Source organism: Bombyx mandarina, chromosome 11 (assembly GCF_030267445.1).
Source record: "Bombyx mandarina strain Sakado chromosome 11, ASM3026744v2".
NCBI lineage: Eukaryota > Metazoa > Arthropoda > Insecta > Lepidoptera > Bombycidae > Bombyx > Bombyx mandarina.
In genome coordinates this window covers 14748549-14809496 of record NC_143218.1, presented here as the reverse complement: position 1 = coordinate 14809496, position 60948 = coordinate 14748549, and the positions used below count along the sequence as shown (strand labels likewise).

Sequence of the window (60948 nt, the reverse complement as noted above, 5' to 3'; positions counted from 1 at the left end):
GTTGCCGCACCTTTCAAGCCGTGACGGCTTTAAGGCGGAAATAAGCAGGTGTGGACTCATAATACTTAACCATCAACCTTACCTCTCGTAATTACGTAGCTTTATTTTATACTTTAATGATATATACCTTCAACGTTCTTCGGAAACACGTATCGAGTACGTTATTAATTAGAAAAATTGATATTTGCCTTCAGAGTATCACCCAACTGCAACTACGAGAACACGGATATTAGCACCCAGCGATCCACTACGCACACCAATGTCTATGTTCGTACTTATTTATATATACATAGTGGACCCTGTAATAGTTTAAATTATAACTATGATCTCGACGACACAATTTAATATCGTCCCTACTAAGCCGCCCGGGCGATGCCGCTGATGTTCCACAATACCCCGCTGGGGCAGAATCAGCCTGCCTGGTCGGAACGTGATACACCGCCTACCGGGTTGCTCTTCCACAGTATGTTCGGCGACGACAGCGACGACGACAATGCGAACATCATCGCAGGCCGCAGCCGCCGACGCGTCGTCCCGTCTTCCTGGTGCCAGCGCGCTAGAGTGACGGTAGCCTGCGGCGCAGCCTCAACCCCCTCAGGTCGTCCCGTGACCATCACCGGGAGGACTACGAGAATGCCTCCGCCAACCTCGTGTGGTGACATCTAAGTCGCAATAAGTATACATACCAAGTGCTTATTACCTTAGTCTAAACTGTATATGCATATACTAGTATTTAAAACTTCAACACTTATGTATAATACATAAGTCGTTACATGTTTATTGTAATTTCATGAAGCCTTCTACACCTTTTTCTTCTATCCCCTTATATTTATTTTCTAATGCATATATTCGTATTAAAATACAATACATGTTCATCCTCTTCAACATATTCAGCGAATAAACACAAAGAACTTTCACGGCTTTTAAGTGTCTTTGCATGTATAGTACAGTCGTGAGTGTAATACAAGAAAGAATAAAGTTATTTCGTGACTAGTAAAATGACATAGCCCTTACAATTAATTATAAAACTTAGATTTATGTATTTAAACAAAATCAGGTTTAGGTATCCCAATTAAGAAAAGACTGGTATACATTTTATCATTTTCACTTATTCTTATTCGTTTTTGACGTGATAACGTCTTATAATTCGATCGAGCCGGCTGTACGCACGAAAAACATGACTCGTGCGGCGTTACCTCGCTCTGAGACGTTCCATTTAAGGCTTGAAGTGCAAGCGAGAGCGCGGAACGAGCGACAAAGAGGCACAATCGGCCTCCGCGTTCGGCAGCGTTCGACATCTGTCTCTCTCCTACTTGAGTGAGCGATGCATCCGCGTGGACAGCTGCTATACAATAATACATTTACATGTTTTCGTCAAGTAAAAAGTAAAAAGTTCAGTGAAAAGTGAAAGTACAGCTAAAGTACAGCGCTCGGAAATATCTATCAAACAAATAAAATTTAAATTTTCTTTTGAAATGAAAATGAAATCAGTATTTTCTTATGACGTTGTCACGTTCAATTATCGTCAGTCAGTAAAACGACTTTACAGACAACCGATTTTTTTCTTCGGTTTTCGCGTGTCGTTCGTTTTTTTTTTTTTTGGGTGGACGAGCTCACAGCCCACCCGGTTTTAAGTGGTTACTGGAGCTCATAGACATCTACAACGTAAATGCGTAACCCACCCTGAGATGTAAGTTCTAAGGTCTCAGTATAATTACAACGGCTGACCCACCCTTCAAACCGAAACGCATTACTGCTCCACGGCAGAAATAGGTAGGGCGGTGGTACCTACCCGTGCGGACTCACAAAAGGTCCTACCACCAGTAATTACGCAAATTATAATTTTGCGGGTTTGATTTTTACTACACGACTAGCTGACCCGACATACTTCGTAGTGCCTCAATCGATAAATAAAAGACCTAAACTTTTGTATAAAATAAACTTAAAACAAACAAAAGGAATCCGCCCGACGGGGGACACGTCAAAGGAAAAACAAAATTGCTATTTTTATTTAATCCCGAGCATTTTCTGGCCTTCTCTGGATTTCCACAAATAATTCAAGACCAAAATTAGCCAAATCGGTCCAACCGTGCTCGAATTTTAGCGAGACTAACGAACAGCAAATCATTTTTATTTCTATATATAGAGAGATAGATAGATGTTATTCCTTCACCGTGGAAGTCAATCGCGGACAAAAACACGTAATTAAAACCGCATTTACGGTTTTAATCTCGCGTTTTTACCGACGCCATCACGGGCGGACCTTCCTTTTCAACGTAAACTGGAGAAATAAACAAACAACGCAATGAATAAAGACATCAATGCACATTCCTTTTCTTATTCAAACGATTATTATGCATGTAAAAAACTTCTACGACTACTTGGCTGAGGCTACTTATGATGCTACCGAGGTTCTTCTGCAAATACATCTCTTAAATGTTCACGTGAATAGTTAATAACCATTAAATTTATTCCAGGTCTTCGATCTACATCTAAATTCAAACATTCTTGCAGCATTTTAAGCACCCACATTAACCAAACTGAGGCTCGCATACACAGCACCCTCTCAAAGACGCTCACGAATTAACAACAACAAATTCACTCGTATGCGTTGATTGAGCAGTTTCTCTAATGTTTACTGTTTAAAAAAAATATAAAAAATATGGAGATATATGTTTTTCTTTTTGTAGTCAAGTCGAATCTCCTTAAACATCTAACAATTTATTGAACAATGTGGATATGAAAGAGCATATGGGGGACATAACATAAATATTACTTTTCATTCAAAGTGGGACCACAATTACTTTTAATGGTATATAAATGGAGTAATTTACTACATAAAATTTACTAGATTAAAGAACAATCGAGAAGGTTCTGCCTCATTTGATGAGAACAATTAATCCAATCACGCTTATCACGTAACAAAAGCAACAAAAGATTTCACAACTTCATAAGCTCGAACAATAGTTGAAAATCAGATATACGCTGCGGGGACAGTTGATGAAATGGAATTACCCGAACCAGAGTACAAAGAGCTACCATTAGGACTGGAATATGGTAGGATTTTTAAAACGTTGCAATTCGACTATTTTCTATAGAGTTCTTCATTATTTAGACAGACCAACTCAATTACGTGTGTTTGAATTATAAAATTTCAAGGCCATGGAGTTTGCAAGGCAATAAATAAGTTTATCATTAAAAAAGTAAAGTAAAACAAGGTGTATAATATATAAAAAGACGAACATATTACGGAGAAGTTCATTTGAGGTTAAATACTGTTAAGCCCTACGGAAGTGGAGATCTAGAATTTATTGAACTGGCAAAATTTTCAATAGTAACGCGATCTATGTATGTATGTAGTACCTATACTATTCGATTTAACAAATAGTGTTTCGTTTGATTTCAACGTGTAATAACGATAGTAACATTAATAGTAAGCAGAAAGCGAAAGTTTACCGATATAGAAGCCCGCATGACGACTTCAAAAAAAACTGGGTCGCTTCCCCATTGAATATTTGAACACAGCAGAAACGATCACGTATTACAAATTTAGACATTTACAAAAATTCCTATCGTTTTACTTAATAAGGTGTTAACGACGTGAATGTCGGTCACAGTTGTACAGGTCGTGACCGCGAGCACGTTAGCTTAACGTGTCACAGATCCACATAGAAAATAATGTGTCCAAACGAAAAATGATATATTGTTTGATACTAATTTACACGTGCATCATTTCAGCGGCTCGCGCGCAGGATTGCAAAGTTTACGGAAAAATGGTATGTGTGTTTTTTTTGTCGTATCTTATCATTTGCTATCTCATTCTTTCTTAAGTTTTTTTTATTGATTAGATGGGTGGACGAGCTCACAGCCCACCTGGTGTTAAGTGGTTACTGCAGCCCATAGACATCTACAACGTAAATGCGCCACCCACCTTGAGATATTAGTTCTAAGGTCTCAAGTATAATTACAACGGCTGCCCCACCCTTCAAACCGAAACGCATTACTGCTTCACGGTAGAAATAGGCAAGGCGATGGTACCTACCCGTGCAGACTCACAAGAGGTCCTACCACCAGTAAGATGAGTAGGTAAAATATGTGTGTACTAATTCTAGTGCGTCGACCAAGAACAGTGCTGTGGAGGTTGCTGTTTCGATGGAGAATGCATCGATAGTAAGTTGGTCATGATGTTAAAATAATAGAGATTAAGCAAAAAAGAAGAAACGGTAAAAAAATAGGAAATAATCGTTAAATTACGACGATTGTGAACGACTGTACATTTTTTTGTTTGACTTCTATGAATAAAAGCCCTAAATTTATTTTAGGGGATTTACCCGGTTCAGTTCTATTCGAATAATTTCAGTGAGAAATTTGTTTGTGTGTGCTTTTTTTTTTCTCTGACGTAGACGACTCAGGGCCCGTTTAAGGTTAAGCGCAATGGACATCACCGTCATGATATCCACACACCCTGAGCGTGAAATGAGGTTGAAATCTCATTTTTATTGTTTAATGACTTCAATAAGCATCTCTTTTTTTTTCCTACCTAAGCTGATGGCCTAGAGAGACCATATCAGCGTAACCTTAACTAGTAGGTGAGCTCACGGGGCTCAAACCTGACAATGTTGCTAACACGAACCCTAGCAAGAGCCGTGCTTTCCAGAATTTACCACAGGATCGGAAACGCGACCCACTGAGAAGATTCGGCGAGAAACTGAATAGGCTTGCATCACTGATCCGCGCTAGAAATACGTAAAACAGTGATACATACTTGTGCGGACTTACAGTAGTACTACCAGTAGATATTCTGCGGTAATGCTTATTTCACGTGTTACTGTTGTATGTGTTTTCATAAAATTCTTAACCTAAAACATATAATATAGTTTAAAAGAAGCAGTTTTCGATTCCCGGCGCCTTTTTTTAAATCGATCTCATCGAAATCGAGTTGAACTGCTTGTTAAATATTTTAAATTGCATTAATTGACATAAGATAAAAATATAACCATGTTCTTATAATCATTGTATATTTTGCAATGACGTAATAAGGCTTCGAACTCGATCGATCGACATTCAAATGTTTAAGTGATTTGTCCGGGTCATGAAAAGGGAGGAAACAATTTTTTTTTTAATTAGGTTCACACAACTGGATAAAATCTGCACACATAAACATTGAACTTATTTACATTAAATAATACATTATAGAATTCACCCTTTTGGGTGTGAACACATCTTGCTTAAGAGCGTTTGTGCTTAAGATAAAAATATCGTTAACTATTTATTTTTAATTAAGACAAATATATCCTAAGTGTTAGCTTGTTTTCAGCTTACAGATCTTGCTGGTCATCTTTAGACGTATGTGACGACCACCCGTGTGTCGATGAAGAAGAATGTACAGCGTACACGCCTCCTCAATGTCCCGGCTGTGAGCCCTTACCAATTTGTCGACTCCCATAGAAAAATTGTTTACTAAACGTATTGAACAGCGTAGTGAATCATTTAATAAAGAATTATAGTCTACTTCCGTTGTTTTCCAAACGATTTTGAACACCGAAATTGGATAGCCTAACTTTTTAATCAATCTTGATTTCTGACTTCTCGTGACTTTCACTGATTTCAGGATCGAATAACAAACAGAATTAACCAAAAAATATTCCTTTTGGAAAGGGAACGATAAATTTTTACGCTGACATTTTTCCATGTGAAATCTCAAATAATATATAATATATTATGGTATATTTTACTGAAGGAAATAAAATGAGAACGGCGTTCAAAAAAAATTTACTGTCTGTAAATTTGCTATATGTCGTATTAAAAAAAAAAAAAAAAACTTTGTTTTAGCCTAGCATCAACCATTGCCTACTTTTAAGGCAAATAAAATACCGGAGAATTGTTGGTATAACTTGGTTGGATAACTTTAATAAAACATTTGAAATTTATTATTCCTTTATTTATTGTTACAAGTTATTGTTACAATCAGTGAAGCAGCCACAAAACTTTGAGACAGCAAATTCGTACAAGTACCAAAAATATACCAATCACATAGATTGGTATATTTTTGGTCAACAGAAAGTCACCGTACTTCCGCTTATACGTTGGAGTCGATCAGCGGGGCTTGAAGGAATCGATTCGGATAATACGCCCTGAGGCTATATCAACCGCGTCTAAATCTCGAAAGAAACAGAACCAAAAACGAAGCCGACGTGCACAATTTCAGCATGGTGGCCATCCCACCCCATCATTCTACCCTCACGAAACGCTGAATGGCAGCCACATTAACCAAGCAGGTCCCAAACTCGCAGGTTCGTAACTTGAACTCACATATCCGACGGAAAACCACGTTGAGTTAGCAACAGGGAGGACCGCGAGTAGGATTGTGAATGGGCTTGCTGTCAGTATGCATGCATGACTTCAATCTCGAGTACGTAGATAAAGAATTATTCATGCAGAAACAGGCACACATTGCTACACAACTAGAATTGGCATATCACTTGTTATTAAACATTTTACTTCTTCTATTTTATAACCCCACCTTGCCTATTTCTTGTGGACGTCTTGTGATTCCGCACGGGTAGGTACCACCATCTTGCCTATTTCTGCAGTGAAGCAGTAATGCGTTTCGGTTTTGAAGGGTGGGGCAGCCGTCGTAACTATACTGAGACCTTAGAACTTATATCTCAAGGTGGGTGGCGGCATTTACGTTGTAGATGTCTATGGGCTCCGGTAACCGCTTAACACTAGATGGGCTGTGAGCTCGTCCACCAACATGAGCAATAATAATAAAAACAATTACATTTTGACTTCGTAGAACACATTCGATAACGCACGATAAGTATGTTCACTTAAAATAATTAAGAACCGTTCTTAATTGAATGTTAAATGTTTGTAGAAAGAACACCAGTTTCTAATCATATTAATCAATATCAACCAATCATATAGGATGCGCACTCACGGAAGTCTTTGTAAACATTAAGCGCACGTGTAACTAAAACTACGACATGTGTACGTACCTCTCTATAACTGAACCGTAAAACGTCCAATCTACAAAAATCTCTACGCTCTAAGCTTTTCTATCAATCGCTGATTTATTAATACTGGCTTCACATGAGAATGCTGACGCAGTGGATCGCGTATTATATATACTGCTTTCACAACATAACATTTTGAAATCAAGAAACAATCGTTTTATTATTCTTTATCGTTTATTATTATTGTTTCGTTCGTATTAATTCGTATTACATTTGTATCAGCACAAAGGGTACAGGAATGCATTAACCTTTGACATTATAATCTTAATACATTTACCCTTGCGAATCTCCAACTCAAGTGAGTACTGTACAACGTAGTGTGTAGTAAGTACACTATAGTGATAAATGCTTATTTTTAACAATATTTTTACCAACAACGTTAACAATATAGTCTACAACAAACATTGTTTACAATAATGAACGTAATTTTTCTCATAAATACAATAGCATTTAAACAATATCAAGTTGAAATTAAAATTCAATTAAATAATTGCTTTATCTTAAATATTCCACACATCCCTTAAACATTTTGCGAGTTAACAGTTGAAAAGCACTTGCAGGGGGAAAATTCGCTATTGCCAATCCTATCCTATTTTAAGAACAATTTTTAAAACGTTCCGGGCATGCTCTACTCTCTAAAATACTGTAAAGCATATTAAAGCGGATCAAGGTCGGGCATATTATTCAGCTCTGGTGAAGGCAGACACGATGTTGATTGAGCTTCATGACCGGATGCTGACTCTGTCCCCAAGGACCACTCTTGATTATGGAACATAATGCTGTTTAGAGTTTCTCTCGAGAATTGTATCTTAATACACAATAATTGGGCCGATATTTTTATACCTTTATCGCAAATATATTGCTCAGTATCTCCTTGACAGCGAACATCCCACTTGACTGTTATTGAAGCCGAACAATGCCCCTATTGATTAATTGAAAAGCTTCTGGAATTTTTTTATTTCAGTAGTTCGGTTTTGTAAGACGTTACTCAATCACAGAAAAAAAAACGATTGGTAAATCCGAATAAAGAATGGGTCTGTAATGTAGATGTTTCCTGATGAACCGGGACCGGAGTATTGCTAACAGTCGCCCTAGCAAGAGCAGTACTTCGCAGAAGCTACCACCGGATCGGAAACGCGAGCCACTGAGAAGATCGGGCGAGAAACTCAGTGGGCTGTATCTATGGGTTAAATTGATAGTAGGGCGCTTTGTAAGCCCGTATCACAAGAAACAGAAATTTCGACCATGAAGTCGAAATTCTATGTCTATGGCCTAACCACTTTACATCAACCATTTATACAATAATAATCAAAAGTACCACGTTGCCAAACAACCAGATTTAAGGATTTCACCCGCAATAACTGTAACTGAGAATAGTCCAGATCTCTAAAACGTAATTAGACTGAAACTAAAACCCACAGCGGTCTGGACGAGGAGAATGGACTCACAAATTCACGTGAAAACCATTTAATGCGTTCCATTATATCGTTCACAAAGCAGAGGTCGCACTAGAGCAATTCAGTTAATTTGTACCTAGTGTTAACGGGTAATTCGTTTAAACATTAAAAACATTATAAATTTTCCTCACATCTCTAGTTGGAAAAACCTCGAGTGAATTTCACGATGAATTTTCACATACAGTAATTTAAAATTTTATTTCACTGAAATTTAGATTTTACTAAAACTCTTTGGGTGTTCAGCGTGAGAGCTGAGCGATCGGACACGTCATTGTCTAGTGGTCCCTCAGTAGTCGAAATTCGACAATAATTAATTGAAATTAAAACTTTGCACATTATTATGGTTCTATTGTCAAAAGCTTGTATAATATACTTATATAATCACAGATTTTGCCAAGACTATACTATATACAAATAATATCAAAGACAAACAATATTAATATATTCTCAATTTGACCACAGACTTTAAACAATAACACAAGTTTGACAATGAACAAAGACAAAGAGTACATAAACGTGTTGTGTCAAATACATTGATTTAATGTATTTTTTATCCATAATAAAAAATAACATTTTACACTCCTTCTCTATATTCTCTATAAACGTGGGAAATTTCATACTGCTCCGTCCACGCAATTTTCATACAAAGGGGTACCAAGTTTTTGCTTCACGTATGAATATATAGATATTAGGTAAGTACCGTATATAAAGATAGAGTCAGAGCGCTACTTGATGACAGTAACACGAATGCCTTTTAACCGCCGCTTTGACCGCCGATGAGTCAGAACTCAGACTCAACTCATATGCAGCCAACAACCGTCTACGCGATAAATTTATCCGATCCGCTCTTAGTTCTACTGAACCCTTCTACAGTAACCGGCAACATATAATGCACATCGACCTTTAGAAAATGATAATCGGTTAATTTCGTTTTAGTAGCGCTATCTCTGTCGCACGAAACTTTAACTGTCCGGTATCTGTTACGACCTTTTTTCCCCCCTGCCTATGCTGATAGCCTTGAGAGGCTATTTCAGCTTCACTGTTTTGCTAGCACTGACCCTAGCAAGAGCAGTGCTTCGCAGAATCTACCACCGGATCGGAAACGCGACCCACTGAGAAGATCCGGCGAGAAACTCAGTGGGCTGTGTCTATGGATTCATTCGCTCGTCGAGCCCTTCGTCGCAAGCGACGGGTTCGACGAGTACGGTGACCGGTGCTAGTGGTGCCTAAAAGCACCGTTAATGGATCAGGAGGATCCGTAATGACGTGCTTTGGGCGACTTCGACAGTTTACTATTCGGTTTACAGGATCGGATATGTAGTTTCCAGCGGCCACGACAAGAGGGTTCTCATGTCGCTATTACGACCGCAAACTACGATACCTCATTTGAACAACGACTAATCAACTTCACATTGGTAGTGATCAATATCTCTTTCCAATGTTTGATATACAATATTTAACGCAGGGAACTGTAGTTTTGATTCTAGAGAAGAATTAAACTATACATGTTTACCCATTTAAACCAGAAAATGAATCATTACAACGGCGCGTAATGTATTCTGACGGTATTAAAAAATCATCAACTGTCAAACGAAATTAAATGCGGCTACAGATTAAATTTTCATCATACAAAATGATTGTGTGAACTGAAATGATAATATTAAGAACTAGATAACACGAAGACTCCGTTCCAATAAACGAACTGTGATCATTTCCTAAACTGGTAACTATGCCATATTTTATTTTCTTCCGTCGTCTATTAATATTGTTACGCGGGTAAGCGTAACGCCATTTATAGTCAAATATCAGAAACGAATTAAAAAAAACCAGTAAAATCGAGAACTCTGGAACAGTGCGACGCCATCTATTATTAAATCGGAGAAACATATCTAAACAACTGACCTTATCGAGAATGCTCTCGATAATTCTAGGGACATCTCTACTATAAAAGCGTTGCAGAGATGACACGAAGGCAATTAGTAATCAGATCTACTCGAAGCGTAACAGCGAACGGATCACCTGAAGCGAAGTGAAGCGAAGAAGTGAAGTGCGAATCGTAAAATCTTCTGTAAGGATTTTAAATATTAAATAAAGCTTTAGTTTGTACTTCGCTAGAAGTTTTATTTATTACGAACCCCAGCGCGTAACAATATTAAAATAGAACATTTTATATCTAAACATAAAAGTTATTTCAACACCTTTAAGCATACACGCACGACTCTCAGAGATTAGTAATTAAAATTGTAATTAAAAAGATCTAATACCAACCCTACTTAGTATAGAAAAAGGGTAACAAAATTAATATTTTATAAGCCGGCCAGTGTACCCGTCACAAAATCGTTTTCGTAGACACCTCGTTACGTAATACAGGATTACGGCAGCATTAAAGTAAACTGTAATATTTGAAACACCTTAATTAATTGAAACCTGATCTAAATTCTGATTCCTTGTTTACCAATTTTATTAAACAGTAAATCTGCTTTGCTTTACTGAAGTCTGTAGTCTAAATAATGCTAGATTATAATCCTACTGCTTAATAAAGTGTTATCATTGTATTATATTATAAAGCAGCTAATTAAAAAGCCAGGGTTTTCACACGTAAGGCCTTTTACGATGAAAATACAATACAATTCTATAAATCTTAAACATTAGTTGTTTATTACAAAAAGCCACATCTTAGTTGATGAGTTAGTGATTTTTACATGACTCTGACATTAGTTTATTTTACATAAATTACTTTTAACTAATATAAACTAACATTGTTATTATCCAGCCTAATAATAAATGGCGCCAACAACATCATTGCATAACAATTACAATACTTAATTAAATTATTACTGTTAATTATATTTTAATATAAATTATTATTAATATTTGTGCTTCATTAATATTTAATTATTTATACAGTCATTTGTGTTTTTAAACAATTATATAAACATTAAACATATTCTTAACATTTTCACATCAAAACAGTGTCTGCTAATTATTAAATATGGTAGAATAACAGTTTCATTGTGCTAATAATAAATAAACAATAACATAGAATAAACTAAGCTATATATTATTATGTTAATTATTGCCAATAGCGGCGTTTGCGCCCATAGGCTTTATCTATGCATTCGCATACGGTTACCCGCATATCGCTCCGGTCGCTCGAATGGCGGCCAACCTAACGATTGCTAATAAGTGCTATTAGCTATGTGTGGCTCAGTTTGCGACGGCCCGTATTGATTTAATATTGCTTCATGCCAAATGATTTTAAAATTTTCAATAGTTCTTCAAACGTGTGTATACTCAACCAAGTCATACTTATTTTCATATTTTTATTTAGTTCTTAAAAAATATATATTTAAAAATTATTATTGCCTTCACTCATTTCTAGTTTGCAAATAAGGATGAACCCAATACTTATTTCGTTGTTTTTTCGGAACGAAGTTCCCTGTGGGACGATGCGGAGGGTACCCTAACCGGGAAAAAACGTCCGTAACGTAAGTTTTTTTTTACGTAATATGTGTAAATGAAGAAATAGCAGCAATTTCTTCCACGGATATTGTTGTATAGAATAGGTAAGACCGTAAACCGTTGCTAATGCGGCTGCCCGCATTGCGGGTGACCGCATGCTGTGTATCAGTCCTAAGAAGTACAACATTAGGAGACGCTATTCACGTCCTTGAATACAACTTTTTTTTTAAATTATTTGCGACCCTTCTTGATTAATCTTTATTCTTACAACAATATGTATTGGAATGAAGAAATGACATAAAATAATTTTAAAGTTTAAGTGTTTTATTCATGTCAATCAAAATCCATCTCTTCAAACTCGTAAAATTTTCGCAATCTATCTATAAAGTTATTTTATACTGCGTAATTACGATTAAATATTTCATGATACGATGTCGAACTTTTAAAACATACAATTAAATACTTCAAAAGATTCTAGCAGTGATGACAATCGATGTCAAATTTAATTAAGGTAGCACCGTGTTCCAAAGGTTTTCAGCCCTTTAACGGTAACTAAACAGTTGGTCCCGACCCTTGAATAAAGCTGCCTGAAACTTAGTCACAAAACTCGAGAAATTCTATAACATTACAATATAGGTGCGCTCGCTATCTTTGTTCGAAACATTTAATTGTCTTATGGTTACAATTTCCAAGTTGAATTTAAGAAAGTGTTCGTACAGTTATTAGGAAAAACATTTCGTGGAGTACCTCAACATGTACCGGTTGGAATGACTGTATGTCTTTTAATGAAATCAAAGTTTTTACTACTCGGTTACTTTAAACCTAAACTAATAAACATAAATTGATTAAATAAGAAAAAAGAGGTAAAAGTACCAAACCGAACAATTACATGCGTAAAACAAATAGTATAGCAAATTAAATTCCGAAATGTTTTTTCTAAGAAACAAACTACTGACGTCGTGGAAACTGCGTATGAGTAAAATCATGAAATTTAAACTTGCATACGTCCGGTCATAACCCACGCAAGTTTAGCGTTTGCTCACGTAGCCCGCACTCACATACAAAATCTAGAAGTTATTCAATCCCGTGCTTACAGAATAGCTGCCCTTTTTTATTGCCTAGATGGGTGGACGAGCTGATGTTAAGTGGTTACCGGAGCCCATAGACATTTACAACGTTAATGCCGCTACCCACCTTGAGATATGAGTTCTAAGGCCTCGGTATAGTTACAACGGCTGCCCCACCCTTCAAACCGAAACGCATTACTGCTTCACGGCAGAAATAGGCAGGGTGGTGGCACCTACCCGTGCGGACTCACAAGAGATCCTACCACCAGTAATAACGCAAATTATAATTTTGCGGGTTTGATTTTTATTACACGATGTTATTCCTTCACCTCCACGGTCAATCATGAATATTTGTTAAGTACGTATTTCATTATAAAAATTGCTACCCGCCAGCGGGATTCGAACACCGATACCGAACGTCTTATCCTTCTTTAAACTTCTGTAAAGTTCTGAGGACTAGTAAATCCGTGTTTTCATTTAAAGAGATACTGTTGTTCCCATTCTATACATACCTACGATAACTGTATATGGTAACAAAGGAGCTGTCTGTCTTTTCGTGAACATGTGGGCGTCACTTCACTAACATAAATCAGCATTTCAAAGATAACTCGTGTGTCCATAAGTCACATAGTAAATACAATAATAAATTCGGTATATTATAGTGGATCACTAGTAACCGACGCACATATACTCGTATATATTTTATATTTTCAATAATATGCATATTGGAAATAGGTATTGACCGATATTCATGTCATATCTATATATATAGGTGTTCCATGTAGATTCCGCAAACAGCTGGTACGATTTTGATGAAATTTTCAGGAAATCTTTAGATTGCCCTAGCAGGAAAATCTGTACTTTAGTATCGATCTGATCTAAGTCAGATCATAGATCGCCTAGCAAAGCAGGCCAGATTTGACTATTGACTCGTGCTACTATCTTCATGCATGCTGAGAACTGGTATTAGTAATACTAAGTATTAGTAACAACAGTTCTTCTGTGAATCGCTCATCTACGAGTACAGATGGAACGGTGCTATGAAGGCAAATACAGTCAAAACTTTTCAGGCAGCCTATCCACATATTTTTGTATGCTAGTCGTGATGCGATAAAATCCTTAGTGTTATACATCTAGTCGTTACTCATAAATCGGAAATAAAATTAACGATTAAAAGAAAATATATGCTTTCCTCTTTTATTTTTGTTTTATTTTCGATAAGTTTCGGTTTAATACGGTTTACTAAACAAAACCGTGCTAGGCAGTTAATACATTAAATATCAATAGTTAATTTATATTCATTAGGTAAGATTAACGTTCGAATAATTACGCTTTAGAAAGCACAGGGGAGCTCCCAAATGCCGACAATTTCCGTTCGACTCTATACTGGAGTTGCATTCGGATTTTCGTGACGGCTTGGTACCTCTGGCCCTACTGGATAGATTTTCTTCTTTTCTCTATTTTTTGTACCGTTTTGAAATGTACAAGGTTTCAAGGTGGGTGGCGCATTTACGTTGTAGATGTCTATGGGCTCCAGTTATCACTTAACACCAGGTAAGCTGTGAGCTCGTCCACGCATCTAAGCAATAAAAAAATTTACTCTGAGGTATTGCTTGTGATATTACCGTCACTTTTTTGTACTATCGTACCTCCTGCTACTAGAACAGAGTCCATCTCCAATTTTTGCGACGTGCCAACACGTTTTCGAGTAAAGCTCGCGGGCTTCGTAAACACTACGACATATTATTTTTAGTATTCTTCATTTGAGGAAAGCTCTCAGCTTTAAGCAGCGCCTTGTCTATGCCCGTGAAATTGCTGATATCCATGAGCAACAGTGACGACTCACGATCAAGTGGGCAGTATGCTCCTCTCTCTACAATTACATTTTTCCTTAATTCAGCGTCAGCAAGGCTTGTGGCGCAGCCAAGTCGCTCTCTACAGCTAAATATTAAAATACACATATATACCAATTTAATAATACATAATACTATTACATACGCATAAATTGTATTACATACATAATACAATTTAATTAATACATAAGAAATTAATAAACGCGAAATTAAACCGTTAAACTAGTTTTGTCTGCGATTCGCGAAAACTAGAGGACATACAATAGCCGATAAATAACTCATTAGCTAATTTATACTTATTTATCTAAAAAAAACTAATTAGGCTCTGTACATATTCTTGATGACAAAAGTAAATTAATTCCATATATTTGCAGAATGGAGCTTCCAGAGGCCTTGGCTTTTCTTGAAATCGAAACTTTACCATCTATACTATCAATTTACAAGTTTTTTTTAGGACTTCTATCCTTATTTAATGACAACTCAAAGTATTACAAACCTTCCTTTGAAATTAAAGGTGAGTACGTGCTCATTACTTTAATTGCCTCCTTTCTTTACTGACTTAACACCATGGTTGCGACAAGTAAAATCATCAACTTTCATTTGGTACTGCGTTGGGTCGAAATGCGGCCCCAACGATATTTCCACCAGTACGTGGCAGGTCTTTCTCGACGCACCTGTACTAGGGTAAATTAAAATGCTATAACTTTGTGAACACATACTCTATCCATTATATTATGTATTACTTGGTAGGCAGCAGTTTGGCTGTGTGCCTGGCATTACTTACGTCCATGAGTAGCGGTAACAACTCACCATTAAATGGACCGCATGATCGCCTACATGCAGGAGCAAAAAAAAATACAGTTCATATGTAGTATATAGTCGCCGTTGTCGAACTCTTGCAAACACCTGAAATAATCGGTCGCCACCAGCGAGACGGACATAGTTTTCTTCCAACCGACTGAAAATACCGCAGCGCGCTAATATGGGCCTGTCCCGCAGTGAAGGTGTTAATTTACCGAAAATGAAGCCACAAGTCCACTTTGTCATATGATGTCAAAGTATCAATTGTACTTTAATAGCATATGACTGGTTCGAAGCATAAAGAGGCATAACGGTACCTTACTTACCCATGTGACTATGAATAGTTACGCTAAATTACGGTTATTTAATCGTAACACTAAAAACAACTAAATATAAAAGTGTATGTTCTGCAGAGGGGCAGGTGTTTGACTATTTAGTTGTCGGAGCGGGTTCGGCCGGCGCGGTAGTTGCTAATCGGCTCACTGAAATTGGCAACATTACTGTACTCTTAATAGAAGCTGGAGGAATACCACCAGAGGCTTCAAATGTAAGACAGAAGCAAATCACTTATGTATATCAGCTTATGATAATTCAAAGAACAGATTAATATTCATAATATTTCAGGTTCCAGCTTTATTTCCCCTTATTGATCGAAATAAGTACGACTGGAATTTTTATACAACAAATGACGAATTCACCAGTCAAGCACATGTTACTAAAAATATACATGTTGCTCAAGGCAAAATGCTCGGAGGATCTAGTAGTTTAAATTATATGTCTTACGTTCGAGGGAGTAAGGAAGATTATAATGGATGGGCTTCAATGGGAAATAAGGGATGGGAATGGAAAAACGTCCTCAAATATTTCATGAAAAGTGAACGCTTGGATGATGTTGATATTATCACGGGTCCTTCTGGTAATTTACACTCAACAAAGGGACCGATCACTGTTACACGTACTAATTGGGGTCCGAGAACTCAACATTTATTTGAAGCATTCTCAGAAAACTACCCAATACTTTTAGACGTTAACGGACCTGTACAAGTTGGTTATTCGATGGCTCAATTTGCAACCAATAACAATATCCGCCAGAGTACCGCCGTTTCTTATCTCAGAGATCTAAAATATCGCAATAATTTTTATTTGCTACTAAACAGTTTAGTTACAAAAATTTTCTTCAGCAGGAACAATAGAGCAGTCGCGCTTGAAATTTTGATGCAAAATCAAAGAAAAATAAATATTGGCGCTCGAAAAGAAATAATAGTGTGCGCGGGAGCAATCAACAGCCCGAAGTTGTTGCTATTGTCCGGTATTGGACCTTATTACCACCTGCAAAAATTAAAGATCAATGTCGTCGTTAATTCTCCTAAAGTGGGTCAAAATTTACAAGATCACATTTTAGTTCCGGTACAAATTAGCGGAAAAGAAGGTTATTCTTCTATCATACAAAACATAGATTACATTACTAACCTGGATAAGTTTCCTAATCCAGTACTCACAGGTCGCATAGCTCTGGATAAATCTCAAACTTATCCCGACTATCAGTCTTACGTTCTGCCATTTCCAGTTGGCTCCCTTATTTCAGGGTTACTATGTCAAGTTGGCTTTGAGCTGAATAAAGATATTTGTGCAGAAGCAATTAAAGCCTGCCTCAGTGGAGAGTCAGTATTCGCTGTAATCGCTCTTCTTCATCCCGAGTCAAGAGGCAGTGTCAATCTCGTCGATAACAACCCAACTACACCTCCGTTAATTCACTCTGGATATTATTCAGACACAAGAGATTTAGAACGCCATGCCTTTTATATGGAAGATTATGTTAGATTAATCAATACGACCTATTTCAGAAACATCAAGTCGAAGGTCGTGAACTACAATGTGAAACAATGTAATCAATTCAAATTTCTCAGTCATGAGTATTGGAAATGTCATGTTTTGAATTTGGGTTCTACAATGTGGGCTCATTCGGGGACTTGCGCCATGGGGCCTAATGGGGTGGTCGATGCACGGTTAAGGGTTAGAGGTGTTAAGGGCTTAAGAATAGTGGATGCAAGCATTATGCCTAAGGTTGTTGGCGCTAATCTTTATGCGGCAATTCTGATGATAGCCGAAAAAGCAGCTGATATGATCAAAGAAGACACTTATAAATTTTAAGTAGTTCTAACCATTAATCCGATCAATTAACTTTAACTACTTTGGTTTTTTTTGGTAGCAACCACACAAGAATCGAAAGCACCTGATTGAATGTGACCATTGTCGCCCTTGTCCTTCTGCAAACGCCAGGCACTGGACTATGCTACTGCCTATTGCGAAATTCAATAATATCGTTTTAAGAAATGATGTAACTATAAAAAAATGCCATTCCGTACGATCAGCAGATAAAGGAAAAAAACTTTGTTTTTTCTACAATTCACATTCAAACACGCCAGTTAAGCGAGTGGCACTCACCTCGATCTGTTCTCACGGTTTGGTATAATTTAGGTACTCCACAGGATATGATTGTCTAGCACATCATCACACTTTTCTTGCTTAAAATAAAAGTCAAACGCCACCGAAGATTTTTTATTTTGTTGTAAGAGGTCCGCCGATAGGATTTGAGGGTGCCACAGAGTTCAAATCGTCTGCATCTGGCGCGAATTTTTTAAATGTGCAAATAAGAAGATTGTCGGGACGATACACATTCATTTTTCATTCATTCTATCTTAACGATATTCATTCTTATGTCTATTTCCTTTTTTATTTAAATAAATTATATGTTCGTTCACAAGTTATGCCACTCGGTGCTGTTGTAACATAGTTATTAATTCAGTTACAGGAGCGATTACATAAAACCCTGCAAATGTAAAATTATTTAAAAAAGAAATTAAAAATTAGCAGTTTGCTAACAAATTGTTGAATTGTTAATGGGGCACGGGCGAGAGTTACGCTTCTAAATGTGATACATACATCGTACAAAACATGTTAATGGAACGAATGTACGACAGGAATAATACAGTTTCCTAATAAAATTTCCTAGAATACACGCAATTAAACTTTTACCCAGGCTACCATAAATAGGTGTACGATAAGCTATATTTTCTATTTTTGGGAGAACTATACATTATTTCTAACGAAATCCTGTGAAGATATATTCAGTTTTTGTCTCTGCTATAAATTACTCAATTTTGACTTGCATAATTTTGTATTCTTAGCTCAGCGTCGACATGTCATTACATTACCATACATATGTAATTTGTAATTACGCCCGACGCCGCAGGTTATTAAATGTTGATTGAATTATCTACTTTCACAAAAACTACTATTTGTTTTATTTTTGTTAAGAGATGATAAAATAAGTACCTATTTTTTTGGAACGAAGTTCCTTATGCCACGATGCGGAGGGGTACCCTAACCTGTAAAAAGCGTCCGTAACGTAAGATTTTTATTAGTAATGCACACAGTGTACGACTTAACTTTGTATTAACGTACAAAAAATAACATATTTTTTATCATTCATTTACCACGATCTCAGAGCGTTCGTTTGCGCAATACACTAACTCTTATGCAAGCAACCGTGAACGAAGTGTACCACAATAAGTTCGCATGTTACCGAATGACCGTGGGTTGTTGCGAAACCTCCAGTTTTACTTTCTTTATACCTCGAATAGAGCTTAAAATAAATATGTTTATAATAAGGAACTTCGTTCCTATCCAGCGTCCCACGACACCACACAACTTTTTTTTCTTACCTATTCGCTGGTAGCCTAAGAGGCTATTCCAGCTTCGCGAAGACGGCTAGTTAAGTACAATGCAAAGTCCTAGTATAAATTTACAATTGTAAAGATTACAATTATAAATTAATACTAATTATTAATTAATTTAATGAACTACAAAACAATTTTCGAAATGAAATAATTTTCTTGATCTAAAACATACGTAAGTACTAACAAAGAGTCAATCATCTAAATTCCCCACGTAAAAAAAACTCGCGATGCTGTCCTTGATTTGACAAAACGTCATTATTTTTGTTGAAATTCTGTTCATTTTATCATGATCTTACTTAAGTTAATGAGAGATGTTGAAAAATTTCCACAATAAGATTACCAATTTCGCCCAAGTCAGAGCCCGAGGTAATTAATTATTTTCGACATTAACAAGATTTTCGAACTTTGAAAGAAAAGACAACCGTTATTTTAATACAATTAAAATATGAACTTCGTGTCTGAAGAGGCGGGACCGCAATCATGCAGAGGACATCACTTAACGCTAGATCAAAATAAACTGGTTCACCGATCTACAGCGATAAAATTCAGTATTAATGGACTCGCAAGAGGTACGTCTTTAATCTCCTTTCTTATTTAATGAAGTGATAAAATCATTCGCGCGCACTTGAATCCATAAATTGTGAGGACAGATTCATATTCCCGCTTGGAAATGGCTTGACCATTCAACCCAGATGTCGCCAGTTTAATATCGCTCGGCACCTACATTACGTGATTACATTATTTTTTTAATGGTATTCTACAATTACCGCTTTCGCGACATACCGCTTCACGCTTTGTTTGAAGCTTTAGGCCACATTTAGTTTGGTTTAAATATATTATTTGTATATTTGAAATAATTTATATTATAATACTCATTCGTATCTTACTTCCTGCACAATCCTATCCAATGAAGACATAACTTGAACAGACGGCTTATTCTATCTGGAAGGGAATTATTGGTGACGATGCAATCGACACTTTAATATCGGAAACGAATGAGAACGTATTTCGTAACATTGTAGTATAGTATTAGATATGATATATTATATACTTACAAAATGCAGTCTATCTGATTACGTAATAATAAATTAATAACTATAAGTCTTAAACCACCTTATTTATTCCAAATTAATGAAGTAATACTGGTATTACTCCATTAATTTACTGGTAAGTATTTTTACTGGTGGTACGACCTCTTGTGAGTCCGCGCGGGTGGGTACCACCACCCCGCCTATTTCTGCCGTGAAGCAATAATGCGTTTCGGTTTGAAGGGTGGGGCAGCCGTTATAACTATACTTGAGACCTTAGAACTTGTATCTCAAGGTGGGTGGCGCATTTACGTTGTGGATGTCTATGGGCTCCAGTAACCACTTAACACCAGGTGGGCTGTGAGCTCGTCCACCCATCTAAGCAATAAATAAAAAAGTAATTTCTTATCATTCACCGTCTGAGCGCCAAAATATTCAAATACGTACATTGTTTTATTGTTGACGAGCTCACGGTCAATATGACGTTATGTCACCGAATCTGCAATCTAGTTATAATAGATAATGGCTCTGCCTATGTTACTATCAAAATGAAATGAGGCTATAGAAAAGACTTTATTTTTCATTTAATTCCTTCAGCAGATTGTTTACCAAGATTAAAGGCTTTTAATTGAAATTCGCATCAAGATAAATTTAAGTGTTCGCCTAATTAACATGTTTCTCAGCACTTCTGTCCTTAAGACTCGATCTTGAAGGGAAGTTGCCGCCGATAATTTAAAGGGAGCTTTTTAGGAACTTTCACCCTTCAAAATGCCGGAAATGTCTTCGCGTTTCTGCTAAGTTCGGTGAAATAAGCCTTTTCAAAGTTTCATAATCGCAAAATTTAAAAAGATGTTAGATAATCTAATCGGCATCATAATTGTATAGTGATGTTGTTTTTTTTGTTAAAACTTATAACAGTATTTATGAGAGAATTTGCACGTTCTCACATAATACATTCGTTTGATATTTTTACAAAGTGATAATACAAGATTGGGTAAGTTTAAGCATTATGCATTGTGATCCGATATACAACCAGTTTTTTTTCCCCTAAATAAACTCGATCATTTAATATTTATGCTTATAAATAAGTATTTATTATGTTAGTGTCTTCGAGTTACCAGCCATATATTATTTAATAGGTAAATTTAAAATAGTTAAATCTAAATCAATAAAAAAAGAAAATGAAAAGAACATATATTATTTACAATTTCATTTTCGAAGAATATTGATACGCTGTTTAATGGAAGGAAAATCTTTCCTCATTTTATCCAGAAACTGAATGCATAATATATAGAAACAATGTATCTCTTACTGTGTAATACAATCTCGTCTCTTAACAAAAACTATTTACACGACATCACGTTACCGAGCAAACGGGAAAATTGTTCGTAAGCATCATTCACAATAGCTCCCGAGTAGACAACCAAAGTTTTTACTGTTTCATTGACACATTACTTTTTTTTTTCTATCCCGCAACTTAGCAATCTGTTTCTTGAAAAACAATAATCTAATTTGTTGTCAGATTTTCATCAGGAAAAGTTGAGTCAGCTGAGTTGTGTCCCCAGTGGTACCATTCTCATCTTATATTATAAGTCCTGGCGGAGGCAAATCATGATTTCCTGGATATAAATGTCGTCAATCAACCTTGCGATACTCGATACGAATTCGATAGGAAAATCAAAAAAAAATCAAAAATTCCAGATAATCAAATTCTACTTTAAAATTTATCGTTATGGTATTGTCGAACGAATTACGGGCTGACGAGTGACGATCCGTCCTCAAAGGACGATGGACGAACAATTGTCCATTAAGTCCCAGCGGGCTGTGATGCTTGAAACACTACTGATTATTCGGCGAAATGCAAAATTAATCCAAAATGTCATTTCCCTTATATATAGGTATGTTTTGGGAACACACATCGATAGCGCAATTTATATAATTTATAACTAACGCCTTTTATTAAGGACGTTCAATTGAATTCACGAATTGTAAAGTCACAGATACATAAATTGTGACAAACATCAGTAACAAATCTTAATAACGACCGAAATACTGTTTGCTCATATCGATACTGGACACCAAATTGATATGGAAAAGAAAACAGTCTCATCAATAAACATTATGGGTCAAATTCCATCCATTTGTAATGCATATCATTGTATGGAGCCCGACGTTTTATTGAAACATATTGTTAAGCATACAATACGATTTCTCTTGATTTTCGTCTTGTATGACTTCCCTTTCTAGTCACGTCTTGCTTTGATGGATTTCCTCGTTTAGGGGTTAGAACGTAGAATGCCTCGACATACTTACGTGCGTATTAAAATAACGTGACTTATAAAATTATTTAAGAACAAGCGGCACGCTCCGGCTCTGCTCGGGACTTTAACAAAAATTTCAACGATATTGAACGTTATTTTATTTTTTTAAATAAAAGAACATTTATTGCGGCATAACTATAATAGTTAGACATATGCTGTCGCAACATTTCTTGTAAACAATAATGTGTTCTACAGAGTCATAGTACATTATTTTATTCTATCATCAATAGTTTTCGCAGGACACGCGATGTAAAGAATATTTTAGGTAATTTTTTTACACCTTTGGTTACATTATTGGAGTTTTAGTAAGGATCCCTATTTTTTTTCAAAATAGTTTATAGCCTATGTTACTCGGGAATAGTGTAGCTTCCAAGCATTGAAAGAATTTTTCAAATCGGTTCAGTAGTTTCGGAGCCTATTCAATACAAACAGACAAACAAATCTTTCCTCTTTATAATATTGAGTATAGACAAAACAAAATTCCATACTAAATCATACAGAAAGTACTATCTTATTTTTTCATTCCGGTGCTGTGACCAATGTAAAATATATTTTTCAACCTTTACTTTAATCATTAATTTAGCACATAGAATTTGTTTGTGTATTTAATACCAAGTATTTAATACTGTGAAATCAGGCAAGATCTAGTACGCTATATAAACAAAGAGTAACATGTTAGGTGTCAGTATGATTAAATAGAATGGTTTACTATTTTAGTGTTAAAATAAGGACGCAACAATAAACTGTTGAAAAATCGATTTTTGCAAAATCAACATCGAAATACGTTAATAATCGCTAAAACTTTCAGATGCGAATGTGTTTTAATCCGTTTTAATATTAAAGATTAAATTTTATCGCTCTCGCTTATATCATAGACCGTTTCACAAAGCATCACCCTCAAAGGTTGCAAAAGATTGAGTAGCAGCACATAGTGCTTCCTACTATAAGCTTAAGCGGATGCATTTGATAAGACTAAAAAATGAGATTTTGTTGAAATCAATAAAATAATGTTGTTGAAAAAAATGCTTCACCAATTTTTAATTTTTTTTTAGTAAATTTTTGCAATTGATTTTTTATGGTCCGCACGACAAAATAATATAATTTGTACAAGTACATATGTACCGATTTTTTTTTTGTAATAGCTAAGCTTATGCCATTATCACTAATCGTTATATTAAGGTAATGACTTTTTCGTGTACACAGTAATAAATCAAGCCCCGTTTGTTAAGTGGTCACGATCTGTAGACATAATTTGGCTAATAAACAAGACTAAAATTACACATTTTTATTAAGACATGTGTTTTACCGAAATAGATTTTTTAAACTTTAATAATTATATTCTTTTTTTATTTTATTTACCACGTTAAAAGCCATGCAACCCACCAGTGGGCCTAGCGTACTAATACCATTCGGGCCAAGCCAAAATCAGGGAATTAGTAATTTTTATCAACTTGAGATTTTCATTCTAAAATTTATAAATTTTATGCGATTTTTTACACGGAAGATAAAAATTTGCAACTTGTACCCTCTAGTTTTTAAGATATTTTAAAAGGCTATAATTTTGATAAAAACTTCAACTTTCTATTGGATTTGAAAAGCAAGGCGTTCGGTTTGGCTAAAGGGGCCACGCGGCTCACTTTCATATGCGTTTTGTTTGATAGCTGCAATCTGTGGCTTGTAGGAAGAGTTTACCTTGGAACCCTCACGCGAATTTTCATGTGGCGTTCAGCGCTCACACAAACCACATTTCATAACTCATTAAAATATACCCAGTCTGTGAACAGCTGGAGCTATTCCAGCTTAAGCTACCAGCATATATGTAGGGAAAATAAACATCTATACTAATATTATAAAGAGGAAAGATTTGTTTGTTTGTTTCGAATAGGCTCCGAAACTACTGGACCGATTTGAAAAATTCTTTTTCCATTAGAAGCCGACATTGTCCCGGATGAACATAGGCTACTTTTTTGGAGTTTACTCCTTTAGAATCGATTTACATATATAGGCCCGGGGTATGAAAATTATGGGGACCAAAATCGTACTAGCATGTCACACGAAATGCGTTATGCGCATTTCGTGTGACATGCTAGTACATGCGCCGGCAGTCCGCCACAAAGCCTCGTACTGATCGCGCGTTTCTCTCATTATTGTATTTTCATATATTTGTTAGTCGTTTGTTTTGTGTCTCGTTAATTTGTTAATAATCTGTAGTGTATCGTGTTGTCGTAATATAGAACTATTTCTCGTATTGTTTCGTTTAATTTTTTATATCCAGTAAACTCCAGTCGTGCGTCGGAGCGGACACACACACTTTTTTTTTTTTTTTTTTGTTTCATGTGTATTTTAATGTTTCCGAAGCGAAGCGAGGGCGGGTCGCTAGTATTAAATAAGTGTGTAGCTGAGGTAGAACGTGCGAAATGTCAAGACAGCACAAGATTTATAGCACTTTAAAAAATACTCTTTTTAAGCTATTGCATAGCTTTTATCGCGGGCCTTGAGCGCGGCGACCGAATCATGAAATTCCGTAACGAAAAAAACCTTACACCCCTTACTCCGCCTACCATGTAGCTCGCGTTCAACACATTCACACGTTGCGCATGTGTAGTGTTTGTGAATAAGCGCGTGGCGTGACGTCACACTGCATGCGCATCATAAAAAGTCTACCCATCTCTCTCTCTCTCGCGTGGTCTAGCTTATGAGTGTGAAGGGGACAGTTAAGGTTTTGCTTTTATTAATGTTTAATATAGCGTGGTCTTGTTTTATTTTTGTTTTAATATTAAATTATAATTGTCTAATTATAATTGCATAAGTTGATAAAAAATGCTATGCAATAACTTTACCGCGGCAGTTCCCGAGTGCCACACGTTTTTTTATTTATTTAGGGGCATAACAGATACACAACTACACAATAACATAACAGATTAAATTTAATAAGCCTTCTTAACTGAATCGCAATGGATCTCTATATCTTTTTAGCATTTAGTTTTAAATCAAAAACAATGTTATTTCTATATATGCTTATGAAAAATTCAAGGCTTTGTTCTCACGCACCATAGATCAAGAAAGCAATGTTGGACTGACTTAAAAGCGATTCTTTCCCGTATACTATTTGATTACCTTTCAAGAAATATTAAGAGATAGCTTGCACATTTCTAGGAATTAGAAGCTTTATATATAAAACGCATCTTTTAGTAATTATTTCCTAATTCAACATCGGAGTTGTTAAACTAAACTGCTCTAATTCTCGTTAGGACTTTGCTAATCTGTAATTGAATTTGAACTTAGTTTTCGATTGCTATTGCGTTTTGTTCAGCCGTGTTAATCGCTCTACATTAATCGCTCAAAATTAATTGAGTATTATTAACACTGTTTAATTGTTAAAGTTTGTTCCAATACTTTGAGGGTCTTGTTTACATTCCGTCTGTTATTGTCTAAAGTCAATGCTACTAATTTTATATTAGACTGTTACGATTTTTGCTCTTTTTCGCAATGAATAATTTAATTTAACTTAATTTAATTTGTGTTTTTACTGGTGGTAGGACCTCTTGTGAGTCCGCGCGGGTGGGTACCACCACCCTGCCTATTTGAAGGGTGGAGCAGCCGTTGTAACTATACTTGAGACCTTAGAACTTATATCTCAAGGTGGGTGGCGCATTTACGTTGTAGATGTCTATGGGCTCCAGTAACCACTTAGCACCAGGCGGGCTGAGAGCTCGTCCACCCATCTAAGCAAAAAAAAAAGTGTGTCATTTTTGGTGACTAAATTGTTAGAGTTAAACTAAAATCAATGTAAAATTTCATTCTATTTCAACTTCAATAAAAATAAAAGTAAGAAAACCATCGTGCAGAAATAGGCAAAACAGTCACAAACAGTGTCAATCCCGTAAACATTCATATAAAATAGCCACGAAGATGAACCACTAATCCCGATATTAATTAGTATTCCACATTCGAGTAGCCAACTCAATTTATTTATCGAACACACTCAGATAACATTCGATAACCAGTGAAATAATCATTCGTTCGTCAAAAAATGTATTTCGATAGTAAAATACTATAATGATATCTGTGTATTGATCACACAATATACATTCATTTAAAGACATAATCTACTCAATTAACATTGAAATATAGTACACATTGTATAACGTAAATATTGTACAATCTGGTTTCAAAGAAAAACGCCCAATCTGGTGCATGCTTAACCACCTGAGAACGGGAGTTGGTCACTGTAACCAACTGCGGAAGAGATGGGGCTGGACGGAAAACGAAAGCTGTGAATGCGGATGCCCAGAGCAAACTATGCGCCACATTGTCATGGCCCACTAACGAAATTCGCAGGCCAAGTGGAAGATCTCAAAAATGTAACAGAAGAAGCTATCGATTATTTCACAAACTGTAAATTTAAATTATAACCACGCAGTGTAAACGAATGCCATACGATAAATAAAAAATTAAAAATAAATAACGTAGTATATAGTACACATATGGCACATTTTTTAAGATAAAGTGTTTTTAATTTAAGCAGTCTCAAAATAAACAGTTAATTAAGAAGCATAGTCAAATGTGTTGGCACTGTTGGTAGTCCGTGTTGATTGCTTTTGAATTTTTCATATTGAAGCTCGCTGACAATGTTTTTGTTCCCGAAATTTCCATATTCGTTCCTTTAGGCGTTTCAGTTGGGACTTTATGAGTCCGTAATAAACATGGATACCTTATTTGTTTAGTTATGATCGAGTTTTGATTGCTCAGTTTTCATAAATCATCTTTGAAAAACTATAACTTTTTGATAGTAATGGTATATTTACGTGAAATCACCCGGTCACCGTCCTCGTCGAACCCGTCGCTTGCGACGAAGGGCTTGGCGAGTGAATTAACCCATAGACACAGCCCACTAAGTTTCTCGCCGGATTTTCTCAGTGGGTCGCGTTTCCGATCCGGTGGTCGATTCTGCGAAGCAATGCTCTTGCTAGAGCCAGTATTAGCAACACACCTAGTTTGAGCCCCGTGAGCTGACCTACACGTCAAGGAGAAGGAACGAAAAGGTACGAAAAAAATAAGTGAAATAACACTCACGTTTGTTATACTCGTAAGTACGTATTTATTGTAAAGGTACACTATGAGAGGCACATCTATACATATAAATAAAATTGGAGTGTCTGTTTGTAATATTAAAATAACCACTTTTTACTACATGCAGATAAATAACTATATAACTAGTCAGGTCATAAGTATTGTCACACAGTAAAAACTTTTCTTTTAGAATGCTGGCCACAAAAAAGTTTATTGAATTCGAATTTCGAATTGTTCATGAAAATAAAAATGTATACTTTTAGAATTTTACTCATTTTTAAATATGGAGTGGACACTTAAAGAAGACCGTGTTACAGTTATTGCGTTGCAACGTTGCGGTTACGCGTCAATTCAAATTTTTTACATACTGAAAAATTTGAATATAACCAAAAGATTCGTTTATCGTACCATCAAACGATACAATGAAGACTCTAGTGTAGATGACAGGTCAAGAAGTGGTCGCCCTCGGTCTGTTAGGACTCCAGCAGTGATAAAAGCTGTGAAGGCGCAAATTCAAAGAAATCCCAAACGTAAGCAGAAACTGTTGGCCCTTCAGATGGGGTTAAGCAGAACCACGGTGAAAAGGGTGTTAAATGAAGACTTAGGGCTTCGGGCATATCGAAGAAAAACAGGACATCGTTTGAATGCTCGTCTAATGGACCTGAGACTGAAGAGATGCCGCGCTTTGTTGAAGCGGTACGCGGGAAAAAAATATCGGGAAATTCTTTTTTCGGATGAAAACATTTTTACCGTAGAAGAGAGCTACAACAAACAAAATGATAAGGTGTACGCACACAGTAGTGAAGAAGCGAGCAACCGTATTCCGCGTGTCTAACGAGGTCATTTTCCATCCTCGCTCATGGTATGGTTGGGAGTTTCTTATTGGGGCTTAACAGAGGTACATTTTTGTGAGAAAGGTGTAAAAACGAATGCAGTTGTGTATCAAAATACAGTCCTGACGAACCTTGTGGAACATGTTTCTCATACCATGTTCAATAACAGGCACTGGGTATTCCAACAATATTCGGCGCCAGCTCATAGAGCGAAGAGCACACAAGACTGGCTGGCGGCGCGTGAAATCGACTTCATCCGGCACGAAGACTGGCCCTCCTCCAGTCCAGATTTGAATCCGTTAGATTACAAGATATGGCAACATTTGGAGGAAAAGGCGTGCTCAAAGCCTCATCCCAATTTGGAGTCACTCAAGACATCCTTGATTAAGGCAGCCGCCGATATTGACATGGACCTCGTTCGTGCTGCGATAGACGACTGGCCGCGCAGATTGAAGGCCTGTATTCAAAATCACGGAGGTCATTTTGAATAAACTTTAGTGTCATAAGAATCTATGTTTTGTTAAGTTCATTTTGGTATATGAATGGTTACATAATGAATAAACTTGTTTCAATTATTTTACATTAAACATGTGACAGAATTTATGACCTGACTAGGTATATATACGGTACATACACCAAAATAACATTTTTTACAACTTTTGTCTGTCTGTCGTCTGTCTTTCTGTTTGTTCCGGCTAATCTCTGGAACGGCTGGATCGATTTTGACGAGACATTCACTGATAAGTAGCTGATGATATAAGGAGTAACTTAGGCTACTTTTGGAACGAAGTTCCTTATCGCGCGTTGTGAAAGGGGGCTAGACGGAAAAAATTCTTACGGAAAGTTGTCACGACACTTTTTAGATCCGTCATTCTGACCAATCAACGTGTAGGCGCTTATCGCGTGACATTGTTCGTATCCGATTGGTCCGCGTAATGAGTACAGTTTCTCGAGATAGCGTTTCAACAATAGTAATTTAGTTCATAGTATTGTTTTTTTCTTCTTCATAATGCCGTAATTTATTATTATAACTTAAAAAAAAAATTACAATTCCTTCACTAATTAATCGAAAGGAACTTCGTTCCATCCGGGTGTCCCTTGACACCTCTGAAGTTTTTTTAGACTAGCTTCGGACCGCGGCGTCGCCCGCGGTACAATAGCCGCGGGTAGCATCGCGGGACTCAGCTATCAATAATAAAATTTAATGTTTCCGAAGCGAAGCGAGGGCGGGTCGCTAGTTATACAATAATGCCTCAAAGCGAAAAGCCCTTCATAACATCTGTAGGTATCGTAAGGTTCACAATGGTTCAATTAAATTCATGCTTTGTTTTGTTTGACACTAATGCTACGGGCGTTTACGTATATTGTAGACCGAATAATTTACAAACACAAACATTACGCAGGCCAGCTCTTGTTTGCTTAAATCCGTTCGTAAGTGTAAACACCTGCACAAACAAAATAAATATAAGTCAAAACGTTAGTTGACTTCGCTTTATACAAAACTAGCGACCCGCCCTCGCTTCGCTTCGGAAACTGTAATTTATTATTGATTTCTCCACTATTTAACGGATGTTTTTATATATACCTTTCTCTTTAATCACTCTATCTATTAAAATAAACCGCATCAAAATCTGTTGCGTAGTTTTAAAGATTTAAGCATACATAGGGACACACAGATATAGGGACAGAGAAAGCGACTTTGTTTTATACTATGTAGTGATTATGTATAACAATCGTTTTAGGCATAATCTTTTAACAAACTTAATTAGCATTTCTTTCTTCTATCGCAACAAACATAATTAACTTGTAAATAAACCACTGATTATGCTAGTGCCAGCCATAGTTATATACCCCCGACAATTCACTGCAAAGCCTCTTAATAATTATAAGACATAAAAGACAACCCCAACTGTAAACACGCGGCCTAATATTAGGAACGGCAAAATTAGTAACCAGAATGAATAGAATTTGATTACGTGATAACTACACGGTTTCTTTGTACGATATAATGTTTATCTCGTAATAGACTATGGTTCTTAAAAACTATTTTTTGATCTCATTCAAGAATAGTCTTTAATTATTAATTATATAATAATTTTATGTATTTTATTTAAAAAAATTATATTCTTAAACGGTTAAACGAGCTCACGGCCCACCTGGTGGTAAGTGACCATCGGAGTTCTTAGATAACAACAACGTAAGTTTCGTGACTCAGCTTCATACATGAGTTCTAAGTCTCAGTTACTTACTGATGGTAGGACCTCTTGTGAGTCCGCGCGGGTGGGTACCACTACCCTGCCTATTTCTGCCGTGAAGCAGTAATGCGTTTCGGATTGAATGGTGGGCAGCCGTTGTAACTATACTTGAGACCTTAGAACTTATATCTCAAGATGGGTGGCGCATTTACGTTGTAGACGTCTATGGGCTCCAGTAACCACTTAACACAAAAAAAAAAGTTATAAAATACAACAGCTACAAAACCCTTGGAAACGGAAGGTATTACTGTTCTGTGGCAGAAATAGGCGGGCTGGAGTTACTACCACCATTTCAACAAGCCGCAATCATTGATTATACCTGCAACCGCAATCATGGAATTTTCTGAGATACTACAATGATTTCATTCAAATCTCAACAACTTCGATACTATCTTATTCGATACATCGATTACAATCATAACATATGTTAAAGCCTGTCTTTTTAGGATAAAGAGGTGTAGACAACACATCTGATATCAGCAACTATCAGTGGTAACAAAGGCTCATGCGGCTTCATTACGCGTACCTATCTTCAGAAGAAACGTTGAGTAACAGAACGCATCCTCACAGACACAACCTCAGAAGAGCTTCTCGTCGGATCTGCTCAGACGGTCGCTTTTCCGATCTGGTGGTAGATTCAGCCATGCACTGTTCTTGCTAGGGCTAGTTTTAGCAAATTCGCTCAGGTTAAGCTCATGAGCTCACCTACGCGTCAGGTACGTAGCTGGAAAATAGCCTAGAATTACCTTAGGATACCAGCGATAAGGTAGGGCAAAAAAAGAACGGACAAAAATTGTCATCCGTGTGTTCAGTAAATAACGAATGACTATGTGATTCTGATCGGCGATTCTTTGAAGATTTCATTATATTGATGAAGTTCCTGCATACTCTTAGAGAAAAAAAGAATAAGACACAATACATCGACGCTTGAAAGGCAAGCGTGATTAAGCGACAATAACTTATTTATATATAAATGATAGGCAATAACCATATTCGATGCGCAAAAAATATATATTTCTATTCATTATTCATCTTATCATCAGCTTATCATTCCTTTTTCAATCCTACAGCTAGATTCGTTAAAAAAAATTTTTTTCAAGTATTTCTACTTTAAATTAGTCTACTGTAAAGTTCACGCATTGTCGCTTAGTCACGTTTGCCTTTCAAGCGTCGCCATATTTATATATTTTTTAAATTAAAATAGGTTTATAACTGTTATCCGTTTCCACTAACGGAAAATATAAAAAAAAATAAGGAATCAAACCTCAAACGTTCTAATCTACCAATACGTCATTCTGCAAACAGCTATCGCCAACAGATTAATTCTTTAATATTTCTGAACGTACAAAGCACCGCAAACACGATTCAAGAAAAAGCTGAATTCACGCCAGATATTATATCTTTTACTTAGGGTTGTTTCTTAAACGAAAATGAATTCAATAGTTCGGCTTGTTATTTTCTAACAAAACCTGATAAAATCAGAATAGGCAGGGGGATTTCGGCACTTTTTCACTTCGCCTATGATAATCGTTCTAGAGCATTCGAGAGAAGTTCTAGGTGTTTCGATACCCGTTCAAGCTATCTGATGACAAATGACGTTACTGGTACCTGCCTGTGTGATTTGAGCAACGGCAGAGTATCATCGCTTGATACGAAAATATCGAGCACATTTTTTTTCCTACCTATGCTGATAGCCTTGAGAGGCTATATCAGCGTTACCCTAGCTTGTAGGTGAGCTCTCGGTGCACGAACCAGAGGTGTTGCTAACACTAGCCCTAGCAAGAGCAGTACTTCGCAGAATCTACCGGATCGGAAACGCGGCCCACTGAGAAGATCCGGTCAGAAACTCAGTGGACTGTGTCTATGGCTTAATTTACTCGCTGAGCCCTTCGTCGCAAGCGACAGGTCCGGCGAGGTCGGTGACCGGTGCTTGAGGTACCTAAAAGCACCGTTAATGGATCTGGAGGATCCGTAATGACGTGTTTAGGGCGACGTCGACTATTTACCATTCCTTCCACAGGATCGGGTATGAAGCACCTTATATGTACGTCCAGGCAGGACTTCCCAATTATAACTTAAAAATATTGTTTTGCAGATCTGTAAATCGATATTTTACGTAATCTGGTATTGTATTAATGCACTATTGTCTTGTATTTGTGATTTTAAATTATTTGTAAATTCAGCTTTTACAATAATATAACTTTCAAATAACATTTAAAATAATAAGAATTTCTTAATTTAAACAAACCAAATAAATTTTAAGCACATTTGTAATTTATACACATTTTATTCGAACTAAATTTTGGCAAATGGAACACATACACATTGACGGTAGTTCTTTTTGACGTTCAACAAGTGTGTACATTTTTTTTTATTTGATTTTATTAAAAATAGTGTAAAGTTCAGCGCTGGCAAATGATACATATTTTAACAGTTGGTAATAAACAATAATTCACAGACATCTTGAGTTAAGCAAAAAATATATCTGTACCTTTTCAAACGTTTGCATCAAGCGTATATTCTTCGTATTGTTACGCGCTTGGGTTCGGGATAAATAAATGTTCCACCAAAGTACAACTTAAAACTGTATTTATTACTTAGAACACATACAGAACACTTTTCGCAATTCGCAATTCGCTTTTTTTTTATTGCTTAGATGGGTAGACAAGCTCACAGCCCACACCTGGTGTTACGTGGTTACTGGAGCCCATAGACATCTATGACGTAAATGCGCCACCCGCCTTGAGATATAAGTTATGGTTGCAACGGCTGCCCCACCCTTCAAACCGAAACGCATTACTGCTTCACGGCAGAAATAGGTGGGGTGGTGGTATCTACCCGCGCGGACTTACAAGAGGTCCTACCACCAAGAATTACGCAAATAAAAATTTGCGGGTTTGATTTTTATTACACGATGTTATTCCTTCACCGTGGAAGTCAATCGAGAACGTTTGTTGAGTTCGTATTTCATTAGAAAAATTGATACCCGCCTGAGTTTCGAACACCAGTGCATCGCTCAACACGAATGAACCGGACGTCTTATCCTTTAGGCCACAACGACTTCACAGACCTTCTTCCTCTTCGCTTCAAGTGATCCATTCGCTGCTTCGCTTCGAGTAGTTCCGATTATTGACTGACTGCGTGCCATCTCTGCAACGCTTTTATAGTCGATACGACATCCCTAGAATCGTCGAGAACATTCCTCACAAGCCGAGTACCTTCGATTTGTGTTTCCGCTATCTGACAATAGATGGTGTTGTACTCCTCGAGCGTTCTAGATGTTACTAGATCCTTCAATATTCGTTCGGCTATTCGGCGAGAGATGGCGTTACTCTTAGCGGCGTAATTATAAAAATATTAATTTTAAGTTCTATTCGACGTATAAAGAAAATAAAACTGGAGGTTCGCAACAATCCACGGTCATTCGGTAACGTGCGAACTTATTGTGGTACACTTCATTCACAGTTGTTTGCTTAAGAATTGGTGTATTGCGCAAACGAACGCTCTGAGATCGTGGTCAATCAATGATAAAAAATATGTTATTTTTTGTACGTTATTACAAAGTTAAGTCGTACACTGTGTGCATTACTAATTTGTACGTTATTTCAAAGTTAAGTTGTACACTGTGTGCATTACTAATAAAAATCTTACGTTACGGACGTTTTTTCCCGGTTAGGGTACCCCTCCGAATCGTCCCATAAGGAACTTCGTTTCAAAAACAATAGTATATTTTTACCACCGCGGCTTAGTTTTATAGCATCTTTAGAATCTTAGCACTAAACTTGAGTTTTTTGTTGGAAACGATTTTTTCTCAGCGATCTTTCCAAATTACTTATACTAATACCGATAAAAGGACTTAATCGTGGACACTCACGATTATCCTACCTTCAAAAGCTGATCTCCGTAAAGTACTCGAAACGCATTAGATCTCATAAAAAATTCACATTATCACAATCGACTTATACTCTCTAACGGAATAAATGACTCAAAACAATTGTTTTTTAAAAGAGCGGCTTTGAAGTAGTACATTGTAAAATTGCGATGTTATTTTAGTGCCTATACAAATTGGCGTATCAAGTAGTTCATGCTGTATTAGATGCTGTAGCTGTTGTAGGTTGTTTGAGCTGATTTAAAACTTGCTTCTTTCAATTCCCGTTTCGACTTTAATTTAAATTTGTTAGCGGAAAAATACATTCCGTCTTCTCTGACGAAAAGATGGTGTACCTTTTTTCACGAAAACAAAAAACGCAATTCTAAATCGAATTAAATGCAATTAGTAAAGCAAACGAGTTTATCGATCACTTTCGACTATTTCGGCATCCAACTGAATTCGACGCCAAAAGACCGTATAACGTGATTGGCTTTTTCACGCCTGAGCTGTTAGCAGGGGAAACGTTCAATTTAAAGTCTCGTGGTGCAGAAGCATTAAATGTCCTCAATATTGACTATGAGTCTAATTGTTCTATGCCGGAAATGTGTATATTGTTTTAAATTATCAACAGGGCTATTCAATGTAACAAACTTGTAGTAATTGCTTGAATTGCCGCTTAGTGGTCTGGTTCAAGAATGGTCTCAGATTAGTTACAAAAACAAGAGTTTCTCTATAAGCACAGAAAGTTGGAGATATAACTAATTATGTTTTGTTAGTAGCCTGTTTTTGTTCCTTTACTTTGATTTTATGTAAATAAAACTTCTCACAATAGGTATTCGAACAAATGGGATATTTTTTACAGAAAATACGTTAACTTAAAAGAAATCAGTTTCAAGTAAAAAAAATTGTTAGGTAGAAATCTGCAGAAATACCTTCAAAACGCATTGCTTATTGCTTAATAAGAATAATGTAAATTGTGGAATTGCGCACTATGTACATACACATCATTGTGCATAAATAAATACATGAAGCTAATAAAACTTGACTTTTTTAATAAAAAATTAACAACATCGTAAGTAATTTCAGAATCTACTTCGCTAGTCAAAACGAATACTATAAAAATCTGAAAATATTTAACACTCTAGCCTTACCTAATTCAGGGTAATACTCACTTAAAGGAACGCTCAAATTAGAAGCTTTACTCGTGCAGATAGATTCAGAACGCAAACACGTACCCTGAATTAACGCAGTTATCTAAATAGTTTCGTAAATGCGGGTATTTCCAGGAGCATTGAAGCGAATATTCGCCACGGACCTTGGGACACCATCATACGGCTGATACCGTAATCTGTTCATCTCATTAACTTCAATTTGGGATGGCCGACAACGTCGGACGTTTACAAGCTGAATTTGGATTTTCATATTTCTCGGAAATAATAATACGGGTACCTACTATTTTTTTCTTAAATTGTAAATGTGAATTTTTTTTCAGCACAACGTTTATCAGTTTCAGCCAGTAATGCTTTGCTTAAAGAAAAATATGTGTCGTTTGCGATTTTCAAGGAAGCCAAATCCCAGAATCCACACCTCAAGTAGTTTTCCAACTGAACGTTAATGATATACTTCTTACAGTATTATTACTTCGAAGAAGTAGGATCGTGCATATCGCTTATTAATTAAATAGCCTAAACTAACTTAAAATGAGAATAGTGATAAATTAAAAAAGGAAATCGGACCCTTTTTCTCTTCCACGAGAAGCTGTTATAGCCCCTTAGGCTATCAGCGAATAGGTAGGGGGTAGGGGGAAAAAGGACATTATCAACACCCTGCCTATATTCTCTACGAAGCTATCACGCTTTTTAGTTTAAAGATGCGATATACAAAACACTTTATTTTCAACGTCGTTACTCAAGGTTGGTGGCAACATTATCGTTCTGGTATCTATAGGCTCTATTAACCATTGAAACCTTAGATACCATCGTAGCAAATAAAAAAGGCATAAAGCGTATAGCAGTCTGAGTCTGTTATCGCTCACAAAGAGACCACAACAACTAGAAGCCCAGCGTTCGTCAAAGGCTCTTGTCCTCTAACAAGAGGGTAAATTTTACTCCCAGTTGATTTGATGTCGTACGTGGCGACAGTACAATGACTCGGTCGCGAAGGTTCACGTTACAAATATAATAATACTTTACCACTAAAACTAGCTCCAGAGTTAAAAATGATCAATACTTTGCATAGATTCTGTTTTATAGCATTAGATTATATTTTATTCACCATTTTCAGTAAAATAGATAGGACAGGTGATATAAAAACACGTCTTTCCTGTGTCACTTTTGTTATTAAAACTTTGATGATATCATTAAAATAGAATAAAAGTGCCCTTGTACTCTGTATCCTTATTGTCGTGTTTTTTGTAACAGTTATGTGTACAAAATATATTAAATAAAATAAAATGAATAAAATTGAGTCATCTCAAAAAGGTATAAGTTAAAGATTGGAAGAGAATGTATAAGATTTACCAATAAATGTCCTTACACACTCAATAATTTTGCTTTTATTATCAAACACACTATTAAATTACTTTCAAACATTACAGATTTAACTCATTGTATGTTTTGTTAAAGCTTAATCAAAATCAAAGTTATCAATAAAACTATGTCTTCGCGCAAGTTACCTTAATCTAAAATTAATACAAAATTATATGTTTTTACTCTGCTGCAAAAATGCAATAGTATTTTTCATTCCCATCTCCAGTTTAATATCGGGGCGATGCCAAGTAAAATTGCAACCGCTGCTTTTTCCACGTGAGTGAAAGCCAGACTGTTTGTTGTTCACAATATCAGAGCAATATAACGGTGAATAGGACGCACAGTAAAATGTCAAACCACGTCGACGAATGGTATTACTTACGACTATCCTATTCTGTGTTTCCAAAACAGAAAACGTATTATTTTTCATCTTTGCACGAACAATAAACAACAAGAACAAATTAGCGCTAGACTTGTACGCGTCATATTATATTTTATTAAAGTGAAACTTTAATTATTTTAGCATTTATTTTAACTTAATTGTTTCTCTCATCTGAGTTTTCGAAAGCAGAAAAACGAATAATTTGTTATCATTTCACGAACGTTAAACTGCATATACCTACATATTGCATTTTAGCATTTATAAAATTGAAAATATATAGAAAATAATTCAGGATCTGTTGAAAAATTCCGAAAAAATAATACTAGGAATCCAGTTTCTTGGATAATAACAGCTGCAATACAATTAAGTACAAATATAAAATTAGCAGTTGTACGAAATTAAGAAGCGTTCAAGGAATTCTTCGAAACGATCTTGTTATCTCTTTTAACATCGCACCAGCTGTCACCGGATTAAACGTGGATTGAGAATAATTGTCAGCGGTAGGCAGCGGCTTAGCGGAAGTAAATATGTACTTATAATTTTTATTTATTATTAAAAAAAACATAATATTCCTAAATAACCTAAAAGTACATGTTATTATCCGCAACACGCTTCGTCAGATTACAGAAATAAAGTTATCATCAACATGCTTCGTCAAAAAGTAGAAGACTTACTTTCAGCTACAAGTGTCGTCATAAGTAACATATAGGTCCCCGCTAACAGCAATGGGCGCGTAAGCATCGGCTAGTCAAACAAGCCACTCTGGATCGCACCCAGCCCGAAAGTACCCATTACGCTAGCAGCATTGCCACGCTGTATGGCAATGGATAATCTCTGAACCAGGTACGACCCAGACCGAGGATCGTGGCCTTGCCCTCTGAGGTGGTGGCCAATTGCGGTAATAAACTTTTTGGCCTCCGAACTCCACACACCTGTCGTTTCCGCTGCCACTGGAACAAACAGGTAGGTATGTAGATTTCAGAGCATCATACTTGGCATGCTTCGTTTTAGCCGACGCCTCAGCAGCATAGCCCGCACATTGTCGGGTCCAAGATAAGTGACACGCCGCGTACGTACGTACAGTTAAATATGTTGAATAAAACTCCTTGACAAATATCCGCATTAGGGCATCCTTATTTTTTCTTCAAACCGCTATAGAACTTTAGCTTGTACGGAATGAAAATGATACAGTAATACAAACTTTATGAACTGGTAACACCTGTACCATCCGGTGAAGACGTATTAATGTACATGTCACAACAAAGACATTGAACAGTAAGTAACTATGTTAGGTACATGAATTTTAAGAAATCATAATATATATGACGTTTACAACAAGTCTTATCTGCAACATGTTTTTTTAAAAGTTTGGATTAATACATAAAATCACTAAGCAAAAAGTTCAGCACTGTCACTCTATAGAGTACAATTTCAAACTCACGCGGTTTGCCATTCAGACCATCAACTGATAAGTAAATATAATAAATACATTTTAAAAATTTAATCGTAAACAGTACTTGGTTAAGCTTATTTGGTTCCCTAATGGTTTTCTACTTCTATCGGACTAGGGCTCACAAGTTTCGTTATCCACACACAACTTGATGATGTAAAGCTTAAAAAAATATTAAATGTTTTAGGCAACCACTGTTGTTTATGATCGTTTCCTTTCTTCATGTAATCTTGAATGAAGGCACTCTTAAAAAAGGTTTGTCCTCATCCAACGCCTATAGCCTAGATTTTCTCATTCCTGTATTATGAGTGTCAGACTGGGACGTGAACAAGTACCTACACGTAGATCACGAATGCCTATTGTGTTATCCTCAAAAATATAAAATAATACTTTCCTCAACGTCAGAAAATTGCACAGCCCTGGATTGCAAGAGACGGTAAAAAAATATCGTATTTAATTATATGATATGACCATAGGGACAATGAGGAGTCTCTTCGTTCTTCAAAGCTGTCAATTGTATATAATAAATATTAAACTCTAAAGGATTGATTTTTGTTGTATTCTACGCGATTTCAGGTCCTTTATCCGAAATCCGAATCCATTATACGATCGAAAAGAATCTGTGCTCCGTTAATGATTCCGTTCAGAGGCCAAGAAGATGAATAGAGCTTAGCAGATTCATAAAAAAATATTACATACATACTTATGTTATTTCTGAACTTATCATACTGATCAATTTTGTTATTGGGGTCGAAATATACGTACATTGTACACAATCAATCAAACGGAATCATGAACACCCGTAGTATTTTGTGCCAGTAATTTTTTTTATTGAACTGTAAAGGTCACACCCGAAAAAATGAACATAGAAAACATTGGCGGATCAGACCCATTTGTAAAAGCTAGGCAATTTGGTAATGATTCAGCTCGTTCCTGACTTATCTTATATTTTATCTAATATATAAAATTCTCGTGTCACAATGTTCTTTCCCATACTCCTCCGAAACCGCTTGACCGATTCTCATGAAATTTTTTATGCATATTCAGTAAGCCTGAGAATCGGCTACTATCTATTTTTTATAACCCTAAGTGATTAGGGTTGTCCACCCCTAACATATATTTTTTTTATTTGGACTTTTTTTTTGTTATAATGAGGTATTATGTGGTTGAATGAGGTTTTGTTATTTTTATTATATATTCCCTCATCGTTCACAGCACTACATACCTCTTTCACTCATTTACCACATCCTTACACACTTACAATAACTTAGTTTTTTTTTCTACACTAGAAATTCCCTAGAAATCTTATATATGGCAAAACAATGTTTGCCGGGCAGCTAATGTTTCTATAAAATTAGCAATACAACACTCAAATAACGGTATAATTTAGACAGTTACAGTACAGAAAATGTTACAACAAATTTTAATTCAATAAAATAAAAACTTTTTCCTGGTCCTGCTCCAAGTTTTCAAATCTTAAGATAAGAACGTAAGTTTTGTAGTAAACGACCCATTTACAACGAGAAACCAGACTTCTACTAAATTCGTTGCAACGACACTAGCACGTACAACTTTTGTACACTCCGTACTATATTTGGATGTATAAGTTTTTGTTTCTTGACACAAATTTGACTTTAACATTTCATTATGCATTTGCATTTTTACACGCTTTATATTAGCTTCACTTGTATGTATGTTTGTATATTTGTAACTGACTCCTTTAGACGCGATTTTGACCCACTTTAAACGGCCAGTTTCATTCAAACTTTATAGATTTATCGAGGACCGATGACAATACACTAATTTGATAAGATTATTCCATTATTCAGTTTGCAAAATAAGATTTTTGCCAATTTATATAATTTTTATCTATAGTCGATAGGCAGGAAATGATGTTAAAGTACTTAATAGTCTTAAAAATAGGCTTTTATAGAAAATTAAAATTTTTATAGTTTACTGGTGGTACCTCTTGTGAGTCCGCACGTGTAGGTACCACCGCCCCGCCTATTTCTGCCGTGAAGCAGTAATGCCTTTCGGTTTGAAGGGTGGGGCAGCCGTTGTGACAATACTGAGACCTTAGAACTATATCTCAAGGTGTGTGGCGCATTTACGTTGTATATGTCTATGGGCTCCAGTAACCACTTAACACCAGGTGGGCTGTGAGCTCGTCCACACATCTAAACAATAAAAAATAAAAAAAAGTTTTTTTAAACTATTATTTATTGGGAGACAAAATCCATCACTGCACCGGATTCCTTATTATATATACCTTATTATTATATACTGCCAGCTGAACACATGTTAAAATTCCTCTTTTTCGTAAACAGAAACGTACTTAAGCTAAACAATCGTATATTAATTAACATTATTATTTCTGGTATTAGCATTATATCACCTTCTTTAACTGTAATTTGAATTAAGTGTAAACCTCAGAATAATCTTCGTTTTAAGTGTTGAAATGACAAACGGTGATTTCTTTATCGACTAGTTCATTTTCTAGTTTATTTATTACACTCCATGTATTTATCTACATTGGCGGACTTCATGTCAACCAAAGGTAGTGCAGAGTAAAGAATTGTAGGTGCATCAAAACATAAATTAAATACAACTAAGTAGCTAGTCATAGTTATCCCGAAAACCAAGACGTATTTAAGTTTGCAATTTCGTTTGGATTACGGCCAAAATGTCTTGTACTTTGCTAGCCAACAATTTTATTTGATAATTTCCATACTAGTTAACCACATTATTCGAGTTCGCATTACTTAAAATTAAGTTTGTTTCACTGTTACTGATTGATTTTTTAAAAACCTGTTTAATGGTTTCTTAATTTAAAATGATTACTAAGTTTTGTACATAATTGTTTTGAAATTGAAGCAAGAACAGATGAAAACAACCAAATTGCTTCACTTAAATGACTAAACCAAGTTAATCTAATAAGAGTTGGATTATAATGAAAATGTTTGAAAATTTCAAATTAAAAAAGTAAGTACGTCATTATAAGTTAAAAATTGTTGAGATTCCACCGAACGAAAATTCGGTATATAGTTCTATCCAGATCCCTGTATCCAGATTTCTTGACCTTATGATACCGAGTGCCGGTCTTGACCTAAATCAGACATAGATCAAGAAGGCTAGAACTTTATTTTGATCGCGATTTGCCTTGTAAATAAATGCTGAAGTAAAGTAGCTTTTGTTCGTAATTTTTTTTATATTTCCTACATTTAACTTTTATTGTTTGCTCTTTAGAAGAACCACTACATGGTTCTTGGCTCAGCAGACCATGTCGTTAAGTTAAGGTAGAAATAGTATTACCGTTTCGGTGCAATGAGCGGTTCCCTTACATCTTGCACATCGTCGAAGCCGTGGTGTACAGGTACCTGCTTTTCCACCAGTCAAACTAGAACGCATGGCACGTTTGTTTGGTTTTAGCATACATTCCGATAACGATGCTTTGGTTCCAATAAAACCCTGCATATTTTTCGCAGTTCAAGGAAAGTTACTGGGATAAATAATAATTGTGATCACGATGCAAGGGTATCGGACGTAGATTGTTTCATTAGCTTTTGTTAGATTACCGAAATATTATGTAAAAATACGCAATGTATCTGAGGTTCACTTACTTAACATGACTGCTTAAGAATCTTAGCAATATAATAATAATAATATTAATGTTCTAATTATTACGCAATTTGTCAGTATGACAACTATTCCACAACAATTCCATTGGCATGATGCCAATCCGAGATCATCAACTAAATTCACAATGGACGGCCAATGACCTCGCAATAAAGTCGTCTTGTAACTGTAAATAATATGTCATAATCTGTTAGATTAGTATATTCCCATCCATACAAAACGCGTTAGCTAATGCAATTCAACGCAAATTCAATGTCTCTTCCGAGTTACATAGACATGGGTTGTCTGTTTGATCTCAACCCGTCAAGAACGTTATCTTTCAGCGGCTAGACTATAAGTGGCACTTATAAATATTTATTTAGAAGATTGATTGATGTATTCAGAGTGTGCGTGGAACAACCATAATGACAATTTCGAATTAATGGATTAACAATACTCTAAAAACAATGCCAGACGATTCTAACAAAATCAAAATAAAAGACTTGCAGTTCTGAACGACGCGACAAAGTTAGGGCACAGTCCAAACCTCAACAGCCTATGTATTTAGCAAATAAAAAAGTGTTCATTAAAATAGCTCAATAGAGGTGAATCACGTTAAAGAATGATCATCTCTTAAGTAAGCTTTAGCATACAACATCCGACTTTGGTCGCAATAAAAAAGACGACTCAATCCAAATAAGCTTCAATTTTCTTTTCAATTCAATTTGCATAATTACGCTCATTTAAGTAAACCGTGACTGCCATTTACAAATATTTCACGTCTTGCACGTTCATGACAATTTGAATATACGCAAATTCCATTAGTCGAATTTCGACCGCAATAAACTCTTTTTTTTTTAATTCAAACGTTATTGAAAACGTACTTTTCCATTTATTAAACGTACAAAAATAGGATTAAATTTACAGCATGGATCATGCCACTATACACGCGCTGAGCTTAAAAAAAGGGACAAAGTTTTCTCTTCAAACATTAATAACAGAAAATAGGATACCATCAGAAAATTATAATACGCAATTAACTAAGACATTATACTCGTATATAGAATTTACTGGAGGTATAAATTATTTTATTGTTCATCTGGAAATGATCAGAATCATATTTTTCGATTTAATTAATCGGGAGGCAATAATCCGTCAGCTATCATTTTTAACCTCTTCGCTTCTTCTTTAGCCTTCTTCTCGGCTTCCTTTCGCTCCTGTTCCTCTTTCTCTTCCTGAGCCTTCTTCATAGCCATCTCAGCCAACGTCTTTTGGTCTAATTTAAAGAAGTTTATTGGCTCCTTAACATACCTCACATCTTTATTGTTCATATTTTCAATAAACTTTACGTACGAAAACATTCCATCTTCAGGATTGTATGTCTTGTCTTTCATAGCAAGTTTCGTCCAATCCATGAATTCTAACTCCGACAGCGGCTCCCCCCATGTCATTAGTTCTTCTTTCAGAGCTAGAAAATCAACAGTACCTGTTTCTTCATCATCATGACCCAAACAAGCAAATGCTTTAGTAACAGCAAGCTCGAAATCGTCACCCCAATTCATTTTGGCTTCAATCATGAAAAACCATTCGTGCAATTCAACCGTATCAACGTATTCATCTTCTAAAAATTGTGCAAAAAGCGTTCGTATCTCAGCTCCTTTTGGATTAAACCCCAATTTTCTGAGCATCAGCGGTATTGCCTCTAATGGGATCTATAACGAGAACAATGCTAGGTCATAACGAACTAATTACGTTTCAATGATATTCGCCAGAATCTGGTAATCAGATTATTGTTTGCATTTTCGCAAACGAAAAAGAGATCTAAAATCACAACCTAAGTTCAAACTTGGAAGAGAAACAACAAACATGGCCTAGTCTAGTCTAATTGCGATCATCGCGAATATTTTGTTACATACAAATTAACATCACGAAACAAAGCCGAAATATAATGAACCGCTGCAATTTCATTTGCGTGATGACCCTCGTTAAATTAAAAAGGATTGGATATCCGACACAATCTAAAGCCGCAACGGTAATTAAGTTTCACTCAATTATTTTGATGGCAGCTTCAAACATAATCAGTATTACAACCTTATGATTTATGATAATCTAATAATACATAATTAATGAATGTCGATTGGAGGAATACTATGAGACGCCGGAGGTCTGGCTATTTGGGTTATTGGCCTATTGGCTATCTATCTCTGCCGCACAAAAATAACGCGTTCCAGATTGAAGGACACGTCGACCAGATATCTCTAAGCGGTGGCCGGATTTACGGAATTATCTACATATGTATGTGAGCTTCGGGAAATCTTGAACTAATAACATTAACAAAGGACACCTTAAGCTCATCTAATCAGCTTCAGTTGACAGCACAACTGTTTTTTTTATTGCATAATTAAATTTCAAACTCAATAACGATTTACCTTGTCTATGTTCTCTTCATCGTGAGCTTTGAACATTTCCTTAAACCTCATAATATCTTCGTTACTGAAGCAGGCTGGAGGCGGCGGTGGCTTTTTAGGCTTTGGAGGTGGCCCTATTTGTTTCGGTCCTGGCGGAGGTTTTGGTGGTTCTTTCCCTTTGCCTTTCTTCGGGGGCATTTTGCTATACCGGTAATAAATTCACTCAAAATTTACTAGTATATCCTAAAATCTTATTACATATAAAATCTTATTATATTCTTTACATTTTCACACCGCCCTGTTAACACGTCAACGTGACATTTTATATCATATTGACTGTGCTAATCAATACAATTGAGAATTTGAACTCAAATCTCAAGGCAGTTGCGTTCAGTTATGATATCTATGGACTTCTATAACCGTTTATCACCAGGTGAGTAGAGTAATCTTGTTTCACGAAATTGTCCTGAATTTCGCATCCAAATGATCATAATTTTACTTCCTGATATAAAATACTATGTTCACCTTGAAATAGGTATGTCGTTGTACGTTAGACGTATGTTCCTCAGACGAGATTAAGCACGTGATTATTAATAGAAAAAGCTTAAAAAAGAGATACAAATTGTGTGGTCAATTGAACGAGCTAACGACCCTTCTGGCGCTATACGGTAACCAGACCCATTGACGTCACAACGTGAATGCTTCCACCCACATTAAGACATAAGATTAATGGTTTTATTCTTATAACGGCTGTCCCGCCCTTGAAGCGGAAGTCGAGACTGCATCGCGACAGAAACAGGCAGTGCGTTTGTACTCACCCGTACGGGCGTTACAGTACCCCATATGCACCAGTAAATCGCATTATTATTAAATTATCATAATTACATATTTTGTGTAACACAATTATATAGTTTTTTGTCAATCACGATTCGTAATTAGGTCAAGATACCTATGATACCCAGCACAGAGACGTTACCGTATCATCTAGGGCTGTTTCGCCCACGATCGTAACAAATGACCAACGAAATTGATTTTCGACCGCTTCTGGTCGCCGCCGCGTTCCTCACACTAAAATCTGGGCTTTCGGCTAAACATTAATCTGAATGTGGAACGCGAACAATCAGTCAGAGGGCGGCATCAAACCGCGACCTTCTCGACCGGCGATGGGCCGGTCATTTGACAAGTCGTGTGGAAAACGTATCGATTTTCTAAGTGAACGCACTGATTTCAATAATGATCAGATCTTTGATTGCATTTCTAAGTTTAGATAATACATTAATAAAATACTCAGCCCTGCGTCATGCAGCGTCACGCTTTGCTGTGACTCTATCTAAAATAGTAGGTAATTTCCCTATTTAAATCGCATTTTGTTGATCTTTAATTTTATCGTACGGGACCGTGATTGTTTTTCTAAAAAAATGTTTCTAAGCTACTTCTTATACCCACTCTAACCGGCGCCATCTAGGCGGGCTTCGGACAGTCTGCCGACCGAGAAGGCTGGTGGTCGTAGCGCCGACGACCGCCAGTCCGGCGTCCCGAGGGGGAGGGTGATGGGAGAGATGTGCTCCGCACTAAACGCTTCACTTTCCCCCCTTTGCCTTGTCATGAGTTCTGTCTCATGCGAGGTTTGGACGTTGGTTGTTGAGCGACAGGAGGTTTTAGTCAGTTCGACTCTGACATACCCCGCCCAGTATCCCCAGAAAAAGGCGGAAGTCCGGCGATTTCCTCCTGACCAAAAAAAAAAAAAAAAAGGTACTTCTTATAACAACAGTTATCTGCCTGGTAAATTCCTGTCAAATTTTGTCCAGCCGTTTCGGAAAGCAGTCGGGTCAAATAAGCAAACAATAGAACATAATTTAAGATCCGACTTACATGTGTTACATTTTGTAACACATGTAAGTGTATATGTTTATAAACATATTATTCTACTGTTTAAGCAACAATATTTTTATATTTACTAAATACTGTTTTTATATACATGTTTGAAAATAGTGACAAGGGAAGATCTTATACCGAAGGGGTGTAATTGCTCCGTGGATCGACGTTTAGAATTTCATTGTTTAGAACTATGTTAGTTTATATTATTATGTAAGCTCATTTTTAAAATGTCGTTAGCTATATTGAGACTTGTTTCAATTATGTTATTTATTATGTTTTACGATGGCTACCGCCACACATGCATTTCGTAAAAAAATATTATGTTTTGTTGCTATAAAAAATTCCCGTTTGAGCGTAACTGGAATAGCCCCAGATATAAGCTACAAGCGAATAATTAGGAAAATATAATGATTTTTTTAAGACTGAAATTCTGTTAACGTTGCTGAAAACATTATAGTATGTGATCTTTCGCATCTAACAACTAAACAATGAGCACGTCTTCTTGGTGTAACCTAATAAGCTCGTCTTAAGCCTGTTGTTTTAAACGACGCGACGGCTTTAACTCAAACAGTACATAATCGGTACCCACCAAACCAAACCACCTCTCACAAATTTACCTAACTTTTAGAGACTAATATCAGATTCTATATAATTACTAATATAGAAAAAATGACATATTTATATAAATCCATACTGTACCTTTAACTGCTATTTATCACGTAGTACATAAGTAAATTCAAGTGATAGTCAAATACAACAACATTTTAAAACTGCAATACTTAAAGCAAATATTGCTTCTTACAAAGCACGCAATGTCATGCAATTGAGAATATTGTATCATTACTGTCGAGTGACACGAAGGAACCGCCCTCCAGATACCATCATTAAGCCGTTCACAAAAATCAGTTCATGGTTGGCATGATCTTTTCATACATTTCCTTTAATTTTTGGAACCGTTAGTTGCATAAAAGCAGTTTCATTGAACTCTGAGATCCCTAAGCTTTTACGAACTACCAATCATAACACAAAGTATGCGTAAATGTCGTGAGGTTCATCTACCTAGTTCTTCAAATAGAAGCAAAGAAGCCGTTACAATATAAATCTCTAATATATAATAGACTTTAATGCTGCATTTAACAAATGCATCCTGGGTTTTTCTCTAAAGCAAATATGTGTTACATGACACATTAGCTTACTACATAGGATTCGATGTCATTTAAAGCCGTCGGCATAAAAATTCAATGGGTCGTAAAACTGAACCTTAACAGAAAGCGTTATTATAAACTTATTTTCATTCAGGATAAATTAGATTCTATTATGGCAGCGCTTCAGTCACTTATTGAGCCTGGTTTGATTTCTGTATAAGACATTCTACCTTCATTATCCATTTCCATACCCACACCATGCAGGTGCTTTGACTAATCTTATCCAGAATATCTTAAAACGTACAAACGAATAGGGCGTATTACTGTAACAGTTATTACTTACTGTAACAGGCTCAGTAGGCTTAGTGCGAGTTTCAAAAATCGAATCGAATGACTCGCATCGAGTGTACGCTTTTCACGGTGAAACGTGCGGAGCTCTGTGTGCTTAGTGCGAGTTTTGTAACGTTCTCACTAGCGAGCCAGTTTGCTCAAATTTGTATGCAATTGGAACAGCGCCCCTAGCGGCAAACGTACTCGGTGTTATTTTGTGAGTGCGAGTTCATATTAACGTTGTGATCTCGTAACCGAGTAATTTTACCGAAATGAGTACTACGAATGACATTTGTGCGAGTGCGTGTTACAAATTAGTGGATTTTAACGTTTCAATCGAGTATTTCTTTAGTAGTTTTATTTTTCCAACTAGAGAGGCAAAAATATCATGCCATAGAGCCTAATCTTTTTTTATGAAAAATGATAATATGGAGTGAAATAGATTTGATTAATTTGAAGCATTAATCAATTGGCATGGAATGAAATGAAATGAGATCAGATAATATGGGATAAAATATAATCTCTGCAAAATGCTGATTATATACTGAGATTTTTTCAGTGGACCTTTTCGAAGACTGAGAAGCTACGTCCAACGGTTTTGTTTATTTTTTTTAAATTTTCGCACTTTCACAGATACTAAACAGTTAATAAACCCACGTTACTTTGTTATTGCACAGATGGGTGGACGAGCTCCCGGCCCACCTAATCTTAAGTGGTTACCGGAGCCCATAGACATCTACAACGCAAATGCCGCCTCTCACCTTGAGATATTAGTTCTAAGGTCTCAGTATAGTTACAACGGTTGTCCCACCCTTCAAACCGAAACGCATTACTGCTTCACGGCAAAAATAGGCAGGGTGGTGATACCTACCCGTGCGGACTCACAAGACGTCCTACCACCAGTAATTACAAAAAATAATTTTGCGGGTTTGATTTTTATTACATGATGCTATTCCTTTACAGTGAAAGTCAATCGTAAACATTTGATAAGTACGTATTTCATTAGAAAAATTGATACCCGCCGGCGGGATTAGAACACCGGTGCATTGCAAGATACGAATACACCGGACGCCTTAACCTTTAGGCCAGGACGGTCTCAAAATTACACTTATACACGAAGAAATATTAAATACGCATTAACTAAGAAACATTAAATAGACAAAATAAAACAATTCACACAATTTAGCTCCTTGCGGTCCCTCCAAAATGTCTTTTCATCTTTTTTTCCTAGTTGTTCAATTGTAAATGAATAAATCAAAATCAAATCGAGTTTACGTTCTATACGGTGAAAAATGAAGAATTGTGAGTGTGAGTTGAGATATGCTACTCGCTTCGCAGGGCGTTTATTCACCGAGAGCAGCAATAATATTATTTCTCGTATATTGGTAGCACGTGATGTTTTGGCATTAGACCGTCTAAATGAAATACAACGCATTTTAACAGCATTTTAATGGGAACCAACTACTTTCAAAATTATTCGGGTAATGTCACGTGTTCAATACTATTTTGTACCTTTAGAATTAAAGTGGCTCAACCCAAAATTCTTAGTTTCTGGTAAACTTCAATATTGTAATACAATAATTGTATTTTTTTAGTTTTTCGGTTTAAACACTTTAAGGCATGCCATTTTATTTGAAAAAGACAGAAAGAGTACTTTGTCCTTTTCTAGACTAAAAGAGACTGTTTAATTTTATAAGCTGATAGAATAATATAGAAAAGAATAATAGGATACCCTCTAATCGTCACATTGGAAAAAGGTATGGCTTTATCATTTTATCATTTAAATTATTTTTTATTGCACTTATAAAACTAATTTAATTTACAATATGTAACTACATATATCTATAACTAATCCGTACTTGTCAAATTCCTCATAAATTGTCAATATTCTTAATAAAATTCCTATTAATAATATACAAGTGCAAATGTTGAGCTGCTTGCCAGAAATGATATAATATTGTTTTGTTTTTTTGTTGTTTCCTTGTAGGCTGCCTGTAATAATCTAAATCTGTGTGAAAGGCAATAAATGATTTTATTATTATCTACTAATGGTAGTCCAGTGGTCGAAATTTGACCATAATTTATTTAAATTTTAAGTTTGAACATTATTATAGTTCTATTGTCACCTTTCTATTATCATCATTTCTATAATAATCATTGCTCTATGTCGCCAAGGCTACATTATAGAAAAATAATATTAAAGACAAAAAATATTAATCTATTCTCAATTTGACCACAGATTGATAAATCAATAAACAAAAAAAGTATAAATGCATGTGTGTGTTTGTGTGTCAAATACATGGCAATGTGTGTAAGATTTTTTATTGATTTAGTGAATTTTTTTTTTTATTATACACAATTAAAAAAAATATTAGCAATCTGCACTACTCTATATTCTCTCAACGTGTGGGAAATTTCATACTTCTCCGTCCGCGCAATTTTCGTAAAAAGGGGTACAACATTTTTGCTTCACGTATTACTTAAAATGTAGGTTCTTAATAATAATACATAAGTGTTTTGAAATATAAAACTAATCTTAAATTTTTTAGTTATACCACTTCCATTCTAAGGGTGCTATTTCGTAAACAAACTTTGCCGTAATGGCGTAATCTTTAAAATACACGGAAACTGCCCAGCATAAACATAATTTTTTAGTAACTTTAATAGAAGTATTAGAATTAGAAGTTTATTATAGAATTTATTTAATTGTAATTACATATTTAGACATACTTAACATAATTAATCCTGGAATAGGTAATTATTTCAGCTTTTTTTAATTAAAGAAATTATGTTTTATATAGGTTTAATCATTTACCCGTTGAACGTTTATAAAATGATTGTATTTACGGTAATAGTGTTAATGATCTTCATTAGGTGGCCCAAATATACTAAAATTATTACGAGCATCCATCCTTACTTATAAATGTGTAAAGAAACAAATTTATAATTACATTATTCAAATTTCTACATAATTTATAAATTTATATCTGTATATATGTATGTGTAAATATGTATATATGTGTGTGCGCGCGCGCGCGCGCGCGCGCGTGTGTGTGTGTGTGTGTGTGTGTGTGTGTGTGTGTGTGTGTGTGTGTGTGTGTGTGTGTGTGTGTGTGTGTTTGTGTGTATATATATTTCAATAGATAGGTACATAGTGTGCAATTCATTTCGAAATTATTCTTGCCCATCTAATGGTTGTCTGGAAGAGATCACTCTTAGTGATAAGACCAAGAATTGTACTCTTTTTTTTTGTTAATGTTGTTTCGCAATATTTATTCATTTTGTGTACAATAAAGAATACTCTATCTCACTCTCTCTTTCTCTCATCAAACAATTCTTTAAAAAAAAGCAATGATTTTATAAGAATTAAATGAAAATGCAAAGAATTCATATGTATTTACAACTAGCTAGACGTCTATAAAATTTTCTAAACGAAAAAATATATGTGTATAAACCATTAGAATAGATAAAACCTTAAAAAACAATATTATTATTAAAAACGAAAGAAAAAATCTTGAAATTGTATTGGTTTCACGGCAAAATTTTTAGTGACTACGTAACTTGCTTGAAAGTGAAGAAATACTCTCAAAATCCATTAATTTGTAACTCGCACTCGCACATACAATAATCGAGAGGCTCACTTCGGTAAAGCTATTCGATACATGAGACAGCAACATAAACAAACCTTCTCTCTCCCACAAAATGGGATTCATAAGTTTACCACTAGGTGGCACTGATACAACCTCACACAAATTAAACATAACATTAACATCGACTGGGTAATTAAAAAACCTCGCACTAAACATAGGTACATTACCCATTACCCGACTAACTATAAATATCGTTAGAAAGCTTGGCATTTCAATTAAACGCCTTAAAAAACAACCTTGCGTGCTACCAATATAAGAGAAAAAATTATCGCTTCTCAAGACGAATAAACGTCCTGCAAATCGAGTAACTCACACTCAGAGCTCCGCACGTTTCACCGTGAAGAGCGTACACTCGATGCGAGTCATTCGATTCGATTTTTGAAACTCGCACTAAGCCTACTGAGTGCGAGTTACTCGATTTGCAGGACGTTTATTCATCTTGAGAAGCAACAATTTTTTCTTTTATATTGGTAGCATGCAAGTTTTTTTTTAAGGCGTTTAATTGAAATGCCAAGCTTTCTAACGATATTTATAATTAGTCGGGTAATGGGTAATGTACCTGTGCTTAGTGCGAGTTTTTTTAATTACTCAGTCGATGTTAATGTTATGTTTAATTTGTGTGAGTTTGTATCAGTGCCACCTAGTGGTAAGCTTATGAATCTCATTTTGTGGGAGAGAGAAGGTTTGTTTATGTTGCTGTCTCATGTATCGAATAGCTTTACCGAAGTGAGCCTCTCGATTATTGTATGTGCGAGTGCGAGTTACAAATTAATGGATTTTGAGAGTATTTCTTCACTTTCAAGCAAGTTAAGTAGTCACTAAAAATTTTGCCGTGAAACCAATACAATATCAAGATTTTTTCTTTCGTTTTTAATAATAATGTTGTTTTTTAAGGTTTTATCTATTCTAATGGTTTATACACATATATTTTTTCGGTTAGAAAATTTTATAGACGTCTAGCTAGTTGTAAATACATATTAATTCTTTGCTTTTTCATTTAATTCTTATTAAATCATTGCTTTTTTTTAAAGAGTTGTTTGATGAGAGAGAGAGAGCGAGATAGAGTTGTTTTTTTTTTATTGCTTAGATGGATGGACGAGCTCACAGCCCACCTGATGTTAAGTGGTTACTGGAGCCCATAGACATCTACAACGTAAATGCGCCACCCACCTCGAGATATAAGTTCTAAGGTCTCAGTATAGTTACAACGGCTACCCCACCCTTCGAACCGAAACGCATTATTGCTTCACGGCGGAAATAGGCGGGGTGGTGGTACCTACCCGTGTGGACTCCCAAGAGGTCCTACCACCAGTGAAAGAGTATTCTTTATTGTACACAAAATGAATAAATATTGTGAAACATTTTTTCTTGGTCTTATCGCTAAGAGTGATCTCTTCCAGACAACCATTAGATGGGCAAGAATAATTTCGAAATGAATTGCACACTGTGTATCTATCTATTATAGAAATATATACACACACGCACATACACACGCGTACACACACACACACACACACACGCGCGCAATATACATATTTACAGGTACATACGTACAGATTTATATTTATAAATTATATAGAAATTTGAACAATGTAATAATAATTTTGCTTCTTTACACATTTATAAATAAGGATGGATGCTCGTAATAATTTTAGTATATTTGGGCCACCTAATGAAGATCATCAACACTATTACCGTAAATACAATCATTTTATAAACGTTCAACGGGTAAAAGATTAAACCTATGTAAAACATAATTTCTTTAATTAAAAAAAGCTGAAATAATTACCTATTCCAAGATTAATTATGTTAAGTATGTCTAAATATGTAATTACAATTAAATAAATTCTATAATAAACTTCTAATTCTAATACTTCTATTAAAGTTACTAAAAAAATATGTTTATGCTGGGCAGTTTTCGTGTATTTTAAAGGTTACGCCATTACGGCAAAGTTTGTTTACGAAATTGCACCCTTAGAATGGAAGTGGTATAACTAAAAAATTTAAGATTAGTTTTATATTTCAAAACACTTATGTATTATTATTAAGAACCTACATTTTAAGTAGGTAATACGTGCAGCAAAAATGTTGGACTCCTTTTCACGAAAATTGCGCGGACGGAGAAGTATGAAATTTCCCACACTCATAGAGAATATAGAGAAGTAGTGCAGATTGCTAATTTTTTTTTTAATTGTGCATAAACAATATAAAAATAAACTAAATGAATAAAAAAACCTTACACACATTAGCATGTATTTGACACACACACACGCACACACACATGCATTTATACTTTTTTTGTTTATTGATTTATCAATCTGTGGTCAAATTGAGAATAGATTAATATTTTTTGTCTTTAATATTAATTTTCTATAATGTAGCCTTGGCGACATAGAGCAATGATTATTATAGAAATGATGATAATAGAAAGGTGACAATAGAACTATAATAATGTTCAAACTTAAAATTTAAATAAATTATGGTCAAATTTCGACCACTGGACTACCATTAGTAGATAATAATAAAATCATTTATTGCCTTTCACACAGATTTAGATTATTACAGGCAGCCTACAAGGAAACAACAAAAAAACAAAACACTATTATATCATTTCTGGCAAGCAGCTCAACATTTGCACTTGTATATTATTAATAGGAATTTTATTAAGAATATTGACAATTTATGAGGAATTTGACAAGTACGGATTAGTTATAGATATATGTAGTTACATATTGTAAATTAAATTAGTTTTATAAGTGCAATAAAAAATAATTTAAATGATAAAATGATAAAATGATAAAGCCATACCTTTTTCCAATGTGACGATTAGAGGGTATCCTATTATTCTTTTCTATATTATTCTATCAGCTTATAAAATTAAACAGTCTCTTTTAGTCTAGAAAAGGACAAAGTACTCTTTCTGTCTTTTTCAAATAAAATGGCATGCCTTAAAGTGTTTAAACCGAAAAACTAAAAAAATACAATTATTGTATTACAATATTGAAGTTTACCAGAAACTAAGAATTTTGGGTTGAGCCACTTTAATTCTAAAGGTACAAAATAGTATTGAACACGTGACATTACCCGAATAATTTTGAAAGTAGTTGGTTCCCATTAAAATGCTGTTAAAATGCGTTGTATTTCATTTTGACGGTCTAATGCCAAAACATCATGTGCTACCAATATACGAGAAATAATATTATTGCTGCTCTCGGTGAATAAACGCCCTGCGAAGCGAGTAGCATATCTCAACTCACACTCACAATTCTTCATTTTTCACCGTATAGAACGTTAACTCGATTTGATTTTGATTTATTCATTTACAATTGAACAACTAGGAAAAAAAGATGAAAAGACATTTTGGAGGGACCGCGAGGAGCTAAATTGTGTGAATTGTTTTATTTTGTCTATTTAATGTTTCTTAGTTAATGCGTATTTAATATTTCTTCGTGTATAAGTGTAATTTTGAGACCGTCCTGGCCTAAAGGTTAAGGCGTCCGGTGTATTCGTATCTTGCAATGCACCGGTGTTCTAATCCCGCCGGCGGGTATCAATTTTTCTAATGAAATACGTACTTATCAAATGTTTACGATTGACTTTCACTGTAAAGGAATAGCATCATGTAATAAAAATCAAACCCGCAAAATTAATTTTTGTAATTACTGGTGGTAGGACGTCTTGTGAGTCCGCACGGGTAGGTATCACCACCCTGCCTATTTTTACCGTGAAGCAGTAATGCGTTTCGGTTTGAAGGGTGGGACAACCGTTGTAACTATACTGAGACCTTAGAACTAATATCTCAAGGTGGGAGGCGGCATTTGCGTTGTAGATGTCTATGGGTTCCGGTAACCACTTAAGATTAGGTGGGCCGGGAGCTCGTCCACCCATCTGTGCAATAACAAAGTAACGTGGGTTTATTAACTGTTTAGTATCTGTGAAAGTGCGAAAATTTAAAAAAATTAAACAAAACCGCTGGACGTAGCTTCTCGAAGTCTTCGAAAAGGTCCACTGAAAAAAATCTCAGTATATAATCAGCATTTTGCAGAGATTATATTTTATCCCATATTATCTGATCTCATTTCATTTCATTCCATGCCAATTGATTAATGCTTCAAATTAATCAAATCCATTTCACTCCATATTATCATTTTTCATAAAAAAAGATTAGGCTCTATGGCATGATATTTTTGCCTCTCTAGTTGGAAAAATAAAACTACTAAAGAAATACTCGATCGAAACGTTAAAATCCACTAATTTGTAACACGCACTCGCACAAATGTCATTCGTAGTACTCATTTCGGTAAAATTACTCGGTTACGAGATCACAACGTTAATAGGAACTCGCACTCACAAAATAACACCGAGTACGTTTGCCGCTAGGGGCGCTGTTCCAATTGCATACAAATTTGAGCAAACTGGCTCGCTAGTGAGAACGTTACAAAACTCGCACTAAGCACACAGATAGACAGAAAGAAGGGGGAGGGGAAAAGGAAACGTGACATTCATCGCAATTCGTCGTTATTATTCGAATAAAATTTTCTGTCGATAGGTCTATGGTAAACATGTAAATAATAATAAATACCACACATTTTACGAAACTTTTTATGACGGATTTTATAGGCCCATAAGCAAAAATCAAACTTTATTTGACCCAAGATTATTCTCTTATGCTGTACTATAATAATAGATTGTACAATGTTACTATTGATGCAGATTCGATTTGCCTAATACTACGAGTATACAAATGGTTTAAAGAGTAACAAGCACTCTTTAGCAAGAATGTTTTAGATGAAATTCTGTATTTTGTGAGACATTCTTCTCATAAACAAAAATAAATGAATAAATTGAAAATTCTCAGTCGAGATGCTCGTCAAAATCTCATATTATTAATATACATTAAGTAACATCTCCCGTTCGGATTTTTCATAACGGTTTAATTGGGAGATGCTTAACTTTCCAAACTCATTAACTAAATTCTTACGTTCTGAAAAGTTTATTTGTCAATAGAGTTGTTTGTAATATTATTAGCTGACAACAAAGTCACACTACGATATGGATTGCAACGGAGTGAACATTGAAATTCCTGTTTGGCTTAAAAGACTAAATTCCAAGCCAATAAATTATTTAAAAAAAAGAACATAAGCCAGTGATTTGACAGGTCATTTATGTATCCTCGTTGAGTTTGTGTTGAAAACTATAACAAATTTTGCACATAATTTCGTTATTCGATCTGTCGAAGTATAAATCAAAATGGTCGCGAGGGTCGCTGGCGTTTTCGATGAGAAATTGACAGAAGCTATTGCAAATTCTAAATTGCTGGTAGTGGGCGCCGGCGGCATTGGTTGTGAGATCCTTAAAAATCTCGTGCTAACCGGCTTCCCATATATTGAAATTGTGTGTACTGAGCAATTTTTATGTTTTTAATAATAAAAGGTTTGTTTCTGACGCAATGTTTGCTTTTAGATCGACCTTGATACTATCGACGTAAGCAACTTGAATCGTCAGTTTCTTTTTCACAAAGAGCATGTTGGGAAATCAAAGGCTCAAGTTGCAAAGGATAGCGCCCTTAGTTTCAACCCTAATGTAACAATCGTAGCTCACCATGACAGTGTAATCAGGTATGTTACCTTACATGTTATAAACAAACATTCTTTAAATGATTTCATGTTGAAAATATTAGGATGTTTCTGCTTCAAAACTGTTCATTTGCAAAGTTGAATAAAAGTTATGTTTCATATATTCCAATTAAGAGATATATAGTGAATGTGATTTTAGAAGCAGAACTCTAAATTCACCAACCATTAACTAAAAAGTACTAGAAACATTATAATTTTAAGATCTACCGAAGGATAAATTTTTACAGCTCATCTTGTATTTGTATTCGTATTCGTTGTAATTTGTTGTTTCCAATGTTTTGAATAATTTACAATTTTGTTTTCTAGAATCAGTAATTATCTCCTAAAGCTGCCCAGCACTATTAATATGCACACATACTAATTTCATTACAACCACTTAGTAAAGTGTAATGAAATACAATTTATCTGTTATACAAGACAACTGTAAGGGTTCTGTTTCTGTACTTTTCACTACAATACCTTAAAATTTCAGATATCTAAATGTGAAAAAGATAAGTGAATAGAGAACATAAACTAATACAACTTGTTTGTATTTGATTGCAGCAATGACTATGGTGTAAAATACTTCAAACAATTCAACATTGTGATGAATGCACTGGACAATCGTGTTGCCCGTAACCATGTTAATAGATTGTGTCTTGCTGCTGATGTACCTCTTATAGAGACAGGTACAGCAGGATATGCTGGTCAGGTGAGATGTAATTTAAAAATAAAGGAAATTATATTAAGTGGATTATTAACGACATTAATTTAATTATCATTAAACTGTTTGGTTGTGTCTAGAAAAATATTTTGGAGACATTTTCTTGTACATGAATTTATTTTTGCATCAGTACTAAAGACATAGAGTATGTTTTATTATTAATTATATAAGTACCCAAAAATTGATTATAAATAAATTTTAGATTTCATAATGGGTTGGTAAAGTACTCAGAGCTCTATCGACTTTGTAAACCAACACCCATATGCTTACTTTATATTGAACAATGCTTCTTCTTCTTAAAGACTTCAAATTGTCTAATTGCAAAATAAACACCTACAGGTGGAACTCATCAAGAAAGGTCTGACTCAATGTTATGAATGCCAGCCTAAAGCACCACAGAAATCATTCCCTGGTTGCACAATTCGTAATACACCTTCAGAACCTATTCACTGCATTGTATGGGCAAAACACCTGTTCAACCAATTGTTTGGAGAAGAAGACCCTGATCAAGATGTGAGTCCCGATACAGCTGACCCTGAGGCTGCAGGTGATGCTGGACAATCAGCGTTGTCTAATGAAAGTACTACTGCCGGTAATGTTGAAAGAAAAAGTACCAGAGCCTGGGCAGCAGAAACCAATTATGACCCGGAAAAGTTATTCACAAAATTATTTGGTGATGATATCCGTTACTTACTATCTATGGAGAATTTGTGGAAGAAACGTCGGCCTCCCACTCCACTGTCATGGGAAAATCTACCTGGCAAAGATGCTCCAAAAATTCAACATTCAGGGTTGCCAGACCAAAGAGTTTGGACAGTATATGAATGTGCACAAGTGAGTTTTTATGGCTTTCAATAGGACTATTTCAATAAATTTATCTAAACTAATTAAAAGGTTTAGAATAAAGCAAGCACGCACTTCTTTGAAAAGCTTATAGTGTGCCACACTACAATAATTGGATTAAGTAGTGGCTCTATTATTTAGTGTTCCAGTCTAGTTGATCAAAATTCGACTATAATCAATATACCTGTCAATATTTTGTATCAATGTATTGATAACAATAAAAATAGAATGCAATACAAAAAGTAATAAACTAAAATATGAAGAAATAATAATATTCCTCAACAGAAACAGACTTTTTAAATATTATCTGCACTGTTATACTAGAAAAGTATTTTTTGTGTACTTGTTACATGCAAAGTAATGTATAAACTAGAAAAAGAAACTGAATGCTCACAAAAGTTCTGAATTATTCCTTTGCCTCTTATATAATAATTTTAAATAAAATTCACCAGGTATTTGCAGCAAGCTGCAAGGCTCTACAGACAGATTTGAAATCGCGTCCGGGTGACGACCATCTTGTATGGGACAAAGATGAAAAAAGTGCCATGGATTTTGTAACTGCCTGTGCTAACATACGCGCACATATCTTTAATATACCACTAAAATCACGATTCGAAATCAAATGTAAGTTTATTATTCTACTCCAAAGGGCATGCTCTGTTAATTTATACAAACCTTTTAAAATCACCTAACCTTATTTATTTTTTATTGCTTAAATGGGTGGACGAGCTCACAATCCACCTGGTTGTTAAGTGGTACTGGAACCCATAGACATCTACAACGTAAATGCGCCACCCACCTTGAGATGTAATTTCTTAGGTCTCAGTATACTTACAAATAATTAAAACAAGTAACAAATATTGCTAAATGCGGGTTTCTCATTTCAACAAATTAGTAAAGCTTCTTTGCTACCTCTGACATAAATGATTCAGAGAGAAAACTTATACTAAAATGTAAGAGCTAATAATAATTGCAACGTAAAACTGTAAAAACGGAGGCAGGTTGGTAGTTTTGACCTGTATATTTATAAAACACCAGATATCAGAAAAGACACCTGGTGGACTCTTTTAGAAATTTTTTTAAAGGAATACTTATTTAAATGTAAAAATAAATTTGTTTAATAATTGTAATAATAATAAGTTTAGGCACACAAAATATATTACAAGCAATCAAAAATGGTAATGTAAAAAAGAATATGATTTAACTTGGAGTGTTATTAAAAAAACCATTACCAAAGTAAAATTATTTTGTAAAGCATCTTTCCTAATTACACGAGGTACTCATTAAAAATTAAACCGAATATAAAATATTTATAAAGCATGCTAACCTTATTAACGGCTACGCTATCAGTCACCCAAGGAATTGAATTAAGGAATGCCTAACAATTAATATAAATTAAATTCACTCATTCTTAAAAATCCACCTCACCTCATAATAACTAAATCGAAAAATTAATCCAAAATAAATTAACTCTTAGCTGATTTAAAATCTAATGAAAATACAAAAAAAATTCCAGCAATGGCAGGTAACATCATTCCGGCAATCGCAACAGCCAATGCAATAGTGGCTGGTCTGGCTGTGTTACGTGCACAGTCCATAC

At 35.4% G+C, this 60948-nt stretch overlaps 3 protein-coding genes and 1 long non-coding RNA gene across 4 annotated transcripts in view; 3 read left to right on the top strand and 1 right to left on the bottom strand.

Annotated features, from left to right (window-relative positions):
* Positions 1 to 3475: 3475 nt before the first annotated feature.
* On the top strand, positions 3476 to 5653 carry LOC149502073 (uncharacterized). Its single transcript, XR_016323803.1, has 3 exons — positions 3476 to 3776; positions 4113 to 4170; positions 5318 to 5653. It is a non-coding gene; the product is annotated as an uncharacterized LOC149502073 (long non-coding RNA).
* Positions 5654 to 15425: 9772 nt separating this feature from the next.
* On the top strand, positions 15426 to 17810 carry LOC149502072 (ecdysone oxidase). The gene is made up of 3 exons (XM_089731568.1): positions 15426 to 15516; positions 16073 to 16206; positions 16284 to 17810. The coding sequence occupies exons 1-3, from the start codon at positions 15426 to 15428 to the stop codon at positions 17808 to 17810; spliced, it is 1752 nt and encodes a 583-aa protein (XP_089587694.1).
* Positions 17811 to 43651: 25841 nt separating this feature from the next.
* LOC149502071 (uncharacterized) lies at positions 43652 to 45399 on the bottom strand. Its single transcript, XM_089731526.1, has 2 exons — positions 45185 to 45399; positions 43652 to 44467 (listed from the first exon to the last, which is right to left on the bottom strand). The coding sequence occupies exons 1-2, from the start codon at positions 45359 to 45361 to the stop codon at positions 43889 to 43891; spliced, it is 756 nt and encodes a 251-aa protein (XP_089587652.1). The 5' UTR covers positions 45362 to 45399; the 3' UTR covers positions 43652 to 43888.
* Positions 45400 to 57208: 11809 nt separating this feature from the next.
* Uba2 (Ubiquitin-like activating enzyme 2) overlaps positions 57209 to 60948 on the top strand; it is a 5581-nt gene continuing 1841 nt past the window's right edge. Inside the window, exons 1-6 of the mRNA XM_089731057.1 lie at positions 57209 to 57560; positions 57630 to 57784; positions 58346 to 58493; positions 58845 to 59339; positions 59801 to 59972; positions 60865 to 60948. The exon at positions 60865 to 60948 is cut by the window's right edge and continues 84 nt beyond it. Of these exons, the coding sequence (XP_089587183.1) occupies positions 57417 to 57560; positions 57630 to 57784; positions 58346 to 58493; positions 58845 to 59339; positions 59801 to 59972; positions 60865 to 60948 (1198 nt within the window). The 5' untranslated portion in view covers positions 57209 to 57416. The remainder of the gene's footprint in view (positions 57561 to 57629; positions 57785 to 58345; positions 58494 to 58844; positions 59340 to 59800; positions 59973 to 60864) is intronic.

Excerpts from the sequence above, each read along its gene's own strand:
- LOC149502072 (XM_089731568.1), top strand. The coding sequence starts at position 15,426 with ATGGTTGCGACAAGTAAAATCATCAACTTTCATTTGGTACTGCGTTGG. Across the intron at positions 15,517-16,072 it reads TTTCCACCAGTACGTGGCAG|AGGGGCAGGTGTTTGACTAT; the intron begins GTCTTTCTCGAC and ends TATGTTCTGCAG. Across the intron at positions 16,207-16,283 it reads TACCACCAGAGGCTTCAAAT|GTTCCAGCTTTATTTCCCCT; the intron begins GTAAGACAGAAG and ends ATAATATTTCAG.
- LOC149502071 (XM_089731526.1), bottom strand. The coding sequence starts at position 45,361 with ATGCCCCCGAAGAAAGGCAAAGGGAAAGAACCACCAAAACCTCCGCCA. Across the intron at positions 44,468-45,184 it reads ATGAAGAGAACATAGACAAG|ATCCCATTAGAGGCAATACC; the intron begins GTAAATCGTTAT and ends TTCTCGTTATAG.